This window comes from Lycium ferocissimum, chromosome 2, assembly GCF_029784015.1.
Source record: "Lycium ferocissimum isolate CSIRO_LF1 chromosome 2, AGI_CSIRO_Lferr_CH_V1, whole genome shotgun sequence".
In the NCBI taxonomy this organism is placed as follows: Eukaryota; Viridiplantae; Streptophyta; class Magnoliopsida; order Solanales; family Solanaceae; genus Lycium; species Lycium ferocissimum.
Window position 1 is genome coordinate 51688557 of NC_081343.1, and position 71686 is coordinate 51760242.

At 34.4% G+C, this 71686-nt stretch overlaps 5 protein-coding genes and 1 long non-coding RNA gene across 10 annotated transcripts; 3 read left to right on the top strand and 3 right to left on the bottom strand.

The window, feature by feature from the left end:
- Positions 1-328: 328 nt before the first annotated feature.
- Positions 329-9473, bottom strand: LOC132043698 (protein STICHEL-like 4). 2 transcript variants are annotated; one of them, XM_059434169.1, is made up of 9 exons: positions 9384-9473; positions 8838-9282; positions 8439-8729; positions 6197-8400; positions 5056-5275; positions 4239-4757; positions 3108-3699; positions 1954-2017; positions 329-689 (listed from the first exon to the last, which is right to left on the bottom strand). In XM_059434169.1, the coding sequence occupies exons 4-9, from the start codon at positions 8228-8230 to the stop codon at positions 597-599; spliced, it is 3522 nt and encodes a 1173-aa protein (XP_059290152.1). In that variant the 5' UTR covers positions 8231-8400; positions 8439-8729; positions 8838-9282; positions 9384-9473; the 3' UTR covers positions 329-596. The 2 variants fall into 2 exon arrangements, with proteins under 2 accessions (XP_059290152.1, XP_059290145.1); XM_059434162.1 differs by having other exon boundaries at positions 6197-8729.
- A 9284-nt stretch (positions 9474-18757) lies between these two features.
- On the top strand, positions 18758-40033 carry LOC132043723 (dihydroorotase, mitochondrial). 3 transcript variants are annotated; one of them, XM_059434188.1, is made up of 9 exons: positions 18758-18769; positions 33353-33428; positions 34373-34518; positions 34650-34831; positions 35815-35951; positions 37097-37262; positions 37374-37490; positions 39158-39318; positions 39641-40033. In XM_059434188.1, exons 2-9 carry the CDS (start codon positions 33360-33362, stop codon positions 39833-39835), a joined length of 1173 nt encoding a protein of 390 aa, XP_059290171.1. In that variant the 5' UTR covers positions 18758-18769; positions 33353-33359; the 3' UTR covers positions 39836-40033. The 3 variants fall into 3 exon arrangements, with proteins under 3 accessions (XP_059290171.1, XP_059290180.1, XP_059290166.1); XM_059434183.1 differs by lacking the exon at positions 18758-18769 and adding an exon at positions 33082-33146 and having other exon boundaries at positions 33354-33428; XM_059434197.1 differs by lacking the exons at positions 18758-18769; positions 33353-33428 and adding an exon at positions 32839-33146.
- On the bottom strand, positions 20596-29200 carry LOC132043712 (uncharacterized). 2 transcript variants are annotated; one of them, XM_059434178.1, is made up of 4 exons: positions 28600-29200; positions 24527-24649; positions 21205-21324; positions 20596-21126 (listed from the first exon to the last, which is right to left on the bottom strand). In XM_059434178.1, exons 1-4 carry the CDS (start codon positions 28634-28636, stop codon positions 21062-21064), a joined length of 345 nt encoding a protein of 114 aa, XP_059290161.1. In that variant the 5' UTR covers positions 28637-29200; the 3' UTR covers positions 20596-21061. The 2 variants fall into 2 exon arrangements, with proteins under 2 accessions (XP_059290161.1, XP_059290157.1); XM_059434174.1 differs by lacking the exon at positions 28600-29200 and adding an exon at positions 26036-27507.
- A 1816-nt stretch (positions 40034-41849) lies between the features above and the next one.
- On the bottom strand, positions 41850-49926 carry LOC132043737 (ER lumen protein-retaining receptor A-like). Its single transcript, XM_059434207.1, has 6 exons — positions 49678-49926; positions 47535-47800; positions 45811-45926; positions 42408-42481; positions 42256-42319; positions 41850-42178 (listed from the first exon to the last, which is right to left on the bottom strand). The coding sequence occupies exons 1-6, from the start codon at positions 49766-49768 to the stop codon at positions 42142-42144; spliced, it is 648 nt and encodes a 215-aa protein (XP_059290190.1). The 5' UTR covers positions 49769-49926; the 3' UTR covers positions 41850-42141.
- Positions 49927-54004: 4078 nt separating this feature from the next.
- On the top strand, positions 54005-58650 carry LOC132043746 (uncharacterized). Its single transcript, XM_059434213.1, has 7 exons — positions 54005-54159; positions 55373-55740; positions 56261-56488; positions 56578-56932; positions 57042-57166; positions 57306-57441; positions 58224-58650. The coding sequence occupies exons 2-7, from the start codon at positions 55397-55399 to the stop codon at positions 58458-58460; spliced, it is 1425 nt and encodes a 474-aa protein (XP_059290196.1). The 5' UTR covers positions 54005-54159; positions 55373-55396; the 3' UTR covers positions 58461-58650.
- Positions 58651-68099: 9449 nt separating this feature from the next.
- LOC132048159 (uncharacterized) lies at positions 68100-69859 on the top strand. The gene is made up of 3 exons (XR_009412920.1): positions 68100-68284; positions 68650-68747; positions 69572-69859. It is a non-coding gene; the product is annotated as an uncharacterized LOC132048159 (long non-coding RNA).
- Positions 69860-71686: the final 1827 nt, after the last annotated feature.

The window sequence follows — 71686 nt, forward strand, 5'->3', positions numbered from 1 at the left end:
ACCCGAAAGAAAATAAAGACCATTAGAGAAAACAAGAAAAGGAAAACAGCAAAATACAAACATCACCACCCGTCCCTTACTTAGGAATTTTTTTTTTTTTATTATTAGTATTATTATTATTTTTTAACTTTACAATGGACAAAGAAAATCAGTTGACAATATCTATTGATTTTAAATTCCCTTCTTATTCAGTTAGAGGAGATTAATAGCTTTGAATGCATAATCTTTTGGTCTTAAGTTCCCCAATATGTTTCCAGAATATTTCTTCCAAATTACATCTTCTAAAATTGACCATTGAAACAAATGTTTTAACTCAGGATCCAACACATTTCTCATCTGGTAAAAGAGAACTTGTTCCCAATAATTTTTTTTTAAAAAAAATGTAGAATAGTCTAGCACGTGAGAACTACTTTAGACATCTAAAAAGAAAATTGCTAGAAACTCAAAAAAAGCTATATTAATAATGTTGCACCTTCCATTTCTCATCTTCGACTTTATTATTGGAAAAATGAAATTGACCCTCTAAACAAAGATTGACTTCAACAAATAGATGAACTAAAACTGAAAATCTGCCCCTACTTCTGATACATTTACTGCTACCTTGGAGACCTACTGGAGAGGCACTTCCCGCAAGAAACGAACCTCATTAAGCTCTTGGACCTCCTACTTCTTGTTTTCAATCGTGAAAGCTGCATGGTAAATGACACTGTTAACTAATAGCTTCAAATAAATCAGTAGTCTTACTAAGTTTGCTAATAAATCAGTTTTTCTTGAATGTGCAATAAGCAGCAAAAGTTGGTGCCTCTACCCTGTAAAGCCTCTAGCTCTTCCAAATCATAGAACAAAAGAAATAAGCAGGTACAATTGGAAAATGGATTTACACCCCATTTGCACCTCACACTCTATAAAGAGCATCTTCTCATTGATAAATAAGTCAACAAAGAAAATGTCTCTCCATCAGCATCATGCCTCAGTAGCAGCAATCTTGGCATAAAGGAATATGTCACCAGTAACCAGAAAATTGCTATTTATAGTTATAGCCTGATGTTGTTTAAAGACCTTTTCTATTAAAAAATTGTGGACACCTTTTACAGAAAATTGGCTGTATCGACTCCATTTTATAGTTTAAACATCTCTTGCACTGCCCAAGCAATAGTTGAAACTACGAGTTGTGCAATTGCCTTACCCATTCTCTTAGCTTCTCTTTAGGGGAGGAGCGCAGAGGTTTATCCTAAAAGTTGCACAACTTGCAACAGGACGGAATACTCTTGAAGCCATAGATAAGGCCAGATAATTAGCTATTTCTAGCTTTGGAACTGGATTTGCAGCTTTGCATCCAAGGATGTGACCTAATGGTCTATTAAGTAGGAGGAGAACCATGAAGTCCTCAGGTTCAAATCCCAGCAGAGACAAAAAACCACTCGGTAATTTCTTTTCATCTACCTAAGCCTGAGTGGGTAGAGTTACTCGATTCCTGTGTATAGAAAGCACCTGGTGGAATAATTGGGGTGCACGCAAGCTATCCCGGACATCGCAGTTATAAAGAAAAAAGTGATGGATAGCGGGCCCACCTCTAATGTGTGCCCACAATACATCCCACTATACTCCCTTTGCCAGTCTTTCTTCCTTCTTTTTTTTGGGTGTCAATTGCAAAAGGCCTGTCATCAGACTAATTTACCCCTTTGTTCATGGGACATAACGAAATGTGTCCATCGAAATTATAAGCTTAAGAGATTTTTGCTCATGGTCCATCATAACAACTAAATGTAAGATAAGGCAGCTGCTAAGGAAGCGTCTTTATTTGACATGTTAGGAAGTGAAAACATCTTCATACTTGCTTACACTTGCAACGCAAGCAAACTATGTTGATATACAACTGTCTAAGATGAGTAGAAAACATTTGAAGGACTCTTAAATGCATTAAAAAAGAAAATAGACATTTGATCTGTTTACCTTTCGGCGGGTGACTCTTTTAGCCTTCCAACAAAGCAAGCTCCTTGACCTTGCTTCTAATCTCCTGCAAAGAAGAAATATCACATTACTACATGAGAATAGTCAAATTAGAAGTGGAACAGTTACGCCTTTTCCAACAAAAACTGAATATCAAGTAAAACCAGTTATACCTACCATAAGTCCATAAGAACTATGCATTAAAAGAGTACCATTCCAAGAAAAAAGATTCTTTTATTAAGAGGTAAAATTCCAATGGTACAAGTAATCGACATCGGATGTATTTTATAAGGTTTCCAGTGGCAAAATTGCTACAACACAGGTTCAGACCAATGTTGTTCCAGGGATCAGCACAAAAAGATGAAGTTCGTTGAGTAGAAGGGTCGACTTTCAGCTTCATGTGCCGTTATAAAGGAACTACTAACATATATTTTGTAATACTTGACAGAGAAGGAAATTACAAAAAGGTATTTATCAAAAAAAAAAAAAAAGAGAATTACGAAAAGGTATGGAAAGATACATAAAATAAACATACACACATGTTGAGAGATGTGTTCGTACAGAAACATGTTATTGCAATATCCTCAGCCTAAGTAACTTGTACGAGAAAAGGGGTGGGGGTCAAAATTGAGGCCAAGTTCATAACTCGCTTGGACAATAGGCATAGATGAATGGCTTTCTGCTTTAATTCAAAGGTCATAACTTGTTTGATGTTATACTCAAAGGTCTATCTACACTTTACAAGGAGTATAGATAGCTTGTAACATTTGCTATGGGGTCTTTTAGTTGATAAATGATGACAAGACAACACTAAGTTGGATGGAGTATGTTTCTCTATCATGCGTATCTGTCAATCCACCTACCAGGGAAGGATGAAAGGGCTGCTTCTGTTCCACATTTCAAATGATACAAATATCAAATATGCACCTTATATCTCCTCAACCAAGTAATTGATAGGGCATTCTCTAATCTTTTCAGCATTTGTACTACTATATAAAATCAAAACACAACTTAAAGACATCGGCCTGTTTTATGCATTTTAATGGGATATTATTTGTCTCTTCAAGCAAATGAATGTTAAAATGATTACACATCACATATATAATCAGATATATAATGTGGTAATATACAAGAAAGATGGGAAAAGAGATACATACAAATTCTCTTGTTCAAGCTTTTCAGCGATAGAAACAGCCTTGCGTTTTGACCAGCTACTTGGCTGCGTACCTCCTTCTGCCTGCTGAATTACATGAGCAAGAGATACCTTGCTCTTAACTAGGCTCAAACTCTGGCTTCTATCCCCTAATTTTCTTCGTTCAGGAATGGAGGTAGATGAATTTTTGGCAATTGACATTGTCTCTCCCGGAAAATCACTTTCTAAATTCCGCCTATCAAATCGTGTATTGCTGTCGATCTGATCCTTGTGTTTCAATTCTCTTGGAGAAGCTTCCTCTTCAACTATCTCGTTATCACGTCTTCCTCTTGAGTCAAGCTTTGGAAAAGCTAAACCTTCTCTATCATTTACTTGTGCTCTGCTGATTTCATCAGGACCTGCCGTTCTTCCCCCATTTCCATGAGGTGCTGACAACATAATTGGTCCAGCTCTGACATCTTTCCCGGATTCACATCTGATTTCTATTGTCACTGGGGACCCAAGAACAGACTCAAAAGCTTGTAGAATATGACCCCTGAATTTCTCAACCTTGGATTTTGTTAGGTGTGAGCTGAACAGTAACTGAACAGTTGGAGCTGCAACGAAATTAACAAATTTGATGAGCACGAATAACATCGACAATGAGCATAAGCAAGTTTAACATCCTAGACATTTACAAATATATTCGCATGATCACTATTGACCACAAAACGAATGATTACATCCAAGAAACTCCAATAGAGAGGTCCTTCCAAGAAAACCCAACCCCAAATTGGTACCTGAATGAGAGAAAGGAAGCTTTTCTCCAGGATCCATCACATAACCCATCCTTGAAAGAGTGCAATCCCGTAATAGTTTACATTTTAAAATAATCAAGATCTGTTTTAAGCTAATGTTAATTGGTATACTTAAATTTAATGTACAGCATTCTGTGTTAAGCTGATCTAGTGGAGAAAACTCTTTCGGTTTTCACCGGCTGATTAAACATGGTTGAATTGCCTAAATTGAATCTATTTATGCAAAATTCACTAGTCATGACCATACGACATAGCTAACGAAATAATTAAGAACAATGCACTAGTCATGATCATAAGACAGAGCTAAGGAATTTTGTCCGAGAATAAACAAATTATACCTGCTCCAAAGCTGACTGAGGTAAGCTTCCCTTCTCGATACATAAACTCTTTTAAGCCATTTATTTCGATATTTTCAAGCACTTCTAACCATATTTCTTCAATATCCCGGTGCAATTTACCTGTAACCTGACCACTGCTTGTTCTATTTTTATCACTGGAGACACTATAAGCTTTTTGAGTAAATACTCCAGCTCCATTATGCCCTTTTCCACCAATGCAGACACCTTTCATCCTGGAGTCAGAGTAAATATCACCAGAACATCCAGCTTTAAAGTTTTCTACCCTAACATTGCTTTTCCTGGGTCTTTCCGTCCCTCCTTCATTGTTCAAGCCTAGTGGACTTTGAATAAAACTAGTGTCTGCTGAGGAATTGGGCAACATATACTGCTGATCTGGAGCGAGTTGCAGCAATGCAGCTGTAAGCCAGGTAAGTCTGTCATTTGACATTCTCAGCTGCTTTTCAGCTTCAGATAGTGTTTTTAGAGCTTGACGCAGTTTTTCCATATCCTGTTTTGATACTGCAACCAAAGAATAGAGGAAAGTGAGATCAAGTTGAACTCGGGAATAATATGATTAAAATGGCATATAAAGTTCGGAAGTTCTTGTGAGAATATCTAAAGAGAATGAGAAGCCAATTAGTTAAATTGGAGGTTGTGATATAAGATTTTCTTGCAAATTGTTTCACAAGCAAAGTTGATTTACTTTTAATTGGAAGACTAACAAAGGGAAATGCAATATGTACTGTCTGCGATTGTGGGCTATTACCCAGTAGTTTATCCAGTATCATATCGATCTATCAAATTATGGAGCACTTACTTGCTTGGCGTCGAAAGAACTTCCTCCGAGGCCTTTCTTTTGTGAAGTCATAGCTCCCAGCGAGTATATCAGTTATGACTGTAGCAAGTTGTGACATTAAAGCTAAGGGTTCGACACCAGATTCCATGATCTCCCTCAAATTTTTCACTGTATTGACAGTGTCTGCAGATAATGCCAAGTCAAGTAGGTCCACTAATTTCTCATCGGATATAAGTCCAACCTGTATTACCATCAAGTCACAAAAAGTTATTAAAAGGTTTGAATTACATATATAATTTTAAAATTTAGCAATTAGGGAATGTATTGAAGAAGATGAAACAAAGCTAGCCTCTCTGTTGATTAGTGCGATTTTCCACAGAAGTATCCATAAGAGCAAGAAGAACAAATTATAATAAAGGAGATTCCACTTCTTCATCAAAGAACATTAATTAAGTAGCTCAATATTATTATCCAAAAAGCAATAACCAGTCCATCACAGGCAAGTTTGGTTTTATAGGATGCTTAAAGTACATTCAAATATGCACCTAGGCTTCTATCATATAGTTGGACAACCTATTAAAATTCACGTCCAAGATGCCTAGTACTTCTTCGGCAGCATTATAAACTGATATGGTAGCCATATACCAAAACCTCTTAACAATTAAAGACAAGATATTCTCTAACCAAAGACTAGGCTTCTTCCTGAAGTGTAAGATAATAGTTTAATTAGTCTTAGACACCTAGCCTCCTACACGGAAAGAATCAAATAAGTTTGTGTGCAAGAAAACATCTACATCATTTGGCTAAAGCTTTTTGCATTATGAGATCAAACAGAAATTAACCGTATGCTGTATGCCGTCCTCTTACAGAAAGCATAGTTTAAGGTAAAAAAAAGTGAAAAGCTAAAATCTCCTTCTAACGCTGTGAAGGTCAACGTCAAGTTGATAAAAAATGCAGTATGATAAATCAAAGCATGTTTAGTAAAGATGCATTGAGGAAAGGGAGAACAAAAGAAAACATAATTCAAGCACAAATTTTTAACCTTGATTTGGACATTTCATATAATTATTTACAAATCAAATAATGTTCAAGTGATATCTTGGTCAGCAAAGAAACAAGAAGTTCCTCGAGTTTTGATAAGAGAAAATGCCAGAAAACTCACCAGCTCCTGGACAAGAGGGACAGAGATTCTCTGGCCAAGCAAACTCAATTGCTCAAGAGTCATCTCAGCATCTCTCAGTGATCCATCTGATCTTGATGCAATAAGCTTGAGTGCATCCTTATCGATTTCAAGATCTTCCTTGGTTGCAATCCATTGCAAAGAATAGATGATATCTGCATCCTTTAACTTGGGGAAAAAGAATTTTTGGCACCTAGATATGATTATATGAGGCAAGACATCAAGACTTGAGGATACAAGGATGAAAACGACTCGCCTAGGGGCTCTATCGATGACCTTTAGAATAGCACTCCAACAATCAGGAGACAGTGTGTCACACTCATCAAAAATAAAAACCCTATACTGGGATGGCAGTTTGGAAACAATCATATTATCAAGAAGATCCATCATATTCTCAAAATCAAAATTACTGACAGGACCTATTTCCCTTATATTTCGACTCCTGCCTGTATCATGTGCACTACAAGAATCACAAAAACCACAAGGCTTGGGATGCTCAATGGATTGGCAATTTAATGCCCTTGAAAATATGCGGGCACATGAGGTCTTTCCTGTTCCATGAGGCCCATAGAAAACATAAAGCAAGCCAACCTTTCTGTTAACAGCAGCATTTGAAAGAGCTTGTGCAACTAAATTCTGTCCTACCAGATCCCGGAAAGTTCTTGGCATATACTTTTGTGTTAGACTCTGGTGCCTACTATTACCACGCCTACGAAATTTACGTTGTTCAGCTGATCTAGCTTCTGAAGCAAGATCCGAGTCAAGTTCTTGTTTTAGTAAATTGTCAGCATAGATACCCAACTCTCCCGAATAATCATGAACCCAAGCAGGATGGTCTGAACTGCCCTGAGAATCAAGTAGTAAGGGCAACGCCTCTGCCTCAGATTTACTAGATGAACTCGAGTATTCGGACATTATTGGCATATCAGCAGCATCCCTCCCTCTTGGACCACCACCACTTCTTTTTGACCTTGGGTCAGACAACCCACAAGATAAGCTCTTACCTGCCATGTCAAGAAATGATTTCCCTCTATGATGAATCCTTGACCAGTTCCAAGGAATTCCACATCCATTCCTTTGATCTCTTGTTGCATTCTGGTTGACATACCCTTCGTAGCCGTCTTCTGCATGATATTTTTGGTGTGCTGAAGCTTGACCTAATGAATTTGAGGCCACAGACATTTCATTGTGGGCAAGAGCATCTCTTGATGGAACAGAAGTCCGAGTTCTTCTTGCCCCACGAAACTTACGCCGTTTTCCTCTGACATTCCCACTAGTGGTTGCCTCTGTTTGCTCTGCAATTTTCTCATTATGAGCATTCCTTCCACGAGCATGAATGTGAGAAGAAGCTACCTCATCACTGTCCATTGGAACATCATTTAATTGCTCAGAGAGGGTCCTTATTCGATCATCAAGCCTCTGCCTCTCTGTTTCATTGCTAATTCTATCTCTTAGTGCAGATACCAAATCATTTCCATCATCGGGACGCTCATCCTTTTCAGCAATGAAGTCGGTTCCAAGATTCCTGCGGCTTGATTCGTCTCTCCTAACTCTCCTCCTTTCTCGAACTCCACTCTTGCTACTTCGTTCACTTGGAGCCCCTGCCAGTCGCTCTGTATTATGCCTGTTAATCTCTGCAGAAGCCACTCTAGACGACGATCGGCCAGCTAAAGGAGGTGAGTTTCCAGATAAACCTCTACCATCTCTAGGCCGATCTATGCCTACAGACCGCCTACCATTGCTCACAAAAGCATCCCCTTCGCTTCTTTTGAGAAGGACATCCGCAACTGAAGGCGAATGCCACGAGGGAGGACTTGCAGAAGGATCCCTTAAGGACCTTGACCTTTGAAGGACAACAAGGTCCCTCATAAGAGACCTATCATTCAAGATTGGGCTTTGCTTATGCATGTGGTTCTTCAAATGAATACAATTTGTTAAATGTATGTGATTTCGTAAATGATCACTAATGTTTCCATTTGCATCCTTAAGTATCCGGTCACGGACAGCCCTGGTCATGATCAGTACATAAATTGTTCCAAAAACGGAAATATTCTTGAATTATGGTTAGACATCCACAAATGCATCATTCTCTCCAAATTTGTCCCAAATCTTCTCAAATATGGAAATGTCCAACTTAAAAAGGCTTCCAATTTACCAGTAATAATGACCAAATCACAAAGATTTACCTTCCAAAACCACCAAATAAGCCTGTTAATTATTATACACGTTCCTAGTTAACCAATCTCACGTCCAGTGACAGCTAAAACTCCAAAGCAGAAAAATCTTAAACCAAATCATTAGCCATTAAAAATCCAAAACCTCCACAAACCCATAGCCAGTTGCCACTCTTTCTTACTACCCAACAAAGAAAACAAAGGAATAACAAAAACCCATCTCAATTAGAGCATAAAGGTTCCACCTTTACACCTAAAATCAAGAAACTCTCCACATTTAACTCAAACTCACAGACACCAACAGTCGCAAAGCAGCCCACTTTTCTTCTTGAAAAAAATACCTGAATTAACCAACCAAAACTTTCAGAGCTTAATAGAAGTAAAGGGTCACCATATATTCTAGCAAAAATGGTGAAAAAAGAAAGCAAAGTTGGAAACACTACACTCACCTGAATCAAGAGGGAACTTAGTTGCAATGACTAAGCAAGCAAGTGACCCGTTACTATCATAAAAAGTTTTTATTTTTTGCCTTTACTTTTTCTCAGATCTCTTTTTAATCTAACCATACTTTCACATGAACTTCACGAGGGGTTCTTTCAAGAAAACGATAGAAGTTGCCTCTCACCTCACAAACACAAATACACTCACACAGAGAAGAGCATGTGCATTTGTGTATTAGTGCTGTTTTACTCTGTGTTTTATTTTTGCAGAAATTGAGACAACCAGTTATACGAGCTGAACAGAGCAGAAAATGGGTAGTGTTTATTTTTTAGCAGTACAGAGAGAGAAAGAGAAAGATTCGTGGGTGTTTGTGAAATTTTGTAAGAATAATGGGGGGCTAGAGAGAGAAAAAAAATTACTACTACAGAACAACATAGAGAGAGAAAAAAATTACTACTACAAAAAATAAGTTGGGGTAGTCACAACTTATTTTTTTTCACATAAAATGTCTTTGTCTATACACTGATGCACTCTATAGACACAAATGTCTATACACTGATGCACTCTATAGACACAAAGATAGAGAAAGGGAAGAATCTAGGAAATTTTGCTGAGGAATTAGGGACACTTTTGCGAGAGAAAAAAGCCAAAAAAGTACATTTTTTTTGTTTTGGCATTAGATAATGATGGGGAAATTTGAATTAAATGTTCCTCTCTTCTTTCTTCGCTTGGGGCTTTTGTCATGATTTTGGTTAATAATTAAATAATCATAGATTTGAATCTCCAATATATGATTATTATTATTATATAATGAGAATAAGTTGGAGTAGTTAAGTTGTAATAACACTTAGGAACTAAAACAAGAGAGTATATTTAAGGAAGAGCATATATATTTCTTATAGGAAGATTGCTTTATGATTTTTAGTTCTTTCAACTGAAAAAATAATTCACCTTTTGTGTTAATTGTACTTAATTACTTATATATGTAAACTTTTATTTTGTAAAAGATGATTGTTACCAATAAAATATAAATAAGGAAACGAGGTAACGGAGAGGGTGATTTGTATGTTTGGCCAACCCCTCAAGGAAAAGTTATACTGTTTCAACATAGGACTCACATCAGATTCAATATTTGGAGATCTTGCCAGGTACTAACATCTTTCTAAGATAACGGTGAAGTGATTCAATATCTTTAAATAACCTTCTAAATGCATTAACTTATTTTATTTGGGTTAACTATTTAACTCAACAACTTTGTGCATGTGCAACGCGACATGATTTTAGTGCTCGTATGAAATTTGATGTTAACTATTGAGTAAGAATATGAGTTTACCAAAATGTCATATATATCATGTGTAACGGTATCATAAGACAATAACCAGTGTGATCAAAGCCTATGATTTTCTTTTTTATTTTTTTTATTGATAATAAGGATATTAGTATTAATAGAAATTACTAATTGTCATTACCCGCCAAGATTCGTCTAGGAAACATGGTTCCAATATTCGCCTTTTTCCAAAATAGAAATAATAAAGGAGGTGGAGCAAGATATAGTATTAGGTTCCCAAAAACGCTTTGACTATTTTTATTCTCGTCAGTAAAACTGTAATGCGATTCGCTTTTCTAAAACTTCTTAAAATGCCTTATATGACATATGAAAAACTATTTAACTCAATATCGATTTCTTTTTTCAAAAACTAATCAGAGTACATTACTTTTATATTGCAATTATTTTGGAAACACTAGTAAAGTAAAACTAAAACTAACATCAAAAGCCACCAAAATAAGGGAAAAGGGTCAAAAATACCCCTCTACTTTGAAAAAATGGCTAAAAATATCCTCTGAACTTATTTTGGGTCAAAAATACCCCTCCCATCCTTAAAGTTTTCAAATATACCCCTTGCCTTAACTAAATTATCCCCCTCGAAATTATTTTTTAAACTTCTCTACTCGTTTAAATTGACGCTAAATTAAATAATAACCCATAATCACCTTATTCCCCGAATATGTAGGTTTGAAGTTTAAAAGAATTGAGGGAATAAGGGGATCTTATGGGTTATTATTTAGTTGGGTCGGGTTTAAATGATGGAGCGGATTTAAAAAATGATTTTGGGTTATTTTGGGGGATAATTTTCATCAAGACAGGGGTATATTTGAAAACTTTAAGGATAAGAGGGGTATTTTTGACCCAAAATAAGTTCGGAGGATATTTTTAACCCTTTTTCCAAAGTAGAAGGGTATTTTTTACCCTTTTCCCCCAAAATAATTGAGCAAAATGAAGTAAGGAAGATGAAAGGATGGGTGAACTTTTTGAATTTGGTGGGGTCCAAAAAGTTCCGTTCGATTTCGAAATACCGTTGTAGTGTACGGTATCTAACAACGAGTAGGATTTGGACTTGGACTATTCATTGTCGATGTTTGATTGGACATTTTTGGGGGCACATGGGTTAATACGCTTGCCTACAATTTTTCCCTTAATTTGAAAAAAAAAAAAAAAAAAAAAAGCTTTCTTTTGGGAAGAAAAGGATCACTTCATAAAGAGGGAAAAAAAGTGAAGTATAATGGGTACTTAGGCAAGAAAAAAAAATGAAACCATAAAGATTCAAAGAGATGGCATTGTTCCCCTTTTGTTTTTGAATGGGGTAATAAATATAGAAAAAAGAAGAAGATGATAATGACATGCAATCTAGTTGTATCGGTGATAAGTTCGCTCATAATAGATCTGCGTTCAATTCTCTTTGAGCCCGTTTGGATTGGCTTATAAGTTGGAACATTTAATTTGTTTTATTTTGAGTGTTTGGGTAGGCCTTAAAAAATCGTTTTGTCTTAAAATAAGTTCAAAAAAATAATTAGACTACATTTAACTTGGTTTATCTAAAAGCGAACATAATAAATAAAAACGATTATAAGCCAAAAAAATAAGTTGGATATTTCTGCAACTTATTTTTTTAAATTTGGCTATTAAACATTTTAGTATAAAATCAAGAAACGGGCTCTTTATTGTAATTACATGTCACCTTTTCTAATCCTCTTACTTATAATGAAAGAAAAAGAAAAAGGCAACAAATAAGAATGTTGAGGTGCTTATTTCGTCTTTATAGATTTTAATGATCTTTATTTCTCACACAAAAAAGGGTAAGAAGAATATTAAAGGAAACTAGATAAAATTTACTATTTTTACCTTTTAGCTCTAGCTTTGGAAATTTCTTCAAAAATAAATAAATAATAATAATAATAATAAACCATTCAAGGTAGTCAACATAGTAGAATGGCCAAAATTAACTATCTAGCAAAACGGAGCAACTTTACCAAAATATGTTGAATGATGAATAGCACTAGTTTTCGGAATTAATCCCATAGTCGCTTCTCTTTTAATTGTTCCATATTAAGTAATATGAAACAAAACAATTCCAATCCAAAATTAGTTGGAAGCGTCACTCGCAATTTCTTGAAAGCGTTTTTTCCGTTTGCTACTTTCGACCAGTTAAGTCAAACATATTAATAGTGTTGATTAACTATGTGTGTTTTTACTCCCATTATATCAAAATTCAACAAAACTCTTGTAGTATAATTTTACCGGAAAAGAAGACACATAATTTCACGTTGAACAATTTTAATTAAGAAGATAATGGAAATGGAATAATAAAAATCAGAGTAAAATTGTACCTCAATGAACTGTGTCGACAAATTTAAATTGGAAAATCGTCTGTTGTCTCTCTACTGCCTGCACAGAGAACATCTCAAAAGTAAGGGTCTCCCAATGAATGCCACGTGTTTCTCTCGTTCGACTGAATTATGATGACTCATACTTGTCATCTTAACACTTTTGTTATCCTCTTTACATTATTAACATAAAAACACCCACCTTACATTCGAAACAGTTTTATTATATAAATTTGACAAAAATGAAAAGTTCAATGTGGAGTGTGAATGTTACATGGTTCCAATCTTGAGTTAATTCTGGACTTGATTTTATTATCTTTTTTCTTAATAAAAATATGTAAATCCAAATTACATCATATACGCAATATAAGCGGAGCCTTTGAACATATTAAAAGTCATCATTTCTTAGATTTTACAAATGGTGTTCACCTCCTTTTCAATTTATGTAACTCTCTTTCGATCTTAGGACGTCTAAAATACATTTGAGCCTTCCCTGCCTTGTCTCATTAAATTTTCTTGCTAAATTTCATAATATTGAGCTAAAGCTTCTATAAAAAAAAACATAAAACTTCTTTTGTCCGAGGAACATTTTTTTTTTCTAAAAAAAATGTTTGCTCATGCAATGACTTTCATCAATCGAACACCCTACCATTTGAGGAATATTTAAATAAAAACTAACAACAAACATGTGGCAAGTAGAAATCCCGTAGAGGAAATGAGGAATTGCCAAATACCTAAGTTAAGTACCAAACTTCCAATATAGATTATATTAGACCAGTTTCATGATAAAATTTCTAATGATGAATTCAAGAAGGTTAATTTGCACTAGTAGACAAAGTCAACAATATAATTATTAAATTAAGAGAAAGTAGTAATTTGAAATTGAAATTCAGTAAATTACTGAAGGCTAGATCGAGGAGACAGGACACGTTGATATGCTGGAATTGCATCACTCACAGGAAACAAAATAGGAAAATTTTCAAATCTTGGATGGAAAAAGATATTGCAAATAAATCAACTATGTATAAATAACATACATTCCGTTGTAGTACGTTATTGGTGTCAATGCTCAAAGGGGAAGTATCTCCACAATCTTTGCAATTATTGTTTTTGGACCAATGCGCATTTATATCACTTGATTTTTATTTTATTTTGTGGAAGGGGATAATCTGACTAGGAACATGAGATGCTTTAATCAAAGCCATTACTGCAATTTCATGCGTAGGAATAACATCTCACAAATTGAACAAAACATTAATATTTATTTAACGGAAAAGGTTCTAAATATCTATCCAACTATCGAAAATAGGCATTTATCGCCACGTCGATAGTTTGGCTCATTTATCTTGTGCGAACTATAGGAAATATTCATTTATACCATCGAATTATAGGAAATGACTACATTTATCTTGCCACCTTATAGGAAATGACTCATTTATCTTGCCACTCATCAATAGTTTGACTCATTTATCCATTGCTTGTTATCAAAATGACTCATCCATGACATTTTTTATTAACTTGTAGGTTTATAATACCAGATATAACACGTGACCTCCAATTAGAGGTCTACGTTGTTTAATTAAATCAGCCTAATTTAAATGCTAAATTAATAAAAAATCCGATCCATACACCTTATCCACCCACAATCATAATCTAGTTGGAGGCCACGTGTCATATATGGTATTGTAAACCAAATTTTTAATGAAATATGGCGTGGATTAAGTCATTTAAATAACATGCGATTGATCAACGGCATAAATGAGTCATTTCCTATAGTTCGATGATAAATGAGCCATTTCTATAGTTCGATAATAAAATAAATAAGCCCAAACTATGACGGTGGCATAAATGAGCCATTTATAGTTAGATGACATATTTGGTATTTTAGTTTATTTAATTATAATGAAGTTACAAGATATCATTAGACACTGGTGTTTGGATATAAATTTTTTGAATTTTTTCTTTTGAAGTTTTGTAAGTAAATATTATTATTTCATTTGAAATATTTTTCAAACAAATTTAATATTTGCAAATATTGATGATCAAGCTTTTGCAAACAACGACTTCACTATTTGCAATAAGTGAACTAGTGAAGTTATGGCCAAGCACACTTGGTTTAATGATTAGTGCATTTGGAGAAAGAAATTCAATAAAAAATAAATGGAGTATTAATAAGACAAACTTTATGAATGACTTTGTTAAACCTATTCTTTCAAAAGTCAATATTAATGTGATACTACGAAATCTTTTAAACCTAACTACATTCACCAGCTTATCTAGTGACGCAACTACTTATTCACCAGTTTATTTAATTTTCGTAGGGTTTGTTGAGGCAAACTTTTGGTTTTTTGGTTATCCACCTAAGCTACTACTTAAGAAATTAAAGAACCTAAAAAATGCAATGGTCGGTCCCGTTAGCATTAGTTTCGTCTTTTGGGATGAAAACAAAAATTGTAAGAATTGAAGGACTTCATATCAATTAGTCCTGAATATTACTCACTCCGTTTTATATTACTTGATAATTATACTAAATATATATTTTCGTTTTTACTCGTTCATTTTAACAAATCAAGAAAGATTTATTATTTTCTTCTAATACTACTCTTATTATAAAATAACTATATAAAGTACTATAAAATTTAGATTAATATAGTAAAATAAACTCCTAAAAATACTTTATTAAAAAGAGTCAAGTTAACATGGATCAAGTAATATAAAACGGAGACAGTACTTATAAAGAGTGTATAAGTCAGGTTCTTCTTCAGTTTCAGTTAGGTCGCAATCTTGGTTATAAAACTCAAGAATGGAGGGGACCAAACATGAGATTGGATTTTGGTACTCTTTAATTAGGAGTCTCCAAAAGCTTCCATTATAATGGTCCAAGAAAATGACAGTTAGGTTGGATCATTCAAGTTCATCATTTATGCTTCACCTTAATTAGTTATACGCAAAGGCGGTGCAAGTATTATTTTTCACAATCAAATTATTAATTATAGAGTAATATTACATTAATAATTCTCTATAATAACATTAATTGTAATTTGGTGAAATGGTAACTAAACTGTTGTTACAACTTAAATTATGTAAATATAGTATAAGAATTCCTTAAATTATCAATATATTTGATTTAAATCCGCTTGTAACAAGCACCTTAATATCTCAAAATTGTAAAAGCTATCCGTAAAATAAGTAACGAAATGAGAAGGAAAAGAAAAAAAAAGGCGTGCTATACATTGTTCGTCGTGTTGAATCAAAAAAAGCGAACGGGAAATTGGAAAAACCGGTCGAAAAAAAAAAGCGAAAACAGAAAGTATGTAAAGTTGGAAAAATTGCGAAATGAAGAAATCCGAGACCACGAAATTCATTTGTGTGTCCTTAAGGAATTTAACCCCCTCATAACACTTGCAGGTTATGGATTATTTCGTCCCCGATATAACGGATATACTGTCGTAGGAGTGGCGGTACCTCAAACGCGTACGACTTCGACGAACTCAAATCGGAACGAAATCACACTAAGACTCGATAGGTTTTATTTGCGGGGACGAGAATGCGGACTTTGTAATGCGAGGAAAAATTTCGATATATCAAAAAAATGAGGCAATGCCTCGATTAATATAGCCCGAACATGCACATTCGAGAAAGGCTTAGTATTTACATTCGGAAAGGCCATGCCTTTTCCGAAAAAATAAGAACGTTGGGAAGTTGGAAAATATTAATATTAATTAATTACTAATTAACTAATTAATATTTTCCGCGAAATATCAAAAAATAATTTCGGAAAATGAAGATAGAATTTTAAATAAATTTGGTCCAAAAAGATTATCAATCAAGCGAGGCCAAGCGAAGCGACGACGACGACGCGAGAAGAAATCCTGTTCTCAACCCTTTAAGAGCTAGAAGAAGTCTTTCTAATATAAAGACATAACTTTTCCCTTCTACCACCGATGTGGTACAAAGCTCCTTTTGAAAGGAACTTTGCTTTAAACTTCATTTTTCTTCCATTGTCTTTTTCCCTCCATTTCTCATTCACACCAACTTAGCTAAAACGAATCATTAACTAGCTTTAACACTATCATGCTACCACGTAGGTGGACCATTCAAATTAGGGGAGTATTTTTTTTTTTTTTTTGCATAAATAGAACCCCCTAGCACGAATTAAAGTTTATCCTAGCCACGTGAGAAATAGATTGAAACCTAGGCCAAACTAATACTTAAATTACAAATGGCAACCACAGATCTATATATATTGAAATTTATTCATGTAGCCATGTGAGGAGCAGTTGCTTCAGGGGCTAGCTAGTTCTTGAGCGGTTGAGCACACTCATGTATGTTGTGATATGAATTATGAAGATAAACACTTAATTTTAAGTGTTAAATTAGATCTACCAACTAATTAGATATTCATATTTAGTCAGATTTGAGTCACAGAAGGTTACCTAGCTGGCCAGGCATTAAAAAAATTCAAGATTTTAGAACTTGTTTGGGACGGAGAAAACCGTTGTGCATGACTCATATCTCGAGTGGTTAATCGATAAAAATAGAAGAATCTCACATTTCAGGAGAATTGTTGATTTATATATATGTAAAGTATTCCCTTGTTCGATTTTGAACAAATCGTAAAAATATGAATTATTCTTATGAAAAAAGAAAATTACTCGTGCTCATATATATACTTTATTCAAACTAATAAATGCATGACATATATCTTTTTTTTTTTCATTAATTCTAGTATTACTTCGCTATTATTAATTAATTCAAGTATTACTTCGGTATTATTCTAGTTTAATGTTTGCTATCCAAACATGGACTAAGCCTTATCATCATTGTTTATATCTTTGAACCTAGGCAAGAAGAAAAAAAAGAAGAAAATCAAAGCCATGCACACACACGCATGTAGATGACATTATGTCCCCACCGCTTTATAGTTGTTTTAAATTTTAATTATTCAAAAAAAGGCAGTCAAGATTTAGTAATTTGATTGTGACCCATAAAAAATAATATTTGATCTTCCAGTTCCTAGGATACCAAACCATCTTGAGCATCTCCACTTAAGTACTCTGAAAGCTGCTATGACTAACATATAAACTAACCAAAATAATCATGTTAGCTCCAAAAGCAGTGTATGATAACTTTTGTGATTAACCCATCTCAACCTACAACTTTACTCATGTAACTTGGGCTATAAAAAAACATATTCACACTCGATATTCACACAATAAATATAAGAAATGAAATTTTCATACACACATTTTTATTAGATTATTTAATTTATATAAATATCGAGTGTGAATGAATTACGACTTAAACCCTCGCCTCCCAGTATGAAGGGTTTTAGGAGTGTCTGCAAATTAAAATGTTTTTCAGAATTTTCATATGTTCAAGAATTAAGGGGTTGTGTGGTACGCGGGATAAGGTGATATATTTCAGGATGAAGTTTTTGATTAAATTTATACTGTATTTGGTTGACGATATAAATTTATCCAGGATAAATTATATTGTCAATCAAACACAGTATAAATTTAATTCTGGATATCTCACCTAGCCCATCAAACTTGGGATTATTTTATCTCACCTCCTATGTGAGATAAATTAGTACAATAATCATAATTTCAAAATTATAATTCCAGAATAATTTAGTCCGCGAACCGTGTTTGAAACCAAGAACAAATGAAAGTAGAGAACTCCATAGGATCCATCGGAAAAACAGGGTGGGGCATGTGCAAATCTGTCATCACATTACATGACAATATTTGGTAGAGAAAGGTGCCCTACAAAAGATTATCAATTACTTGGGGGGAGAATGTCATCGGGAATAGCTTGTTCCCAATTATCAATTTGCTAAGAAATTTATTAAATTTTCTAGAATTTTGTTATTCATGAAACTATATCTTTTCTTGGTCAAATATATTGATAATATCTTTTCTTATAAAGAGACGGTGTTCGAGTCATTTTTACATGCATTTCAATTATTCTATCAGACGTCTATTATTTTTCACTAGTTCAGAATATATTAATAATATCATTAAAATAGATTACTCGTGATCTATGGTAAAGATATTTACATAATTTATTCATTCCACAAGAAAGATTTGAAGGATTAGTTTTTCAATTTATTATCATTTTTTTTTTTTGTGGCAATATAATTTGAGATGAAACTTCTCAGTTGACTTTCTCCCTGAAAAGATTCAGAAATGAATATAGCGAAATACTGGAAACTTTTTACATTGATACATCGAGGTGGATCTATTATATATGTAAATTACAAATCCACTTGAACCTAGTAACTTCTGCATATACCCTATATATTAACAAATCAATTACATATTTATAAAAGAAAAAAAAAGCAGTTTTTGGGTTAAGTATTTACTTAAAGATGTTGACCTTTGTTAATGATTTCTCTAGTCACAGCTGCCCTTTATGTAAGTGGTGGAGAACATCATTTTAAAATGTTGGGAACTCGATAGATGTCTAGTTCCAAAGGGACAATATCTTTTAATTTAAGTACCAAATTGCCCTAATCTTTGCTTTTATGGGTAAATGTAAAACTCTTAAGTATTTAGCGTGAAATTTCTCAAAGTTAATCATGTTTTTGCTTTGAAACAAAGTACTCCTACTCAACATGGACCTTTGCGGCCGCCGTCTCCTATTATCCCATCTTAGGGTGTCATTAGGGGACTGTCCTATGTAGCTTTATGGAAGAATGTAGGTTAACTTCAAAATAAATATATTTACTATGTGGATAGGCACATTAATGAAACTTTGAAATATGAGAAAATAGCAGTTGGATCTATCCAATTGGCTCTTGTTCTAGTTTGGCGGAAAGGTCAAAAGTATTAAGTCTTGATTCTTGGCTGGTGTAATAGGTGAGGCGAACTTCGGACTGCTCAATTCGTTTTGATATAGAATCACATAGCTCAGACAGAAATCAGAACTAAACTATTATTACATTCATTACAACAACAACGACAACATTTCAGTTTAATCCCACATGTGAAAGAGTGCCGCACTTCTTCTTCGTCTTTTGTGAACGTAAGGAAATTTCGCTTTAGTTTTAGTTCTAAAGTACATTCAATATAAATGTTTACAATTGTGAATACAAGCGAAGTCTAAGCCTTGTAGCAATTACAAACAGCAAACGAGATTAGGATTCATGAATGGTAAGAGAATAATGTAAACGACTAACACAAGGGATATACCTGATTTTTTTGGTTTGAGATTAGAGGAAGTTAAGTAAGTTCCTTGTTACAAATGGAAGTGGTTTAACAGATTTATAGGCTACACTTTAGACTAACGTCTTATAAAATCATTACTATATACAAACTTAAGTATGAAATTGCCGTATCTTCCAAGTAATCTTTTATTTTTCCTTGCAAAAGATTCAGGTGACGAGACAAAAATGCAACACTTAATTTTAGATGGGGTGTCTCGACAAGTATGTTAGAGTATGATAAATCAAAATCTCTTAGACCATGATTCGTGTAGTCCAACGTGCCCATGATCATGCACTGTGTTTTGCTTTGATAAACACCAATTAATTATCTTACAATATAAGAAAATCAACTATAATCATAATATTGTAATTAGTGGGCAATTTGCTGGATTGGCCTTCGCTGGGGGTGGTCTTTAATTTTTGGCCCTCAAATTGATGATCTTTAACTTTTGCCCTTAAGGCAGAATTGACATGGACAGAAATTCTGCCGCTACCTCTACCCATGCAAATTCTGCCTTGCGCATTTTTTTTTTTTTTACTAAGCTGAAGTTCGAACTCATAACCTTGGGGGATTAGGCGAAAGGCAAAACTTAAAGGCTACCATTTTGAAGGACAAAAATTAAAGACCAGCCCAAATGAAGGACGATCTGCGCAAAAAAAAGGTAATTAGTTCCAAGTAGGTCACCAAAATTGATGGGCTCTGTTACAAAGGCCCGAGATTGAAATGAAGCTCAGGATATTCAGTTGGAACAAATAAACTCTTATGCACGAACACCGACATAAACCACAACCTCTAGTATGACCCCTATTCCTTTTAACGAAATAAGCACACTTAATAAGATAATTAGAATCATAATTTTCAGAATTGGATAGACTTATGAGTTGAATAATGATAAGGAAATCGACAACACAAGTGCACAGGTAGATCGCTAGACTCAAAATTGACAAATTCTGCAGCACTAATACATGTAAACCCCTTAATCAGGAATATAGAATATTAATCTGAACCCCTTATCGCCGTATCGTGAATATAACAGTGTAGCGTAATGACTAAAAGAGTATACAATAAAGGCTGGCTCATTTGCTTTGCCAACAAGAGCACCTCCTGGAAGAGAATTTTTTTAGACAAATGTACTTGATGAAATTGAAACTTATACTAAGGCCTCTTCAGCTAGAGATATTATGTCCAAAAACTATACCATTAGTGCATGGTTGCTGTTGTGGCAAGATGGATTCTTGATACTTCGAAATGGGGACCATAATGCATAGAACGAAATGAATCTTTGAGAGAATAGACTTGTGAGAGCAATTTACACCATTTACAGTCAATGAAGCATGGAACTTGATTATATTGCCTTATCAGTTTTCACCAGTCAAATTTGTTGGTTCGCTCAAAACATATTTGGGCAACTCATACTTGGCACCTGCATTAGAAGAATTATTGTAAGTGAGAGATCATCATGAATGGAAGTTGGAGGTGTTGATCGACGCGTATTACAAACCTCTCTCATCATAGCAGACAGTTAAATCAGGGGCCTGAACAATTATTCCAGCACTGTCCACGATTGCTTGTGCAAGGCTCACATCTGCCTCTGCAGCAGCACGTAGCGCATCCCAGATCTCTGAAAATGGAATATAATATGTTGTAAAAAAAAAAAAAAAAACTCATATATTATACTGCTCGGTAATGGACCTTCCTACTACATATGTTGGTCTATTTGCTAATTACAGCAATATATTACCACAACATCAGCTAATACATTCAATAGCTTGACTTCTATTCTAAATATTAGCAACAACCACCGGAAAACAGAAATTAAGTATCTGGTGTCCCGTTCATTTGTGACATGAAAAGCTGAGGTTCAATGAATTGAACGACGTCTCAATTATGACGTGCATGACCGAAAATAAAATAACAGAGGTTTACTAAAGAGCTTTCCCAACTTCTTCCAACTAACAAGCTCCTAGTCATTGGTGCAATTAAAAGGTATCTCCTGAAAATTGACATTAGCTTCCCCTTTTTTAAGAAAGTTGCTCCCTTTTTTCTCTTTTGAAAAGTCAAGATATCATTTTGTTAGAAGTTAAAATTACCAGTATTTGATAAGATAATGTCCCGTTTTTTAGTTGAACTACTTTCAAGAAACTGATGCAGCTTTCTTTCTAGCAAGATAGACATATTTCTGCCTGCAGCAACCTTGCCAAACTGACAGCACCAACTGCAGATAAAAATACAGTATTCACTCATAAAGCTTCGAGTAACTATAGATGGTTAGTGGAAACATTCTCAAGGATCATTAAGGTTGTTATCGCTCGGGAGCATATTGGGAATTTACTTTTTGAAATGATCATGTTATCTGAGAACAGCCGAAATATGATGCATTACTTAAAATTAGATGAAGCATGCATATCAAGAAGGCCAAAGTCATAGATGAACCCCTGAACTTGTCCTCATTTTCCATCTAGACCCCCCAACTGAAACGTTGACCATCTGAACCTCCGAACATAAGATAAACTGTGCCATTTGAACCCCCTCGTGCCAGCTGGCACACGCGTGAAGCTCGCTGCTTTAAACAGAGCGTGAGAGACCAATTTTTTTTTCTTTTTTTGAATTTTTAATCATTAAAAATTAATTTTAACAAAAACTCTATTTTAAAATCTATTTAAATAATTAAAAAAAAATTGAAAAACCCAACCCATCCTCTCCGATAGCCCACTTCACCGCCGCCACTGCCGCCGCCACCTCCTCCTCCGCCGCCTCCTTCGCCGCCGTCGCCGCTTTCTTTTTTTAAATTTTTAATCATTAAAAATTAATTTTAACAAAAACGCTATTTAAATAGATTTTGAAGCGGCGGCGGAGGGGGCGGGCGCGGTGAAGTGGGCTATCGGAGAGGATGGGTTGGGTTTTTCAATTTTTTTAATTATTTAAATAGATTTTAAAATAGAGTTTTTATAAAATTAATTTTTAATGATTAAAAATTTTAAAAAAGAAAGCGGCAGCGGCGGAGGAGGCAGCGGCGGCAGTGGCGGCGGCGAGGTGGGCTATCGGAGAGGATGGGTTGGGTTTTTTAATTATTTAAATAGATTTTAAAATAGAGTTTTTGTTAAAATTAATTGTTTTTGTTGACATGGCTTATTTAAAAAAAAAAAAAAAAAAAAAAAAAAAACAGGTAACATGACATGGCTCCATGTCACTGGTCTATTTTTCCATGTCACAGCAAGTGAGCTTCACGCGTGTGCCCAGCTGGCACGAGGGGTTCAAATGGCACATTTTATCTTATGTTCGGGGGTTCAGATGGTCAACATTTCAGTTGGGGGTCTAGATGGAAAATCAGGACAAGTTCAGGGGTCCATCTATGACTTTGGCCTATCAAGAAATATCATGCTCAGCTTGATTTTCATACACTCGTGAAGTCTTTTTTTTTTTCCTGAAAGAGATATCTCCAAGTTACTAACTACTGGAGCTAGATCGTTATGAGAAAAGGTTAATGCATGATATAAGCACTCCTAAAGTAAAACTTACAGCAACTTATCATCAAGATGGATTCTTTTGATCCGTACTAGAAGTTCCTACACATCATATACTGTCAATCCATTCTACTCAAGCTCTCCATTGATTTTCAGACATCATCACATGTGTATTCTATATACTTTACAATTGGCCTATCTCTAACTGGTTCCTCAAATATAAACACATTGGCCCATAGCATGGTTTAACCTGATCATGCATCCAGCTCTACTGAACCAGTGGTTCCAGCAGGGGCAGCTCAATACAATCAGTGGCCTAAAGCCAAATTTAATAAGATATCATAAAATATTTTTAATAAAGTTCATGTATTCTTTTGAAAATTCACCCTTTTAACCTTTTTTATGCAAATCTCTAAAGTTATCCTTTTAAGGATTAATTCATTCGACTATTTCTTTTTATGGACAAATTAAAACAACTGATTAAGAAAAATTGAGTTTAAAACTATATATAAAATCTTCATAAACAAAAAAAAAAAAAAAATAACAAGAACGAATGTACGGGAAGAAATAAAAATCAGATCCAACAGATAGATATATGTACTAATTAATGAGAGATAGAAACTTAATCTAATTTGCTCACTCATTTGAACAACCCAAACTAAAAATTTTAAAAATAAAATCTTTTATTTATGATAATTAGAAAAATCATATATTATATAGAATTAAATATCATTTGCAAGTGTTTTATAAATAAAAAATTATAATTTTCTCGTACAGTGACACAGGAATGAATTAAATCTCCTTTTATAGTATCAAGTTTTTATTTTAATATCTCAAGTCACTATTATTTTAATTCTTCAGCAAAAATCTTCTTATAACCACTAGAAAATTACTATACGTATTACAAAGTTAAATTTAATATTTAGAAAAGTTCATTATTTTCTTATATAGTCATGATATTAGGAATGTAGTAAATTTTCTTTTCAATTTTTAATGACAACAGAACTTTGCCTCTATTTCAGAACTTTGTGTTAAACTACTTAAATCTTAATATCTGTCAAAAAGTTTTTTGACAACAAAATGAAGGTATTGTATTGCAACACACGGCTGACATTTTATTAACTTGAAAGATCGTTTCCGAAGTTATATAATAAGACATGAGATAATAACTTTTTATCTACAGAGCTATAAACTATAAATACGTATGAATAACTAGTTAGGAGTATATAATAATAACAATGTTTTGGGGCCTGTGACTCAAGGGGGCCTAAAGCAGATGCTTTAGTGTCTTTACCCTTGAGCCACCCATGGGTTCCAGAAACTTGCAGAAGCTAGTAAAAGTTATCAAAACTAATGTACCTTTTCGTCCCCCATAGTGTGGCGCAGTGTCCCAGAATTCATCACGCATCTGCACAAGCTGAGCTCTTGTTATTGGTTCTGAGTGTTTCCATAGCTTTGGTTTTCGTATCTTCTTAACAGTTTCTGCAGATAAAGGAGCAAGACAATATTTGATATGACCAGCGCTCAAGTATTAACATAATGATTTTATGTTGAACCTCTACCAAGAGAAAGAAAGGACAACTCTTAAAAGTTACAAGAATTTTCACATGGTTACAGAAAATTTAACATCAATACTTGCTCTGAACTCTATTAGAACAAACTACAAGTTAAGATTTCATTAATTAAAGTTCCTAGTTCCAGAATCTTTTTTGAATATTCCTTACCTCCAGAATCTACCCACTATTACAAATTTTCCATTCATTTTGTTTTTTATTTCTCTAAATATGTACAATCCTCTTAATAAGAACCTCTGCTTCACATTAGCCTAGTTAGACACGCGGGTTTTATTTTATTTCTTGCTACAATAGTTAAGTACACATGCGTACATCTATGACCAAATTATGAAACAAAACGAGTTCCTATTTAATTATGAAAAAGAAAATAATTTCATGTTTTCAAGAATGGATGTGATGAAGAATGAAGCCACCACTGACTTCTCTAGGTGAAAATGTTGAGTAAAGGAGTAGGATGATAATAAAGGAGCTTACAGCCTCGTAAAATAGTGTGGATGACGAAAGGTAAATTAACTAACAAAAGCAAGGAAACAAACAATAGCCACTTACCCACAACTAATTTTCGAAGAAAGGACAAAGAACGGAAAAAACATATAAAACTAATTGGACAAAAAGGTAAAAACAATGGTTTGTGTTTTGTGGTATCCTTGATGATGAAACCAAAATAAACAAAATTTTATATATAATGTAACAAGGGCAAAGGATATGCCAAAGGGTAAAGGGTCAAAAGTTGTCCATCGCCTACATAAACCAAGTATCTAGACTTCTTAATTCATTGAAGTCCTTATTGGGTGTAAGGTGGACCCAGATCATTATGCTCACTAATAGCCACCAAAAAAGAGTTATATTGGCAATAAACTTCTAATGAATATTGGAAAGCACAAAATGGCACTAGAACTCCTGTCCCACATTTTTGGATTGTTTAATTAGACTATAATTTGTTAATCATGCACTATCCTCTTTAAAAATCAGAATTTCACTTTAGAAATAAAGTGTTAGCGCATCTTTTTTCCCCTTTCGGAAGGCGATTCCTTACTACACTTCAGGACATAGATCAGAATCTTCTAATGCTTTAAATTAATTTAGCTAGCATGCAAAGGACATAGACAAATTTCTGGGAACAGATGCATCTAAAAAGTAGATGGAAACATTACTAGTAATGACATACATGATCTAACACTGATCTAGACTTTATCTTTATAGGAATATAACTCTACTGAAATGCCACAGCCAAGAGCCAAATGATACACATTCAGTTAGATAAAGAACAAGCTGAATAGATGTATTTGAATACTAGCACTAAACAATCCTGTGCACTTCAATATAACATTCTGTAAACACATATTCTGCAGGAGATGAAGGGCATCAGCTACAGAAGAAACCATGTTTATTATGAGGGGAAAAGAAACAAAGATTAGAAGGGTCATTTATAAAGGGGAAATTAGTCCAAAACCAATAGAGAACTTTAGATCATTGAATAGGAAAGAACAGCAGAGCACATGCTCAACGCAAAAGCCTAAAAGATATATGAGAAAGAATAGGAAATCAATTAGAGCAAAATAGAAAACCATGAGACAACTCGAAATACCTAGACCTTCTAATAAAAATCTTAAGCTAGCATACCGATAACTACAACTTATCAAGGAAAATATACGGGCCTAAATTGCAAGTCGACAACAAAACCAAAAGTCCTGACTAATAGATTTTAATAAAGAAGCAACACCGGCATACACACTTAACAGGTTATGAATTGAAAAATATGTCGAATTGCAAAGCAACCACAATTCAAATCATACAAACAAAGGCTAAATCTTTACCATATGTTCATTTACTCAACCTTTAATAAAATGAGCAACAGCCACCAGTGCACCTTTCCGTACCAAAGAAAAGGATCTATTCCGACAAAGAGATACACCACACAAAGTTTTGCAGAGGATAAAGCTTTTCCTGGTGCATTTCTATATTCAGTGTATTCAGACAAATTTTTATCTACTTCGCTTATTTGAGTAAATCACTTTCACAGGAAAGAATCAAACAGTTGACTAACATGCATAAACTTTGATAATTAGGAATTGAAGATCAAACCTTACAAAATCTAATGATGAAAGTGCTTCAGATTTTGACAAAAACTCAAATAAGCTCCACCATCACCCTGTTACTGGCTAAAATATTTAATTTATCAACACTGATTTGATCTAAGGTACATTCTTCATTAACCATGGTTTTTTTTTTCCATCAACATACCAGCCCATGTTGTTTCAGTCCTTTCCTTCTGCTCCCTTTTTTCTAGTTTTGTCCTTATTACATAACTATCTTATTCGAGTAAATTTTTTTCTGTATAAAGCATTGCTTCTCATTTGCCTAACATTTTACACTTATTTGTTACATAATTTTCATTAGATAATATAATGCTCCTTTCAATTTCATTGAGTACATCTATTTAAGTAGCAGGCGAATGTACTCTGCCCGTTGGCCGACCTATTTCCAGTGCATATATTTTGATTTATTTCTGCATCTTTGTCAATAGGTCCGCCAAGTATCTAATTTATTGCTTTCAGGGTATATTATATTGACTCTGAAATAACACACTCCATTTATTTAAATTCTTTTGCACTTAGCTCTTCTTCCAGTTAAATCTTTTTCAGATGTAACTTCAAAAATGAAATATGTATATGACAAGACATATTGTTGGACTAATGCCAGTGATAAGGAATAGTGGTTTCTCTTTATAAGAAAAGGAATAGTGATTTCCCTTCAATCAAATTCAAAGGAAAAAGAAATATCAGTATCATACCGGAAGCCGTTTTTACCACAATATTTTCTCCAACTATTCTTCATTGTCACACCCATATCCTAAGTCAAATAGACAACACATCATTATCCTCACAGGCCACAACTACAACCTAACCCATTAGTATCAAACAGTTACATTATCCAATAAAATGGAACTTACAATTACATAAATAGTACTAATACCTACTCAAACCTAACTCATCTGTAATTATTATTAATATTATTATCAAATATCACTTACTTGAGCACCAATTAAACAGTCAAATAACCAGAAAAACAGTTTAAAAGTTTTCACAATGAAAGGCAAAATCATACATAGCCATGTGTCAGTATAACCAATGGAAGATCTCTAAAAATTGCTAAAACAAATAACTTCAGCAAGAATAACAAGAAAACAATAAACTTCAAATACAAATGCAATCTTTAAACTCAGAGAAAATGGAATTACACAAAGACTCACAATTTATGTTTGGAAAACCAAATGGGTATCTCTAAAAGTTGTAGAGAACAATAATTTCACCAACAATAACAAGAAAGCAATCAACTTTAGAAACAAATACAATCTTTGAACTCACAGAAAGTGGAGTTACACAAAGAAGTCACATTTTATGTTTGGAAAACCTAAATAGGTATCTCAAACAGTTGAAGGAAACAATAATTTCACCAAGAATAACAAGAAAACAATCAACTTCAAACACCAAAAACTCACACCATACATCAAGAAACCAAATGGGTACAACAACAACATACCCAGTATAATCCCACCAGGTGGGGTCTGAGGAGGGTAGAGTGTACGCAGACGTTACCCCTACCTTTTGACGGGTAGGGAGGCTGTTTCCGATAGACCCCGACTTAAGAAAAGATAATAAGCATCAGTAATAGCAACAATATAATAAAACGACGAAGTAAAAGAAACAATCAGATAGTACTAGAGATAAGAACAAGCAATCCAAAGCTAAAATAAAAATAAGAGATATGAGAATGCTAAAACAAAAATACAAGAAACCAAATGGGGTATGAAAACAACAATTTGAGTAAGAAAAAGAAGAAAGCAAAGAAGAGTACCATCTCCTTTGGAAGGTGAGGATCCAGCGCAACCCATAGTACCCAAGAACAACTCAGAGGAGTCAAATTGCCAGTCAATTATATTGACAAATATGCTATTTTTATATGCAAAAAGAAGAGGGATTTTAAGTTGGGTTAGTGTTTCTTTTGAGGAGTATTATTGCGTGTTTACGACTCTCTCACTGACAGCTATGTACCAATTGCTATATATATAGTCTAGCTTTTTCTTATCTCTGCTTTTTTACTAGACCTTTTGATTTTGGGTGAAATTATAAACTTCGTTTTGAAGAAGGCAGAAGGTTTGGAAGAAACCGAAAATTGAGTCCACTATGATTCAATGTAGTGTGACTTTTACAAAATCCCACAACTGATGTTCAATTATTACACGAAATATTACTTTTATTGAGCAAGCTGCTAAAAATTAGTTTTGGGGAACTGATTATTAATTCTAAAAAGAAAAAATCGAGAAATTAAATCAAAATCAGCTTAGGTTGTATTGAATGTTGAGATTCTAGTAAGTATTCTGAATGAAATAACTAGCGACTCAAAAGTTACAAAAGTACCAAGTCACGACTCAAAAGGGTCGAAGTGGATTAGGATTTGCCTGATTTCTTACCTTAATTGAATTCTACCATAATTGTCTTTATTTCGAAAAAGAATTTCTAGGTGGATTAGATTTTCTCTCTAGAGAAGGATTCTACCATATTTATCCCTTGGAGGAGAAGTTTTGCACTATTATAAATTGAGGCATTAGTCATTAAAGAGTCCTTCTATACAAAGAAAATCTTTTTTTGAAGTAAGATTCAATTAAGAAGGGAAATTCAGGACAAATCCTAACCCACTTCCCTTTGGAGTCTTTTATAAATGAAGGATATTCCTCAAACACAAAACACACATAAAAGCATTAGTCATTAAAGAGCCTTATTTAGGAGGAGATTATTCTCGATTTTGTGCTTTTATATTAGTTTTCTCATATGTAGGTCAATTGGCCAAACCATATTAGAATAATATGCTTCTTTTAATATAGTTTTCTTTGTCGTTTGATTTATCTTCGTTTAAGGTTTGTAATTATAAGCATCCGCATGACGCCCTGATTATTTCAATCCCAACAAAGTGCACAAATAACCATTTTAGGACAATTATTTAAACAATAACCGAAATTTACAAAGTTTTAAAAGTTTAGTCATCTTTAGACCTCCGGGTATGAAGTTAAGACTCTGAAGGTTTGAAAAGAAGAAGAGCAGCAATAGGAGCGGCTTGAAGTTTTAACAAAATTGGCTAAACTTAAAACTTGAAATAATTTTTAGAAATTGAATATGTCTTAAATAAGGGTGCTAAAAGCGGCAACCTGGTGTCATTTCTCACTCAAAAGGCCAGTCCTTTATGACATTGCACTTCAGCCAAGCCATAACTCAAAAACCAGTCTCTTATGATATTGCAATTTTTAAAGGCTCTAGTTCGACTAATTTTGAATTAATGGATTCAGATAAATAATTATCAATCAAGCTAGAACTGTTCCAATGATCTAGAGTTGAAGAATAAACAGTGTACCTGTAGCAATTAGTATATACTATTAGACAATCGTATTAGGTAAAAGAGGGGGATTATACTCAACCGCTTCTTGGCAAAGAAATGGCGCTCGCCGTTTCTTTGACGACATGAGCTGACAGCTTTGGTAAATACATTTTGGAACCAAATAACTAGCAAGCAATACATAAACTTACAAGCATAAGAGGTTGTAACATGATTTCGGAAATCAAAATGCCTTGATCTGTTGATCATACATAAGCAAACACTAAGTACATAAATTTGGAGAGACTAAACTTTCTGTAAAAACGATTCCTTCAAGGGTATGACATTGAGGCCATAATCGAAATGGTCCTTTGGATGTCCTAAATACAGTGTGGAAACTTTCAAAATATGTGCAGTGGAGTAGCCCTTCACCATCCGCAAAATTATATTTTGGTCTGGTTGAAAAAACCCCGATATCTCGTATGGTAAACAATTCAGTCCAAGATTGCTTGACAGCATAGTCTTTCATCACCCATAATTTAAAAGTGCCCTCCTTCTGATGAATAGAAGTAGAACAAACACAAAGCATTCCTTCCAATACTGAAGCGTCAAAATTGGTTTCTGATGAATAGAAGTAGAACAAACACAAAGCATTCCTTCCAATACTGAAGCGTCAAAATTGGTATATGTCGATGTGCAGCGCATTCGCTCAGGCAACGATATCTCTCTGTACACCTCTTTTGAAATACTAAATGAAACCATACAATAATTTTATGAATAACCGATCCAATGAAATGCTCCACGTACAAATGCCAAAGAGCTCCGACCACCCAACATATTGCGAATGCCACTAGGATTTTTATCAATTTTTTTCCAGGATCCACTTCTCAGCGCAAGAATTTCACTAGGTACCATGCAATGATCAGTTGGACCCACGTTGATCTGAAGGATCTTATAGTCATCATTAGTTGAGTGATATCCCAACCCGCAAGCAGAAATTTCATCCAGTGGAATTCTGGATGAGGAAGTACTATTGATTCTCTTGTGGAGGGGTTCCATAGCAAAAGGATGCGACGTTTATAGTAATAACTATGAAGCCCGATAAGAGACAAACCATCAAAACAAGAAAAGATTCTGCCATGCCGTGGTTTAAAGTTTGAAGGGCAATCAAGTTTTTGTACATCCTCAACCGACGATAAAGAACAATAGAAGGAATTCATATCATAATCATGGCGTTGTTGGTAAATAAGAAGTTTTTTGAAATTTTGATTATTCTTGGCATGATTGAGATGCTTCATCACATAGTAAGGGTCAGACATTAATGTCTTCCAAAATTTTGAAACGCATTTGACTCGAAGAAGAGACCGCACCAGGTAACCTACTAAGGATGTCCATAATTATTTCCTCTTGATTGGAAGTGAATTTCCATGGCCTAGATAGGACAAGGCAATTGCTTTAGTAATTCACAGGTTTTGAGGATGCTAAATATTTCGGGCGCACACACTTGCATACACAAAATTTAAGAACAAAAATTAAAGAAGAAAGCTCCAGCAATTAACAAACAAAATAGGCTTTTCAAGTACACAACTTATTCAGTTTACCGTGATTTGGTTGAGAATACTGGCCAAGGCCAACAATTGCTATGGTGGTTGTTTCAAAAGAAAGGATACTTTTTTGTGTTGTAATGAAGCTTCTTCTTCTCTATTGCTTTGATTTGAGTCTTTATACTTTTCGGAAGAAGCTATGGAAAGTTGCACATCTGTTATTGAACGCATGCAGAGAGCATATTTAAATACAGTTACAGTGATGAAATAAGAAGACTCCTAACTAAACACTAGTAGTAATAAAGTAGTCTAACAAAACAATGACTGCTGAAGATAAACACAAACTAAACTACTGCTACTAACATGTACTGTCCCAATAACCAGTTTGTGAATTGTCCTCTGTTCTCACAATTTGCTAAGGTACGTTCCATTTCTTTCTTATTTTTAGGCATAATATGCTCACTCAACTTATTGAAATTATCTGGTAAAGTTACTTATGATTGTTAATTTATTCCAATAGAGTCACTCAAGTTCACATATTTATTTTATAACTATCGCTAGAAAGCTCTTGACAGTGATAAATATTCAAAATAGTCCCCTTATATTTGGTACAGTTAAACCTCTCTATAACAACATCATTGGTTCTGAAATTTTTTTACTACTACAACAAATGAATAATGATTATTATACACTTATAATAGTATTTGCTGTTTAAAAAAATATTTAGTTGTTATAAGCAAAAAAGATGTCAAATTCTAAATTTAACCACACTTGTTATAAAGAAGGGAAATCTTTTGTATATGGGACTCATGTCTAAACTTTATAAACTCAATGCAATGTAAACATCAATTAATATACTTCCTCAAGAAACCGGTGCCACAACTCAAATGACAATGAACAATCGGTCACGGTGATTTAGTGAATGCATCTCAATTTGCACTATTCATTAGCCTAATAGGGTATATTGACTAATTTAATGGGGTACTGGACTTAGTATTAAGTATAGGGGCTCATGTCTAATCGATTTAGATAATTATAAAGTATAAAAATTCCGAATATCAAAAAATCCTAAGTCCCAAAACTTAAATCCAATCCAAACTTTTAAAAAGCTAAATCAAAAACCCAATCCGTAAACAGAAAACCCAAACTAAAAAATAAATAAAAATCGAATTCGGATTTTGCTCAAACTATGACCAACCCTAGTTGTTTAGCGTAATTTATTCTAAAATAAATAATAAATTTGTTAGTAAAATAAAATCCAGCAACAATTATCAAAGCTCCCTTTATGCTGTAGTTATTCACAGGAAAAGGAAAAAGAAGTGAAAAAAAGACAGATAAACCCCACGTGCTGTAGTTTATTCTCAAAACACAAGTACACTCACTGCCGCCGGTAATCTCGTGCGTGTGTGTATTCAAAAGGTTCTTAAAATTTAGCAAGTGAAGAAAGACACTTTGGTCTTTGGGAAGAAACCTGGTGCATCCACTTAAACGGTATTTCTCTTTTGCTTCTTGATTTAATAGTATAAGGAATCTGACTGATTGTGTTTGCTGATCTGTTAATTTTCTTGTTTTTTCAGTTTCCACTGTCACATCAAATTACCCTTTGTATACAAATAATTTCTTGTATCAAAATATTACTATAATCTTCCCTAAATTTTCTTCTTCTTTTTTTTTTTTTTTTCCCCCGCAATCAAACAGTTAAAAATGCTGGCTTCTAAAGGAGCAGCTGTCTCAGATTGTAGAGTGATGAGGACCTTATTCTTCCCCTCCAAAGTATGTAATATTAACACTCTTACAAATGAGTTTGTAGTTTCATATTTGTTTTTATTATGTTAATCCGAAGACTATGCCTTTATACTTCTTATTGTAAACTCTCTTCATGTCCAGTTTTGCCTTTTCACTTGACTCTAGAATGCTGTTCTTATGTTGTTTCCTTTTAAAGAGGTCAGATTATTAAGTGTGAACTATTAGGATATGTGAGAAGGTACCATTTTCCTAGTACATGTTAAGCTGTTGAATATTGGCAAACCATGTAATTTGCCTTTTTTGCTTAAACAATGTAGCTAATTTCGTCCTCTATTCTATTATATGTGGTTCTGATGCACTTTTTCCACTTCTAAGTAGATATTTCATTTAACGATTACAACAACAACAACAATATACCCGGTGTAATCCCACAAGTGGGGTCTGGGATGGGAAGGGTAGAATGTACGCAAACCTTACCCCTACCTCGAGGAGGTAGAGATGCATTTAACGATTACTTTATAAAACTTTACAAGGTATTTGACACACAAGTGCTAGATTATTTTATGGAAAACATGTTTAGGCCCTACTTCAAATGCTTCCCTTGCACTGATGAACCAAATGTGCTACATAAGGGAATCGATACCTTTGATTTTCTGGTTCATTGGCCCAGAGTAGTGCATAAGACTTTATGAACCAATCAGCTCCATAAGGGAATCAATACCTTTGATTTTCTGGTCTTTTGGGTACTCTATCAAGATATTCTAAATTTGGCTTAAAAATCGCACCTTTTTTTTTTTTTTTGATTAAGCACCGGGTGTCTAGCCCCGACTAATCCCGGGGTGCACGAGCCCTCGGCAAGGAGTTTCCCGCAAGTGCACCACGGTAATTCGGCAGCTTCGCATTCGAACTTGAGACCTTGAAAGGGAGCACCCCAAGCACCTTTTTAATCAAATCATATTATTGTTATCCAGATTTCACATATACCAGTTGTTAGATTTGGACGGAAAAGCTCATTTAAAGCCTACAGTGCCAAGATGGAGCTCTCTATCACACGACCTGATGATTGGCATCTTCATCTTCGTGATGGTGACGTTCTTAACGCAGTTGTCCCTCACAGGTTTCTAGTTAAATACTTAAGCTGATGGTGTGGGACTCCAATAATATTTTTTTTACTTCTTTTTCCGACTTTGTTAAATTCGGTTTCTCTCTCTTGATTTTGACTTGTTCTTGTTGCATTATTTGATAAAGTGCACAGCACTTTGGGAGGGCAATAGTCATGCCAAATTTGAAGCCTCCTATCACTACCACCGCTGCTGCTGTAGCATACCGGGAAGAAATATTGAAATCTTTGCCTGCCCATAGTGATTTCAATCCTCTTATGACACTTTATTTGACAGATACAACCAGTCCTCTGGAAATCAAACTAGCAAGTAAGTCCAATATACTTCTGATATGGAAATATCTCTCATTTAAAATAATACTAGATGTTATTCTTCTATACTATGACTGCTTAAACCAGCTGGTGCATATATGACATTCTTCTATCATAGTGCAGGCATGTATTTTAGGGAACAAAAAGTAAATTTCAGTGAGTGAAAACGGTTATATAAGCATCAATAAGATCATGATAGAAAAGGCATCTGTAGAAAGCCAATTAGGTGAAACTTTTAAGTAGAGCTGGTTTTTACGGGACATTGTAATTCTTTATTAAATGTCATTTTAAAGCTGACATTTTATTTTTGCTATTGTGACAATTTATATCTATGGTTAGTCAAAAAACTATTATTCACTGCAGCCATGCTTCTAGCATCCTACTTAGGTGGTTTTGTATATTTTTTCAGATGGTTGTATAATTGGATCTAGAGGGTCAAGGAAATGTAGTTCAAAGTTCGATCATAAGACCTGATAGTTCTCTTCAAATTTAATCAGAAACCAATTTTTGCCTGTTTCTTTGCTTCTAGGATCCTACTTGGGTGGTTTGGCTTTCTAGATGTTTGTAAAATTGGACCTAGGTTTCAGGAAAGTGTGATTCCTAATTTCTTCTAGAGACATTAAAATTGAAGGCTAGATTCTTGGCTATCAGCCAACCTTTGTGTTTTTTGGTCTTCTTATTATGTCTATATTCGTGTCAGATCATAATCCTTGACATTTTGAAGTCAGTATTCCGGTCTCTTCTCCTTTACAAAGTCCGGCTCCAATCACTTGTGAGAAAATCTAAACATGTCAATATTTGTAGCATTTAGGAGTAAGTTGAAGTGATTGTTTATTGTCATCTGGGTGCAGTTTTTTTCCAATGTGAATAGCCCATGTTCATATTTTTCTTTCCATGAAAGCATTTTAGTATCATCCTTTTTTCTTTTTTTATTTTATCTATTTTTTGTCCATTGTTTCTACTAAAATGAGACTAGCACAGGAGAGAGCCAGGTCGTATTTGGGGTGAAGTTGTACCCTGCTGGTGCCACAACAAATTCTCAAGATGGAGTGACTGATCTCTTTGGGAAGTGTTTACCAGTTCTACAGGAAATGGTTGAGCATAATATGCCTCTGCTGGTAAGTTGATGCTAAACTTGGCACTAAGTGATTCTTCTTGTTTCACTAGAATGTTGCATAAACTCTAATATATTTTCGAACCTTACCAAAAAAAAAAAAGTTGCCATTTATCATTGTAGAAAGCCACAAATTCAAACTTGTCTCTTTATGTCAGTGCTAAGTCTAGGTTTTAGCGGTGGCTTATGCATATTTTGAAGGTTAGTCTTCTTCTTGAGAGGTTATCTTGTCGAGAGTTTATGTTGGGAAAACACTTAGGAAAGAAGTTTCAGTAACCTCTCAATAAAGCATTTTGCCTCTTAACAGAACAAAAGCTTTGATACTCTCAAGAGCAGGACACTCAGTAATGATACGTTCAAAATTTTAAACACAAGTGGGACAAAAAGATAATATATATTTTAAGAGAAGAAAATTGCACTCAGTGAAAGAGTCTCTCCGAGTAGTAAATGAAGCTGCAAAAGAATGACGTCACCTGCTATAAGGGTGCACAAAGCATGTTCTCGCCCTTTACTGCCAATTCTGCAGCAAGCTCACTAACATGTACAAACTTTGCCATGTGAATTGAACTTTTCACAGTGCATGGTTTTGTCTTTGCATTCGTCAGTTAAAACTTAAAAAGAAGTAAGACATCATTGATTGCTGCTATCTTAAGGTGTTGATTACTTTTCACCCTATTTAAGGCGTTATTACAGATTCATTATCCTTTTAATTCTTATGGTAATACTGGTTCATCATTGAGTTTTACAATGACGGATGTTATTTCATCCATTTTAGTTGGGACTAGCATTTCATAACAGAGCAGTAAGCTTATGGCTACTGGAGACAGCTAGACTTGATCTCATCAAGTCTCTTATCAACATATTCTAGTGCTCTGGGTTTTCAGGATTATTGTTGGTTTTGATTTCAAATAGAAATGTTGTCCCCTGTTCCTTGAACCTTCTCTTATTATTTCATGCCTATGCTAGCTGCTTTTCTTGTTCAATTTATCTCTTGGGTTATTGTAAAATAGATTCACCATTTAACTGTCACGACTCAACCTTAATCGTCTCTTTTTCTCCCCCTAAATATTCTGCCAAAGTTTGTGTTTTTGTCATTTTCCTTGAAATGACTTCATTTCATAGGATTTTATGTATTATAGTTGACTGCAGGTTCATGGAGAGGTTACAAATCCCGAGGTTGACATGTTTGATCGAGAAAAGGTTTTTATTGAAACAGTTCTAAGACCTTTGGTTCAGAAATTTCCACAATTGAAGGTCGTGATGGAACATGTTACCACCAAGGATGCTGTAAAGTTTGTTGAATCTTGCACTGAAGGTAATATTTTCAACTTGATCCCCGTCTTGGAACTTTACTCTTTTTGTCAGTTGAGAGAACCCTATTGACCTTCCTTTTTCAAATGCTAATCTTGCTATCGTTTTTCTAAAGGATCTGTTGCAGCGACTGTCACCCCACAGCATCTTGTTTTGAACAGGAATTCTCTCTTCCAAGGGGGCTTGCAACCGCATAATTTCTGCCTTCCAGTGCTCAAAAGAGAGATCCACAGTAATATCTTTTATCCTTTCATATTGGTGCTCAGATTCTTCTTCTCTTGTTTGGTGTTTGTATTTCGGTTTCAAGAACAATCATGAAGTAACATTACTTTTACATTTTGGAAAACCAACTAGGATTCTCTTTTGGTAAGCACCTGTAGTGACTACGACGTCATGTAACCTTGTTTGGTTCAATGGAGGGTAGGGGAACTTGTTCATTTTCTTCTCCTGCATAAAGTTCTTACCATTAACCTTCACTTGTTTGGTTGGTCTCCAACTGAAGTGAAAGAGGTTGATTTCCTAATTTCCCAATTTTAGACAGTCCTGAAAAATTGAGTTGTGTATCCTACACTTTTGCTTTTTCCCAAACAAGGTTAATTCTTTCCTCCTCGTTTGCTTTCCTTCGAGTGAGTCCTTTTTCACTCCAACCAACCATAATGTATGAGAATATAGCTTCTTCTTTCTTGAGAAGGTAGGTAAATGTATGAGAATATAAGAGTGAATCCTTTTTCATTCCGACCAACCCATAGTGTTGAGAATATAGTGTCTTTTTAGAAGGTAGGTAAATGTATGAGAATATTTTTTTTAGAAGGTTATAATTTATTGTAGAATTTCCTCCAAGGTTATTTTTGAGCTTGTGGCTCTGCCATTTTTGGCTTAAGCACCTTGATGGATTGTTCATATGTTTTTTCCAGCTTTTCTCAGGTAAGGATGTAGTTCAACAGATGCACACCTTCTTAGTTAAAAGCTTAAAAGGATCTAGCGTGCAACTTATATCAATTGATTATGCCTTATGTCCAAATAGTTTGGATCGGCTATGCACGAATCCTCTGCCTCTACTCCTGGTTAATATTGTTCCATTTTAAAATTAGAGGTTCTGTAAATCTCTTTTACTTTGCCTCCACGGACATTCAAGTGTCTAAAAAGAATAAAAGGTAGGACTTACAAACACTCTACTGATGCGGTAGGACTTCTTTAACTACACCTGGCAATGGTGTGGAACCCTTGCTTATACTTTTTCAAATCAAATATTATCTAAGATATACTGTGACCATAACTAAGAAAAATTGGATTAAACGGCTATTGAGCCATCTACCTTGAAATTTTGAAAGTTAGGTAAAAGCTATATTTGCCTGTAATTGACCCTCCTTTGAGCATAATAATTTTTGGAATTTTCTTCTTTTACCTGAAATTTTGTTTTTCCTCTTTGTAAAAGTTATGAAGGTGTTAGTCTTATTGGTGATAATATGTGTCAATCACTACTTGATCAGGCTCTCTTTGGTTTGCTAACCCTATCCATTGCTTTTCGTTTTCCTAGACCTATGAACTTGTTGAATATTTGATGCATTTGCCGCTGTGAATGTGCTAAAAAAAGAAATGAACGTTTGGGCTGAATGTCCTTGTTGAAGCAAAAGGTGCTTCCATATTTTTAAGAATTTGCCTTGTAGGGTAATGGTCAATGTGACTTGGAAAAGGTACTTCAATCACTTGCATAAATATTTTTGAAATGAAAAAAGTAATTAATGGGAAAAAAACTCATCTTTATTACTAATAGATTCGTTACTCACATAGTTACAATCTATTGGTTTGGTCTTGTCCCATTTTCCTGCTACTTTCCTCTTTTCTCTTGTTCACTTGGTATATATTATAATCTGAGCAAGTTCACTTTGGATATTACAGGGCAGGCTCTTGTGTCAGCTGTAACAAGTGGAAGTAAAAGATTTTTTCTTGGGACTGACAGTGCTCCTCATGATAGACAAAGGAAAGAATGTTCTTGTGGATGTGCTGGTATTTACAATGCTCCTGTAGCCTTGTCAGTATATGCAAAGGTGTTTGAGAAGGTAATTGCGATAGATGTCTACAGTGTTTCTTACGTGTGTTATATTTCTTGTTTGAAGTTTGATGTTGTCTTCTTTATCCTGTTACCTTAGTTTCAATTGATATAGGAGATGGATGAATACATGTTCCTAACCATGTCTTAAAGTTTTCTTCTTTACTCAAGACCATATTTATCTTGCAGCCACGATAACAAATTTTCTCATATTGTCGTGTGTTGAATTATTTCATGTTGTAATGTCTCTAACTACTTCTCATGGGTTCTTAATAGTAACTAATAACTACTGTGATATGTCAATGACAAAAATTTGGTTGTCTGCATTTTAGGAAAATGCACTTGACAAGCTCGAAGCATTTACTAGCTTCAATGGACCAGACTTCTATGGGCTTCCTAGGAACAATTCAAAGATTAAGTTGAGCAAGACGCCATGGAAGGTACCCGGATCATTCTCTTATGCATCAGGAGATATTGTTCCCATGTTTGCTGGTGAAATGCTCGACTGGTTGCCCTCTCCTCTCTGAGAGAAAAAAAAAATGAGGTTTGCATTCTCATTTTTCACTCTTTCTTGTACCGTAATGTTGTGATTCAACAAAAATGTAGACTTTAGGGGTATTCATCTTTCCTTTCCTGTTGATTAGATATTATCAGAACGATAAAGTCAATTCGATAATATCGTTTCAGCCAATCTTTTTTATGAAATGATAAGAAGGCTTTCTGGATGTGACTGATATTTAAAGCTTTAACTCCTTTGTTGTTCGATATATCGGCCTATGGTTCGAATTTAAATTAAGATCAGGTGAAGTATACCCAAAGAGCTGTATTCTAAATTTGGTCATCTGATCTTCAGGGTTTACTGATTATGCCTTTTTCTGTCCTCTGCTTATTATGACCTTTTCATTTCTTCCAATAGCGGCTTCTCCTTAGGCCACACAACCCTCTCTACGTAGAGGATAAGATGACAGAATGTCATTTAAGATGCTTATCTTGTGTCCACCTTTGATGTGCTGGTTTGTAGGTGCGAAATCATAATGAGTAAAGGTGTTAAAAAGGGTGAGTAAATCAAAAATCACGGAAGTTGTCTTTAAAGACGTATAATCTCTTGGATTCAAGGCAAAGAGACAAAATATATATAAACAATACCAATAAGCTGAATTAAATTTTAATCTAGCACGTTTACTTTAGGTCTAATATTTGAAGGAGACTTTAATCATGTAAGAGATTTATTTGTTAGTAGAAGCGAAATCTATGTCTTTTCTTTCTAGTTTTAGTTTCTATGATTTTAAATTGATTTGAGTTCAAATAAGAAAAAATAGAACATTGCGATTGAAGCATAGTTATTATTGTAAGTGATCATTTTGACCTTTAGTTCTTTCCATTTTCATACTAAACTACTCATAAAAAAGAGACAAAATATATATAAACAATACCAATAAGTGAATTAAATTTTAATCTATTTACTTTAGGTTTAATATTTGAAGGAGACTTTAATCATGTAAGAGGATTTATTTGTTAGTAGAAGCTTTTTTTTCTTTCTAGTTTTAGTTTCTATGATTTTAAATTGATTTGAGTTCAAATAAGAAAAAATAGAACATTGCGATTGAAACGTAGTTATTATTGTAAGTGATCATTTTGACCTTTACGAGGTTCTTTTCCATTTTCATACTAAACTACTCAGAGGAAAAGAGACAAAATATATATAAACAATACCAATAAGCTGAATTAAATTTTAATCTAGCACGTTTACTTTAGGTTTAATATTTGAAGGAGACTTTAATCATGTAAGAGATTTATTTGTTAGTAGAAGCGAAATCTATGTCTTTTCTTTCTAGTTTTAGTTTCTATGATTTTAAATTGATTTGAGTTCAAATAAGAAAAAATAGAACATTGCGATTGAAACGTAGTTATTATTGTAAGTGATCATTTTGACCTTTACAAGGTTCTTTTCCATTTTCATACTAAACTACTCAGAGGAAAAGAGAGAGAAAAAAAAAGAAAAAAGAAAAAAAAAGGAAGAAGAAGAAGAAGAAGAGTGATTTCCCTTTTAAACAAGACGGCATGAATCTCCAATTTTCGGTGATACATCAAAGTCATAGGCTCTAGCAACAATCTTTCCAAACTGTACTTATATTTGGGGGGCAAAACCCAGTGGACAATGTGGTTGGAAGGTCTAACGTCCAAAATTTTGAATCTGGCGGGTGATTGCAAAAAGTTTTTTATTATTGAGAACTAAGATGGTTTAGTTCTTTTATCTAATATCAATTGGTGGTATTGCTTATTCATACATCTCAATGCTTAGAGATATACGCAGCCTGTGGTCTATCCCAAAGTATTGGTGGCATTACTTATTGAATTCGGCAAAATCTATTTATGAGCTCAAAGGTATAGGCAGCTTATTGACTAACAATGCTATCCCAAAGTATTGTTCTGTGTGCTTTTATCAAGGTCAATGAAAAATGTTGTCAGCATTTGCTACGAACGGACGATAAAGGCTCTAAAAAAAAAAAAAGAATTTGCAAACACCTGAGACCTTATATATGTACGAAGCAAAATAATTGATTAGTCATACCTCTGTATCTTTGTAAGTTCGAATCACACTTGGCAAGAATGCAGACAACATTTTCTAATCACATATTCTTGTCATATTAACAAGGGTACTGTATCTGAATCTAACAATGAAGGAGCTCGGTAAAATACTTAACCCACGGCCAACTCAATGTATGATCTCACATCTAAAGGAAAGTAGTATGCAAAAATTATGTCCGCAAGCCACAGTGTGAAACCAGATCCGGTTAGGTGTTAAAACTGTTCATCATATCACGTCTTTCCCTCATGCTGGCAGTTGAAGCTTGGCATTATTTTTCCAACTGCAAAACAAATTTATTAGTAGTTTGTTTACATCATCAAGAAGGAGTGACTTCAGGAAGCTTTAAGGAATAGTTACCTGATGAAGTAATAATAAAAGAAATCTGCATAAAGGGCTGTCTGGACAAGACCAGAGACGCAAGCTACAAAAAGAACAGAAAAGCTCAACTTCAAAGAACCATTGCGAACAATTGCAAACAAACAGTACTGGTTGTACTTCCAAAATCTTACATATCCATCTAGTGAAATGTGGCTCTGTCAGATAGCGGTAAATCCAGTTTAAGATGTAAAATGCACGGTACGCCCTGTAATAGCATAAAACCAGCATGTCAGTTAGTCAGTAACAATACCCAATCAATCTCAACTATTTCAAATCAAATTGTAAATATCATCGCGCGCCATTATTCAAATAGAAAGGAAACACATGCCACATGTACATAATTTGACAACTTTTTAATTGTTCATTTCCTTCAGCTCCAAGCATTATACTATGTAAGACGAGAGAAAGTCAACCATTTTCCCTTGTTTTGCAGTGACAATGCTAGTCAAGTGCTATCACAAATAATAGTTCCCTGGCTCAAGAAAACATTTAAATGAAAGACCCCATCATTTCTGTAGCTTTATGCTGTACTCACTTCCGTTCTGAAATAGTAGCATTCTATTTTATAAGTGTAACACAGACATAATTCACAAAATTTAGTACAACAACATACCCAGTGTAATCCCACAAGTGGGGTCTGGGCATTCCTCATTGACGCCGGCGTCGCATGAGCCCGACAGGCCCGAAAGGGCACGGCCGAGTCCAAGACGAGCACGACCGTCATAAATCACATAATTTAGTGAATCTGAATATATTTTCATTGCAATTAAGATATAGATAAGATTTTGTTTAAGGTCATAGCACGGGACTCAACCAAGAAAAGGAACCATTTAACAAGTTCGCCTTATTATGGAGATGCTCATGGCAAGCAATCACAAGAGAGGGAACGTTAGCGCAAAACAACCATATAAAGCTTAGACCACATTTAAAACAAAACAAAATGTCAATGCTTGATCAGATTCATGTCATCGGGAGCACACAACAATAATGGCATCAAAGATAAAACATGCTGCCCCAAAAATAAAGGAATGTCCTCTAGCAATAACACTTGTGTTCGTTCTCTAGGTACATCCTCAAATGACATTGTTTTGACTACCAAAGGAGGCTCAAGATTTTAAGAGCCAACAAACTAAGTACATTTAGAGTGCTTCAATCTAATGCCTGATAATACTTTGGAAATTTCCACAATCTTTGTAAGGAATCAAGTTATGACTAATTGACTGCCCAAGATCCTTGAAAACTGAATAATGTTATTCAAAACTCAATACATATGGCATACTTATCCATCTAGAAAATTGACAGCAGTCACTCCAAAAATTAGTCACATAATGGAAGGACAGATATAGCTAAGAAGCAATAAAATTCACTGAATCAATAGAGATAAATGTCAGAGAGGAACCATAATCGCCTTCTGTTCTGAGTTCCCCTCATAAACCAAAGCACAAATAACCAAAACTGGAGTATGGTACTAGAGACTAGGAACTCCTGGTGGACTAATGCTCATACTATGTAATACTGTCGCTTCTGAAGAGTGAAGACAAATGGGTCAACTGGACAAGAGATTTCACTCTTCAGAGGGTTGTGACAGGTACAGCCTCTGCCACCTTTTCTCTTCAAGGTTGGATAAGAGGTTCAAACAGGGCGCAAAAGGAATGATACAATCACTATCTCGAAGTTCCTCTACATTGACTCAAATTTTCGTCTGAACAGAGGATAGAAGGCTAAGATATCTGTGAACACGAGTTATACTATTGATTTTGTGGCATTTCTGGACTTCATAAACCTGGCAAAGAGTCATCTATTCCTGATCCTTGGAAGGATATTGGAATACAGAGATGGAGCTTTGCTAGCAGCATGCATGAGACTTCCCTTTTAGGAGCAAGCTACAAAAATGCCTCAAAGTAGCAGGATGTTAGTCAGAAGTTTGGGGAACAATTAGTCACTTGAAAGAAACATTACCAATCTATGAGTTGTGGGCTGGCCCTCATAAACCATGTACTTGAGGGTATCCTAGTCTATGCAATGTTCCCATACCTCATAGCCCATTCCATCAAGAGTGGAGAGGAAGTTGGATAGAAATAGGAGAGACTTCGAAGGTAACTCTGGAAAGAAAAAATTCTACTTGTGAAATAGACAGCAGTGACTATTGTAAGGCAAAGAAGGGAAGTGCTTTAGCTGTAGAAAACCTTAGGCTGCATAGTGCAAGCCCCTATTATTAACACGGTTGTGCTGAAAGTCTTGACGAATGCCATTAAAGGAAAATTATGCTTGTTATGCAATGGAAACTTTTACGAATCTTCTGGGAGGAATTCAAAGTCAGAATGTTAAGGTCGATGATGGTGAAAATATAAGATGGTGGCAAGATGCTTGGAGGTGTGGATATTTGTGAGATGATTCACTATCAACACATGGATTTGCAATATGAAAATGTATAAGAAATTTATGGGATGATTCTCTGCCAGGGTGAATCTTAAGATAGGTGATGGTGAAAAGATAAGAAGGCAGCAAGATGCTTGGCTTGACTCATTCACTGTAGTAGGTAATCCCGTTTCTATAGACCTTTTGCACATTTTGTTGAAGCCACGAAAGCTCAATGCAAAAAAAACACAGAAAAGCTTAGATTCAAGAAGAATTGCCAGCACAATAGGTTCTGGAAGAATTGCATTGGCGTGCGAGGTCCCTAGATGAGCTTGGCTCTATTGAGAAGTTAGAGAAGAAGGAGCTAACTTCAGAATCTAATTCGCTGCTTTGAAGCACAGAACACTTTTCAGTCGAGTAAATTGTCAAAGCAGAACAACAGTGACTCACTAGGGGGAGAAAAATGCTTAATAAAAGCAAAAGCACCCCCCAAAAATGGCATGTTTTGTCATATAGCTATGTATAAAGCCAACCTAACTAGGATAACCTGCAGAGTATCATCACCTGCAATAATGTTAGACGTGAAAAGGATTCTCAAGACCCAAGACATCTTCTTTTGCATTGTGCTGTAATATGGAAGACCTGAAGTATGTTCCTAAATCTATTTAAAGCTCAATGGTTAAAGCACGCTACTGAAGAACGCTTTCATAAGCTGGAGAAGACAGAAACTACAAAGACAGATTAATACTGATGGAATGCAGGACCATGTGTCGTTTGGGTTTATGGAAAGAGAGGAACCAATGCTCTGAATAAAGAATAAATGTAACACAGTTTCAAGTTCAAATGTTTACAATCATTTGTAAATGATTTTTTTTGTATATGATATAGATTCGTGGATGAACTTTGTCAACTTCTTGCACGGTTAAAACTGAGGCAAGTCTTTTCTAGCTTTACGTAAAATACCCGCACTCTATTGGCGCTATTTCGCGAGCAAATTTGCATTATTTATGAAAAAGACAAATGGTGAATTGTCAAATTTCAGCTCAGAGTGAGAGTAGAACTCAGATAAAAAAGATAGATATGGACAGATCACCACAAATTGCTCCAATTTTCAACGTATGATGAAAATGAATGTCCTTTTAGGAAGTGGCCACATTTACGGTAGAGGAAGCATACCCAAGGAAGAACACGTATTGTCCAGTCAGATTATCAACGTTTCCACTTCTTTGCAAGAGCACCAACTGGGGAAGAATGGCAACTGCCTCCAGGTATATTGAGAAAGCCCAAAACACCTGGAACAACATTATATGTAGCATCAACAGTGTAAACAGGAGTGAACAAATATAAATTCGAGAATACTAGCCCAGAAATGGAAACAGAATACAAGTAACACAATTTCTGCCACAGGGTCTTTGCAGAAATTCTAATCAATCACTCAGAGAATTGAATGGCAGCTTATTAGTAGAGCACCTCGCAACCAAATGTAAGGTTCAATCGTCACCAGCACTCCTGTCCGCTTCCCTACCCTTTCCCACAAAATTAAAAGAAAATCTCAATCATTAACTATATAAGCGTGACGGGTCTGAGTATAAGGATACCGTGAGTAGTGAAAAATCTCATTTATCTGTTGTCTCTTAATGTACTGGGGTAATTGATGAACCTCGTATTGTTAACACAGTCAAGACAGACAATCTGGAGATGACCAACAGGGAAGGGGAACCAAGAATGAAAATATAGGATGATATTGCAAATGATATATCCAAGATGTCTTTACTCATGCAAATTGTCATGAAGCATACTATGACCAACACCAAGTTGTAAAAGACCTGCACAAAAAACCAAGCCCATACACATGGAGAGTTTCCATGAGGTTATAGAGGATGGGAACAATTGGCCAGTTGTAAAAATTCGAGGGGTTCAGCTGACTTTTAATAGGGAAAAGTAGCCTGAGTCAAATATAAAATAGACAAGATCAAACTTCAGTCACAACTTTGTTGGTCCTCGGTCCGGTTAAATCAAGATAACAACATTTCAATACAAATGGCGCCAATGCAAATGCCTTACAGATGTTCTTCTCGAAGGTAGGGCCTACTGATTCAGATGTTAACAGCTGATTAGTTAGGGAAGGACTCAATTCACATGACTATAAACATATCCTCTTAATATATGTTTGGGCCGCTGATTCTATATTGACAATGCAAAAGGGTTTATACCTTCTATGGAAACTCCGCCAGTGTAAAATAGTTCATAGCTTTAACAGAGGTCATCAAAATATGGGTCACCTCAAGAAGGTTTGTACAAAGAATCTTTCAACAGTTGCTATAACCATGTACATGCAGCTTAACATGTGAGCAATAAGCAAACAAACATTTTACGGTGTTCATTCACTAGTGATGGACTGACTTTGTGAACATGCTCATATTGTTGGTTCCAAGTTCGAATAATAGAGGAAAGTTGCATAGGCAGAGAGCCAGCATAAAGCTAGTCAGTTTACAGTGGATTTTCATAATGCAGAATATATTGTTGAATGCCCACGTAGGCACGCATTAGATCACAGCCGGGCGTTTGAGATGAGATCAAATGGAGCGACATGGCGAATGATGATTCATTTAGCCGACCGAAACTAGCTTAGGATAAGGCATAGTTGCTCTATTCAAGTTGACTATTGATGGACTCAAAGCAACACAACATTTCTAGAATGAAATTCACTAATTTATAGTCGCCAGCCCATTGAAATTCTGAAAATATGGTTGTTGCAAGCACCAACAGGATGCCGTGCTTGCCAAGATCAACTTCACATAAGTTACCATCTAACATTACAAAATTAAGTGACAATAAGCATGATTATTAATGCTAGGATAATCCACATAAAATATTTAGAACATTTAGAAATAACTAACCTCTTGAAGGGTAAACTTCTCATGAATAACAAGTGCCAAAACAGAGCATCCTCCCACAAGAATCCAATAACGGAAAGTGTCTAGCTCACGATCATATGAGCGCCTGACAACCCGATGGTACCTCATACACCAGACAATTGCCAAAGAGCTTCCAATAAAAACCAGTTTCATCACAGTGTTGTAAAGAGAGATGAAGTCAGTGAACAAATCCAGATACCGAGCCAAAAAAACAATAGCGTATAACTCCTGCGTCTTCAATGATATTCCTGAATACAGCAAAGACTCTCAGTGCCAACAATTTTCCAGCTACACGTCAGCCAGGTTGCAGCATTAATATACTTTAAGCTACTGGATAATGCAACCAGTCCCTTCAATGGTTAAACTGGAAATATAATGTACAGGAAGATCCATACACACCAATGAAGGTACAAGAACAGGTCATCTTCCATTCTTTTTCCGGTTCTTTCTGTTAATTTTTAGGGGGAGGGGAATACATAGACAACGATATTCTATACCATCTAGTATTCTGTTAAATTACCTATCACATCCGTAATAATACCAAGGTGTTAATGACTATCCTTATTTGTAGTCTAAGTCCTAACATACCATACTTCATCTGGTTTGTCAATTTACTTTTATTGATAACATCCTGTAGAAACGAACAACAACAACAACATACCCACCGAAATCCCACAATGTGGGGTCTAGGGAGGGTAAAGTGTACGTAGACCTTACCCCTATCTCGGAAGATAGGGAGGCTGTTTCCGGAAGACCCTCGGCTCAAGAGAAAACACGACAAGAAAAGGTCAGATAAGCACAAGCAGTTCAAAGCAAAATGAAAATGAAACTAAAGAAAGCGAAAAAGTCATGATAGAGCAATCTGAGAAAAGGAAGCAATAGCTACCACAGATAAATAAGATAATCAAAGTACAAGAAACAACATATAGTAGCAAGAATCAAAGGACAATAGACTATATATCAAAACTGCGACTACCTACTAGCCTTCTACCATAATCTGAGTCCTCCATAACCTTCTATCTAAGGTCATTTCCTCGGTAAGCTGAAACTGCGCCATGTCCTGTCAAAGCACCTCTCCCCACTACTTCTTCGGCCTACCTCTACCTCTTCTGAAACCATCCATAGCTAACCTCTCACACCTCCGCACTGGAGCATCTGTGTCTCTCCTCCTCACATGCCCAAACCATCTCAGTCTCGCTTCCCGCATCTTGTCCTCCACTGATGCCACTCCCACCTTATCTCGGATATCTTCATTCCTAAACCTATCTCGCCTGGTGTGCCCACACATCCATCGCAATATTCTCATTTCCGCAACTCTCATCTTTTGGACGTGAGAACGAACATGTTAACATATATATGTCCCTTCCTGTTTACAAATTACTCATAATGCCACTGATTTCACTAATTGTCCTACACGAATCCAGATATCTACTTTATATGTGGCACAAACGTAACCTACTTAAAAGCTCTCCAAGGCTAGATATGAAGCAGACATAGTCACCAAGCATCAAAGAAGTTTCAAAACGTTATGTTCACAGATTCTGCGAGGTGAAATAAAAAAGAATGCTCACTCCTTGCAATCCCTCAGTAGGTCTAATAACGTTCAAGTCTAATAAAAAAGAATGCTCACTCGTTAATGTAATGTCACTACTTCCTTACAAATAACGTATCCTGTGCATTGCCCAATTCACTAGCTAGCACATAAATGGAATAACATAGTGTCCTATTTAACTATATCAGTATCCACATAACAATATCTTTATTCATCTTAATTTATCAAATGAACATTATTTTTTCACTAATGAACAGTATCCATTTCTGAATGCGTATAAAATCAGAAATATAGCTCGCAATTTGAACCCAATATATATTCAATTTAAGAGTCAATTAGATAGGGTCGGTCATTCATGTATAAAGTAAAACTAGTCATTGAGGTTTCAACACAAATTAGGTCAATTGAAAACAGAAGCGTAAGGTTTATCTGTTTCACCTTCTTATGCAAAACTATTACTACATGCTACAAAATACACTCAGATCCTATGTTTGCACGCCAATCACGCACACAGAGAGTGAGAGATGTATAATAACTGATTGAGGAACTGAGAATGAAAATGCAAATTGAGACCTGAGCATGATTTGGTAGCATAGATTTTGAGGAGGAGAACTAAGACACTCATCAAATGTGTCATATCCCCTGCCAGTCTGAAGATATTCATGATTGATTCGTGCCCTAGATTCTTCTACAAGTCACTCAATTTCTCAAGAGATTTGATGAAGATTTGGGGCTTGTTTGGGGTTTGGATTGGAAGTTCAGAAAAATGCAGAAATGAAATGGAACTAGTATAATTTTGGAATTTGATTTTTGGGATCAGAAACACGGGAAATAATTTTTGTAATTGTAAGAAGCGGCTTGAGATACACGTTTCGCTTCCAAACGTCCACCAGGCATGTCTGTAGAAAATGACATGATAGGGCTGGGCATAAATACCGAAAATTGAAAAACTGGATCGAACAAAATTAATTTAGTTTTTCGGTGTTCGATTTTTTGGGTTTTCGGTTAGGTTTCAGTTTCGGTTTTCAGAAATTTCAGGGTTCGGTTCGGTGTTCGAGGTTTAGTGATCGGTTTTTCGGGTTTTCGATTTAAACCGAAATTTTATGTATTAGCCATAAAGTATTAAATAACTAACTTTCTAACTATTTATCAAACACAATACTACTTATACAGGATTTTAATACATAAATAACTTACTCCTAACCGGCTATCATATGAGCCCTTTAAGTATAACTTTTATTATTTGAACTTTGAGAATAAAATGCTTTTTACGACGGCGTTTTATGTATTTTCTATAACTGGATTATTGAGCTATGAATGCTGAAGTCCTAAATGCAAAAAATACTTACAATTAGTTCCAAAATGCAAATAAATGAATTGCATGACTAATTTCTTTTCCTTTTCAATAATTTCAAATATTAAGTTGAATTAGCATATTTCCAAATTTAAGGAAAAAAGGTCAAGAATTATTTTGGCATGATTAAACTAACTATATGTAAGTTAATGTACTTATTAAAGAACTTTAAAGCATCAATAGTGTTAAGTTAAAATAAATGTCGTGGTTAATAATTTAAGTTATGGCATAAGGTGTTTTACATTATCAGGCTTATAACTCATGAGTAACGTACCATAATAACACGTGTCAAACAGTAACCAGAGTCTAACTACACCAAAGGTCCAAAGAGAGAAAATCATGAGAAGAATTAGCAACCTCAAAGACCGCAATGTTGCGATGACTATAAGATAATATAATTTAAATCTAAAGGTTAAAATGAAAAAATAATACGGAACATTATGAGATAAATGGGTACTTATCAGAGTGAAATACAACCTCTTTAGAATGATGTTTAGAGCGACATTGTTACATGTGAGTCAACAATAGGACTCCAAGATGCAATATACTCATAAGGTGAGTGTGGTATGAATGTAAATCATAATTGAACTAATAGACATAAAAATTAAGTAGGCGGTTGGCCATGAAAATCAAATATTTTCACTTTTTTTTTTGGAATTTTGAAGTTGAAGTTGTGTTTGGTTATAGTTTTTGCAAAGAATATTTAATTGTTTGAATATAGAGAAAGCGGAAAAAGTAAAAACAAGGTTTTTGGAATTTTCATGGACAAACGCTGATTCCAAATAAAGTGAAAACATTTATAAAGAAAATTTCTCATGGCCAAACGGGTCCTAAATAATATTAAAAATTATGACATTCCATATAAAATGCAACTAGCACAACATAGAGAGAAAAATAAGAGAATAACGCTTAAGATGATTTGATTATGTCCTATGTAGGTCTCCAAATGACCAATTCATAAGTGTGGCTCTTTGTGAAACTTTTTGTCCATTTCAAATTAATCCATATGGACTTAGCAACAAACACAACACAATGAAAGCAAAATATATGTATCGTGATACAAACTAGTTAAGGTTAACTCTTACGAACTTGTAGTTGTATAGAACGGCTAATTTGTGTAAAAAATTTATTGGGTTTCCTTGATCGCGCTGTTTAAGTAATATTCACTGCTCTTCTCGCTTCTTCTTGCTGAGGCGCACATGCATGAAATTTCAGCCCATTTTTATATGTAGTTCATGCATGTATGCATGACTGAAGTGTAGGGATACTTGGAAAAAAAAAAAAAGTGTGTTATGGGTTTGTTAAATTTGTTGTGTTTTTGACAAATGGATTATTGGGTTTGTTCTTTATGATATTTGGAACTTATGTTTCAAATTAGAGCTTATTTAGAGTAGATTTGGGTGTTGGATTGTTGGAATTCGATTTTTTTTTTTTTCAATTTAGATGTACGTGGCTGAAGTTTCAGTTTGTTTTTTTTACATATATTCAGTCATGTATGACTGAGGTGCAGACATACATGAAAAATATTTTTGATAAAAAATGATTCAGACACACATGACTACAACTTTAGCCTATTCTTACATGTAGTTAAGTCATGTACGACTAAAGATGAGACATACATGAAAAAATTCAGATATACATAATTGAAATTTTAATCAATTTTTACACGCACCTTAGTATAAAAAACATCAGGCGAAAACGTCTATGTCTGAGGTTTGACCTTCACAAGGCCACACTTTTCAGACGCAAATGTCCGAAGTTGTCAAACTTCAGGCGTGAAGTGGGTACTCGTGAAAAAAAACACAAGACGAATATTACTTAAATGGTTCAACCAAAATAGGATATCTTTGCACTTCTGTCCTAATTTGTCTTAGAATGCATGTTATTGTGTATTTAGATTAAATGGCTCCAATGTCCTACTTTGTCTTAGAAGGTATGTTATTGTGTATTTAGATTAAATGGCTCCACTGATTTTGCACATATCAAAATGATTTCAATCAATACAAAGGTCATGATTTGAATGGCCCTAGGACCCTAAAGTATGCTCTGATCAAATATGAATTACGTTAATGTAGACTATATAATAGAGCATGACTTAGCCCATCTAACTCAAATCATTAATTTGTTAGTCTCATGGTATAGTCATTTAATTACCAAATCAAACAATACAGACTTTATTTTCTTCGTATACCAAGCTATCTTTTGTTTTTAGAAGTCAATTTTATATTAATTTATTTTTATACAAATACAATTTCATTTCAAGATAATTCCAATATACAACAACAACATACCAAATGTAATCCCATAGGTGGAGTTTGGGAAGGGTAACATGTACGTAAACCTTACCTCTACCTTTATAGATGACATGAACTTAGGGTGGAATTGATCTATGATTTTTAAAACTTTAACAAGAAAGCATTAATACTTATTTTTCTCGGATGCATATAACAATTATAATGCAATGTGAATATGAGACACCAACTCGACCTAATATGAGACACCAACTCGACCTTAACACAATTTTTCCCCTTATTATATGAAGAGGAAGAAAAAAGATTACTAGTAAAAATCGAACTCACATCTTGAAGTGTTTAATCGAAAAATTGAATCAAATTGACATATTTTTGGTTTGTTTCTGTAATGACCAAAAAAATCAATCTAAACTAACATATTGAATAAGTTTAACTTCATATAAATTTTATAATTTATTTATTTTTCTTTAAGAATTATTCTAAACATATTTGTAATCCTTATTTGAGATATACTATATAATTACTTTACCTTTATGCAATGATTTATAACCACACAAAATATATGTGGCTCATTTAACACCACAAGTTTAAAAGTCTTCTATATTTTCCTATACTCCATGTCCAATCAAATGGGTTCACATAAATTGAATCGAGAGAGAATTATAACTATTGTAGATGATCTTTTTCTTTATAGATGCCCGTCTCAACGCTTTATGAGCCCGTTTGGCTTAGCTTATAAGTTGCTGAAAATAACTTATAAGTTGTTTTTAGTTTTTTTGAGTGTTTGGGTAAGTAAGAACATAAATCATTTTGTGCTTAAAATAAACCCAAAAAAATAAGTTAGGCTGTTTGGATGGGCTTTTTTTAAGCAGCTTATAAGCTGAAAACAACTTATAAGCTGCTTAAAAAATGCTCATCCAAACAGGCTCTATGTCACTTTCATTCACAAATCAAAATTTAGTTCATATATATATATATATATATATATATATATATATTTTTTTTTTTTTTTTAATTTTCAGATATTATTTTATCAATAATTCCTAAAAACAAAATAGTCATCTGTCTGGCCAAAAATTGGGTTTGACTAGTTCTATTTCCATCTCATTTTTGCCAATATATTGGCCACTATTACAATTTTATTTACAATCCAAAGAGTGACCACTGAAGCCGTGTCACTATCCACATGGCAGAATACCATTTGCTAAGCTTCGTGGCTCCCTTAGAACACCAATGCCACGTTTTCGTCACCAACTGCATTTTCCATTTGTAAGAAAGTAAGTAAAGATATTTATTTCTTCTTTTAAATAAATATCCCACTTGGCGTCACGCTTTCTCCATCTCTGTTAACTGGTGACGCGTCCGATCCGCCCATTCTCTCTCATGGTCAAAACCCTACAAATAGAACCATAACGGAGAAATCGAGTCCACGCACATCTCCATATCCTTGTAAGTCTCTCCCATCTCTTTATCGAATAATAATTGAGGTTTAGATTATTGATTTTGTTTTGTGTATGGAGAAAATGAGATCACAGATCTATCTATAGATCGAAAAATGGTGTAAAATTGGAAATATTTTATGGAGTTGAGATCTGAATCGTGTACATCTTATGAGTTCTATTTAGCTGTAGATCTGTTATTTGTCTGTCTTGATGATATGTATACGTATATTTATATCTATCTGTATGTGTGTATATATGTCTGAATTCTGGAGAGGAATGTTTTTTGGCTATTTAATTTTGATCTGTAATGTAATTGGTAAAAGGATCTAGATCTAGAAAGTGGCTTTGTATATCGTCGTTACGGTTACATGATTTCTAGATAAAGATATGGCTTGATGGCCAGGATGTGTAAATGGATTTATTATTTATGTGATGTCATGATCTCTAATCGACCATGCAAAAATATTTGAAATGGTACACGACTATTGATTTTTTTTTTGTTGCATCTGTAGCGATATTTGGTGTCTTGTTGCAAGCATTGAAGAAAAATTGCATGAATGGTTCTTTGATTTGCATTTCCAAATTTGGTTTTCCTAATGAGCAATGACATAAGAAAATAAAACTTAATATAAGTATGGATTTTTTATTTAAAAAAATATTTTCTCAATGAGTATATGTAAACCCCTAAGAGAAATTGTCGGACCGATATATTTTATTCATATATTTAGTGGTTTAATTTATCCTATTATTAGCGGGAATCTGTTGACTGACTGATTGATATCTGTGATTTCCATGTTTTAGTCCTCTGGAAATTGAGGGAGGGTGGGGGTGGAGAAGAAGAAACAATCTCGTTTTGTTTCCAGTTATATGCTTAGGGATATTCCTGTTTAGGGTGCCAAGTATTATCCTATGTGCTCTCAGTTAGGAAATTAATGGTTTGATCTATATGCTTCTCTGAATCTGAATGAATGATAACATATTTCATTGATTGGGATTTTGATCTAAATCTATCTTCAGATGTTAATACTGGTATTTATCATCTGAAATTAATTTTTCTTGCTAGCTATGCGCATTAAAATTACACACGATCATGAGTGAATACCACAATTAGAAGTGTTTAAATAGTTAAAAGATCTTTGCACTTTTGCTGGTATATTTGAGGCTCTATATCTTCCATTTGTCTAATAGTTCTTGTCTTTGGTTTTTCGTGGTTTGAGCAGAGATAGTTCTATTTATAGTGAACAATGGGAGGAGGATTCAGAGTGCTGCACCTTGTGAAACCATTTCTTTCATTCCTACCAGAAGTTCAGAGTGCTGACAGGAAGGTTCAATTTAGAGAGAAGGTCACCTATACTGTAATAGCACTTGCTATTTTTCTGGTTTGCAGCCAGCTCCCTCTTTATGGCATACATTCAACAACTGGCGCGGATCCATTTTACTGGATGCGTGTCATTCTTGCCTCAAACCGTGGTACAGTCATGGAACTTGGAATTACTCCAATCGTGACTTCTGGAATGGTCATGCAATTGTTAGCTGGATCAAAAATCATTCAAGTGGACAACAATGTCCGTGAGGACAGAGCACTCCTGTAAGTTAATAATTTTATTAGCTTTTTTTATTTCTTTTATTTTGTTTCCTTACTCTTTTAACAACTATATGTATTCTGCATCAGTTTCATTTTGCTAGTTGGCTCTTGTTTTATTTCCATGTATGCATTGGCCAGTAGTAATAGTATAGTTTGGAACCTTCAGAAAAGGATATTATTTGTAATTTCTGAGGATGACATGATATGTAGCTTTTATGCTGAAATCAGTTGGCAGAACCTAGATTTGTTGTGTTATTTGGATTTGCAAGACACATTTCATGTTTCAAATTCTCCCACCCTTGAACTTATAATGAAACATTTCTGTCCTCATCTGTTGCTTGTATCTAGGCCTACCTCACTCTCTGCATCCACTCCCATCATCGATACCCCCATCTTTTGTTACTTGTCAACTACCTAACAAAATTTGTTCCTGCTATTAAGTACATTTTTATGATGTTTCTATTAGCTGTTCTTCTCAATGAAGCTGTCTGATGTGCTCTCTTGAAAAATTTATCTCATGCAGTAATGGTGCTCAAAAGTTGTTGGGTATCCTGATTGCTGTCGGTGAGGCAGTTGCTTATGTCCTGTCAGGGATGTATGGCAGTGTGACCCAACTGGGTGTTGGAAACGCTATCCTCATTATCCTTCAACTCTGCTTTGCCGCTATCATTGTCATGTGCTTAGATGAACTTCTTCAGAAAGGATATGGTCTTGGCTCTGGAATTTCCTTGTTCATAGCTACCAATATCTGGTAAGTTTCATACTGGCCATGAAAAAGCTTGTTTGGGTTCCGCAGTACAATATTGCAACTTAGGATTCCAACCTTATTATATTTTTCAGTGAAAGCATTATCTGGAAGGCGTTTAGTCCCACAACTATCAATACAGGGCGTGGTGCCGAATTTGAAGGTGCTCTTATTGCTCTGTTCCATCTTAGTATTACTAGAGCAAATAAGATCAGTGCCCTTCGCGAGGCTTTCTACCGGCAAAGCCTCCCCAATGTGACAAATCTTCTTGCAACTGTGTTGATCTTCTTCATTGTTATCTACTTCCAAGGATTTCGTGTAGTTTTGCCAGTTAGATCTAAGAATGCTCGCGGACAGCAAGGTTCTTACCCAATCAAACTCTTTTACACCTCAAACATGCCTATTATTCTTCAGTCCGCACTTGTCTCCAACCTTTATTTCATCTCTCAGGTACCTAATTGTAAAGTTTTTTGGTTGAATTTACAACTCGCTGTTACCTGTTCCAAGAGTGTAACAATTTATTTTTCTTTTTTCCCTCTTCTCTGTTCTCTATGATCAGTTGCTCTACAGGAAGTACGGTGGAAATTTCATCGTGGATATGATAGGAACTTGGAAGGAATCTGAATATTCTGGACAATCTGTTCCTGTTGCTGGTCTTGCTTACCTTGTTACTGCGCCATCAAGGTACTGTTCCCCTTTTCTTCATCTAATCTATCTCTATTTGGTGTTAAAGTTCTTCATGAGTCTGGGTTTAGCCCCATATCTTATACTTGTTCCTTCTTCAGCAAGTGTCACTGATTGCCAACATTTTTATGTATTTCAGTTTGGCAGAAATGGTGTCACATCCATTCCATGCTCTTTTCTACATAGTGTTCATGTTGTCAGCCTGTGCCCTGTTCTCAAAGACTTGGATTGAAGTTTCTGGATCATCTGCCAGAGATGTTGCCAAGCAGCTTAAGGTAAATGATCTTGTAGCCTTTGCTTTTGTTGTGTAAACTTTCAGTCTCCCGTTCTATTTATTTGTTCCAAAGTGATTTGGCAGTAAAATTAATCAAGCAACATAGCAAATCGCTTCATAGGGGTTCTAACTTTTCCCCATGCTGTAGATTATGGGAAGAAATAACTGCTACAGATTATTACTGAATTATCAAGAACAGAGACCTGAGTTTTTCTTTCCATTGTGCTAACTGCCCATAAAATACTAATGAAATTTTGTAATGTGTAACTATGTGATGTCCCGCATTTCTGTATGCTGTATCATAGTAAAGCTTTGGTTACTTTTGCCTATGACTGAAATATGCAGGTTCTTGGATCTTGGTTGTATCACATAGGTTATGAGATAGCATCACGGTGGTCATTGTACCAATGATTAGGGTTTGTGTATTTCCAGAAGCACTTGTTTCCCAGAAAATTGGAGTAACAGTTTTTTTAAGAACTACTGTTATTTATAACTTTTGATTTTTTTTTCTCAAAATTAAACTGTCCAAAATGGCTGATTTGCTCAGATAATTTTCCAACACAAACCAGTTCTTCCAAAACTCAACTCAAAACACACAGATTGCTTTCCAATAAAGCTACACCAAAACAAAACACAACCCTATTTTTAGGTCTCTCAAGTGTCATTGGAAATGCAGTCATTTTCTTTGGCATTAAAAAGTATGTTGTCTTCTCGATCTTTTATAGATGCATATGGCTCCCAAGAATTATCGGTATGACACTTTTAACGATGATCGTTTTGCAGGAGCAACAAATGGTGATGCCTGGGCATCGTGATTCCAACCTGCAGAAGGAATTAAATCGTTACATACCTACTGCAGCTGCCTTCGGAGGAGTTTGCATTGGTGCGTTGACAGTTTTGGCAGACTTGATGGGAGCGATTGGATCAGGAACTGGAATTCTTCTTGCAGTTACAATCATTTACCAGTATTTTGAGACATTTGAGAAGGAGAAGACTGAACTAGGCATGTTTGGTTTGTAGGCTGTTTAGCGTTTATGCCCTCCTTCAATCCAAGAGAGCAATGTAGCAAACTTGTTGGCTTCTTACGGATAGATATTAAGGCCACAAGTTTTTCTGTTAAATTTTGTAAGTTCTTTTGTTTTTAACTGTGCCAATGAGCCTGAATGTTTACAAGACAAGACTAGGTTAATTTACTGAAATTCTCACAGAATGTTGCTTTACCTTCTCCCTACTTCCTTGCATAATGTGATGGATGATACAAGCATCGAAGCACAAACAAGCTTTGGGCGCCTTGTGTTTTGCTTTTCAGTTTGTGGACAAGTAATTCTGCCGTTTGATTATTCCTCCTGCACTCCTGAATGTGTTGGGCTAAGCAGAGGTTTTTAGATGTGCTGCTCTAGTGAGAGTTCAACATGAAGAACCTAAAAAGAAAAATAATTGGATATTAACTGTTTGCAGGCTGGCGTAGATAGCCTCGTTCTTGGACCTTTAGTTGCCGTGAAAGATTAGGGAAATTTATGATAAAACTGAAAATAAGAGAAAGAATAACGAAAAATGCGAATTTAGACGAACAGCTTATACATACACAGAGCGTATGATACACTTCAAGCTGGAACGTGGAGTTCGGTATGAAACAGTGATACAAGATATAGCCATTTATCAATGAATGGAACACCTAGCCTACTGTGAGTATAGTGTGGAGATGTGCTGAACCAGTTTTTACAAAATTCACCTTAGTTCAAAAGAACAATAATTTATCTTTCCTGTGAAAGTAGATTACTAGCGAGGGATCTTTTTTGTGACAATAACACCATTATGGCCGTTGCTGCCTTGGGATAACAAATTTCCTTTGGGGTCTGATAGCTCTGCTTTTCAAGCCAGAAAAGTGTGGAAGACATGGTAAAAATTTATCTGCACCAATATTTGTACCAAATTATTTCAACTTACCATGGAGTATTACATATTCCATGTAATATTTGGATATTTCCTTTTCAACCAAAAGCTACGGTCACGGGGTAATTAGCTAGTTTTTGAGATTGATATTCATTTCTGGTTCTGGGTTCCTCCAATGAGCCTACCTCCAATAAGTACCCTCAGCCTTGTAAAGCATTCTTTAAAACCCTTTATAATTGAAGGTCCAAAGTATTACAATCTTGTGGTAGGCTATAAATTAATTTCATGTTCACTGGTGTACCAAGTGGTGCCACTTGTATAGTAAATATTAATGTTTTAAGTACTTCATTGTATCCTAATGTGTGCCTGTCCTCAGTGGCGGAGCCAGAATTTCAGCCGAGGGGGTTCAAAATATAAAAAAGTAAACATACGAAGAAGCCTAAGGGGGTTCAACATCTACTATATATACATAAAAAATAATTTTAACCTTATAAAAATAGTGTTTTTTTCCCCTGAGGGGGTTCGGATGAACACCCTCGGCTCTATGTGGCTCCGCCACTGCTTGTCCTTATAATCAATGGTTGGATCACGATTCATGAACTAAGAAAGCAGGTAACGAGGACTTGTCATCCATTTGGTCATATTCTTACGAGATGCACGAACATAGCAACTTGAGACGTTACAGACACTACAAGAAAGCATAGAAATGACAATAAAAAATTTAATATTTAGCAACAACTTAGTTTATTATTGGCAAATAAACTTTTTTATTGCCAAACAATTTAATTTTGTTTTTTGTAACAATAATCAATCTATGGCAATAAAAATAAAATTGTTGCCAATTTTTTTTTTTTTCTTGTAGTGAGATATTAATACACCATTCTTGCCAAAAATAATGAGTTCATTTTATCAGGACTTACTCGGTATTCGCGTTAATAGTGAAGAAGTAACGGATCCCATGAAATAATCAAGGTGTGCATAAGTTGACCAAGATGCCATTGTTATTTTTAAAAAAGGAAAGCACCATTCTTAGATAAAGACTTATCTTTTCTAGATGTATACTCCAAGTACCTCAAAATCTACGTGAAACAAAGTCTACGGTTATCTTCTATTAGTGATTAGTAGCTTTAACTTTGCGGCTTTTGAATAGATTGTCTTTTCTGAGGAATATTTGCTTTGAGCTATAGGCTGCTTAGCAACATTGGAACAAAGCTTTGTCTTTTATCTACTTTTGTTCTATTACTGTGATACTGTATACATATTAAATGAAAAATAGTTTCCTTTTCATCCATTTCTATCTCTGCTTTTTTTCCCCTTTTGTTTTTGAGGGGCAAACGGGCATTGTGAAGATGTGATGCGGTTTAATTAAAATACTCAGTTGAATTATCAGTTCCACTATAATTTTGACCCGAGAATGGAGATATATGTAATTGGAAAATTGTTTCGATGGCTTTTCTTTTTGAAATACAATACAAAGCAAACCTGTATTTTAATGTGATCCTTCACCCATTGAGAAAAATGGTGTTTCATGCTATCAAAGATAACATGAATAAGGAAATTTAGAAAATTTCATCACATGTTCTTCACATGTGAACAAGAAGGGTGCAGGGAAGCCTAATTAAAAAGTTATCTCCAGTTGGTCCCAACTACAATCAACATGTAACATCAGTGCAAGTAGCTGGTACAATAAATTAAATCTTTTTCAGAGCATTTAAGCCTTATCAGAAATCTTTAATAATACCCCTTAGATATTCCGTATCTTTGATTAGACATTATGCTTTGCCAAAGGCTGAAACCAATGTACATGTAAAGCTGATCAGATACCACGAGTTCGTTCGTATATATTGCATGTAGTCTTTTTAGCTCTCAATGGGATTATTTGAACCCTTTTTCCTTTGGTGCATGGTTTGTCCCTTTTGTATATCCAATGGTCACTCTGGAATAGCGATTGATAAAGGTATCCTCACTTTGGATGTGAATAAAGTTATGAGATACTATTATATTATTATCGAGGGAATTCAAATATAAAGAAATAAATACAGGAAGACGAAGCCACTTAAGGAATTCAACATTCACTATATATATACGTAAAAAAATAATTTTAACCTATACATCGTGTAATTTTCCAATGAAGGGGATTCGGATTAACCCCCTCGCTCCACCCCTGTATGTGTTGTTGGGAAGTAGCACGTATCCGGTGGAATTAGTCGTGGTGTGCGGACTGGCCCGAACACCACGATTATAAAAACAAAATTTTAATTATTTATATATATATACACTCACTTTGGCCTTTTGGATTCTTATCCTCTCTCAACCCTAGTTCTTGCCCTAAAAGAAAATAAAGATAAAAATAAAGATAAACAGCCTTATTGGAGATTGACATGTACTTGCATTGCTGTAGTTCGATGAACTTTTTTGGTAGCATGCACTTTTAAGATGGAATATGGGACACATGAAAGCTTCAAGTACACGAATATGTCCTCCATCACCAAGCGAAAGAAGCGCACTATGAATCACAATGAGACGGAAGCACTAAAAATAGTATAGATTGGGTAAATAAGAGGTTTTAAAAGGGAACGAAAGAAGAAGAATGACCATTCATGCTACTTTCATTAGTATTACATTGATGTATATATGTAAAATCTTCATTCAGTTTTGTTCGTTTTTAATTTTTTTATCTATCACAGAGAGGGAAAGTGAAGGGGCAATAAAAGAGGGAAATGGGACAACATGAGAGATAGTAGCGGAATCAGAATTTCCGCTAAAGAAATTCAAAGAAGCCATGGGAATTTATCACATAATATATATTTACATAAAAAGAAAAATTAAGCCTACCTATATGCAGTATAATTTTTTTGACAAAGGAGTGTCCATTGACCTCCTTTGAACATAAGTGATTCTGCCATAGATGTGAGTTATAAAGTAGAGATGTAATATTGTATGAAATACTTCTATCGATATAACTATAAATTATGATAGCAGACTTTCCTTTATTTGTTATCATGTCCTTATTCAGTCCTTAAGCAAATTCCTTCGCATTTTAGCCAATATAAACGAATTAACTCTACTCTGAAGTTAATACATGGTTCGAATATTGCATTATATAATCCTCACTATAGCTTGAGCCATGGACTTTTTAATATAATCCCTAAGGGGTCGTTTCTATCTAGGACAGCTGATAGATAGATGAAAGCTAGCTATATATGGTGGCTTTTGTATCACACATATTTTGGGAGATTATGGTTAAAGCTTGTTTTCTTTACATATTATTTCATCGGTGGAGAGATACTACAAAAGTAAGTTGAATTAATAATGATGTTTAGTAGGAGCTCAATTTAGCTCTTACTTCAAAGCAACATGCGAGAAAAGGCAAAAGGATTTTATTAAGTCTGGAGTGCTCGAACAAGTATGATAAACTCAAAGCCATGTCTTTCAAGGATATATATAAACACCAACAAAGGCATAATCATTAATTTTCGCTATACGATATTTATGTTGTCCTCCGTTTTTTTATATATGGTTGAGGCAGTATTGTTTAGATAGTATCATCTTATTGTGGTCCCAATTAAACAGGGGAAACAAAAGAAGTAATCGTTAAAGTTGCTTTCAAAATTTTGTTTTAAACATTTATATTTCCACGTTTGTTAAGGTTAGGCCTATGTAGCTCTATAAATGCGTCCAAAGACTTGGAAAAAATTTGAGCATTGTTACTTTGGTCTTTGGGTATGATAGGGATGCCACAATTTCTTGTGAGATTAAGGACATCCGTTGAAATCTTAAATAGTATCTCTGTCATGTATGAAAAATAAATGGATTTGACATTTGATGATATTTTTGTTGAGATAAAGGCATAAAAATCAGAAAGAATATATATAGAATTAGACTAGTCATTTTAGCGTTTAATTAACCCCTTTTATGTTATGGATTTCGTTATTAAAAAATGATTAGCAGAAAAGAAAGAAAGGGTTATGATTATGAAGATATTGTATTTATAAGCGAGCGTTTGGTGTAAGAAGATATCTATCCTTATTTTCACCTACAAAAACATGAAATTTAGACTCACATGACAAGAACAAAACCCCTTTTTTTCTTTGAACATTTAGGAACTCTCACTTTGCACCATATTTTGGGGTGCAAGGTTCGAAAAAATGGAACGCATGAGAAGACAAGAACTGTTTTTTGCTCGTATATAAATTGTGACGTAAACTGAAAGCTTCTTTGTCCAAGACTTTTGATGTAATAATGATCCATTTAGTAAACAAGTATGTCATTAATAAGTATGTTTATGAAATTCATAATGCAATAGGGAAGTGCTACAACTGTTGAAATCATTCCCTTCCTTGTGTATTCTGAAAGCACTACAGTGATTTAGCTATTCCCAAAAGGAAGTCTTAAAAAAAATTGTTTATTCTTAAAGTGATTCAATCAATTAGGCTCATAATTAGTAATTACGTATCAACTTCTGGTTGACGTTATATTAGAATGCATATATACCAACCTGTACGAAATTGTAATGTTGAAGCTGAACGAAATAATCAGTGTCTTTGAAAATACAATTTTTGATTAAAATAATTAAGATATTTTCAATCTATTGTTTTGACAAGTTAAACAACGAATCAAGCTTTTAAAATACTACTCGTAATGTGTCTTTATTAATCACAACTTGACCATCTTTAGTTACGTACGCAACCGGCGAAATGATTGAACATTTCGTTAGGATATATCATATATGTTACACCTCATGTCATTTCTACTTTCTATTTATGTAAGTTGCATAGCTATCTTTGTTATTTCTATTGCACCTAGAACTTTACTTTATTAATAAAAAGGGAAATATCTAAATTTATCCTTATGCTTTGTGAAATGACTCAAATTTATCATTATTAATAGTTGGGGTCAAATATATTATGCCATTAAAAGATTGACCCAATACTCATTCCTAACAATGGAAGCTTTTCAACACATGAACCCCTTCTACAAGAGCAAATGGTCAAACTTTATCCCTAAACGATGCAAAATGATTCAGATTGCGCCTGGACTTTGTGAAATTATTGAAAGTTTAAGAGCAAATTTGTGACCAACAGTGATATATCTAACTACAACAATTAATGGAGGGAATTTGGATCATTTTACAAAGTTTAAGGACAAATTTAAACATTTTTCCTTATTTAAAATTTTCTAACGAGAAATTCTCTCTTTCATTAAATTGTAAGCCCAATTAAAAAGTTCACGGAGATAATTGTTCTACATATACATTTTATATAATCCCTCCATATCAAATTATTTGTCGGTTTTTTGGTTTACACGTCCCTTAAGAAATACTATTAAATAGAAGGGAAATTTAACCAACTTTACGCTTATTTATGTCTAAATTATAATATCTCTCCTTTAAATATTTATTCTATTTATGTGTCATTATGTTAATAATAAAATTTTACTAAGGATAAAATAGACAAAAATAATTAATTATGCCTTAAATATCTAAGTCGACAAATAATTTAAGATAATTATTTTTAATAATTAAGATAAATAATTTGAGACGGAGGGAGTATTTGTTTCATTATTTGTACCATCAACATCCTACTATCTTTTTCTGTTTCCTGGGAATATGCATATGCATTATCTTTAAAATTTCCAACACATAGAATGACCAAAAATAATTCCTTATCTAGTGGATATATGTCACATTCATTCAGCTCCAATTATTAATAAGTCTCTCTATCTCTCTCTTAGCTGCACTGTTTATGATTTTGAATAAATATGGGCTCCAAATACCTTTTTGAAAATTAGGGCGTGGGTTGTCTCCTAATGATTTTCAAGAGGGCCATTACTTATCCCTAAAACATATTGACTACATTAAGAGCTAGAGAAAGTTTGATTTTGTAGGGCAGGGCTATGACCATATATAGCTCTCTTTATGAATATAAAAAATCACAATCAACCTGTAAGCTTTTATTTCCGCCTCATACATGATAGGGACTTGCATTAATTTTATTTAATATATATCTTATTATTCAACTATCTTGAAAAATTGGAGCCTAGCTAGTCTAATGATCAGCGATGAGTAATCACTCTCTCCTTGTTACTTTTGCCATAGCTAGTCCTGTAATAGGACCAATTAGCTGAAGTAAAACCAGTATATTTCAAAATTAGACACTTAATTGCACATATATATATTGAGAATCATGATCACTTATAGTAGTATAATTGATTAAACTAGAATCTTAAGAGCTCATTTGGTAGGAGGTCATAACTAAAATAGTCATGATATTAGATGTGATATTATTTTATATCATGTTTGGTTGATATTTTAGGGCATGTATAACTAATACATGGATTATTTAATACACCAAAGGGTGTATTATCTTATCCCACCACCACCATGGGATAACTTATTCATGGATAGCTTATCCATGGATAAAAAACTAAAATGACAAAATTGGCCTTGTTTTGTTCCAAGAAACCTATAAAGGTCAAGCATCTAAGGGTATAATTGTAACAAATTATTTTTAAATTTTAAAAATAAATAAATATTCAAATGGTATCTTTTGTGTCCAATTTTAGGGCAATGAACCAAACACTCAACAAAAATAATCCCTGTATTACTAATCTCCACATTACTAATCCCTGTATTATTAATCATATTATTAATACCTACATTACTAATCCCTGTATTATTAATCCATATTATTAATACCTACATTACTAATCCCTGTGTTTATGTATAACAACAAAGCAATCTACAACTAAGTAAATCAAAATAAACTCTGAAATAATGGAAATTAATAAAACAAAAAGTATAAAATTCTTATTCATTAGTAATTTATATGAGATTTTAAAATTATTTTTATGACATTCATCAACATAGGTAAGTTGTTAATGTATTTTCAAATGTCCACATTTATTTTAAATTTTTAACTAATTTCAATTATAATTTAACTCTAGAAATCGAATTTTATCTTACAAAAAAAGGGACAAAGAGTATATGCATTAAAACATTTTCCTATCGTGTGAGTGGTAATTTGAACATCATTCGAAAACAACAGCAGAGTGTAATTTGTGTTGTGGACCATGGAAATATATATTCTGCAATACATGAAAGAGTCACTGACCCCAAAAGAACCAGAAAATTGATCATAAAATGGAGTACATGAAATTTCAAATTTTAATATTAAATTCATTAAATTAAAATCAGCCCCTACACCAATCATTCCAAATTAATGAAAGGAGGAAGGTGCAGTGTAGTGCTACACGTACCAGCAAGACCCATTTTCCGTCATCTATCACCATCAATAGTTGAATCCATTTGGCCAATATTATCCATTTTAGCTTAATCATGTTGATTTTACTTCATTAATTTGTCAATAAATTCTTTTTATTTCTTCTATATATATATATCTTTTAATTTCAGGTCCATTAATTAAAAAAGGGCAAGGTCGTTGTTAGACGTTATTAGTAGACGAGAAACTATTTTAGAATCGCTCAATTTATTCATTTCTTTTGTCTTGATTTGATACTGTTATGTTATCGCACAATTTTTCTTTTTCCTTTTATCTTGCTTTGTTCTTTTCAGCCGAGAGTCTACGGGAAACAACCTCCCTACACTACAAGGTAGGGATAAGGTCTCTATAAATTCTATCCTCCCAGATCCCATTTGTGAAAATACACTAGGTATGTTGTTTTATTGGGACATACAGTACTGCTATTATATTTGGGATCGGTCAGGCATTTATTTGTGTATGTGCTTGATGGAATGCACTCATTACGTGCTAATCATGGCCGAGGTTTTGAGCTGTGACAAAGTCTCTTTAGTATCCCCCATCACTTATTATAAACAGGAAATTAACTCCCTCGGTCTGTCCCATTGTACGTTGAAAATGTTTGTACGGTGATAAAAGAAAAACATTTTTTTGGTTTAACTCAATTCTAGAAGCTGACTTATGAGATGAGGATTGCCCGATGTTATATAAGGAGAAAGATTTATATTATATTAAATGCGTGACATTTCAACACAATCATTTGCACTTTGTCCCTATTTTATGGTGGTGTTTAATTTTTCCCTTCAAATGTGTTTTTCTTTAATTTTTTCCCGTTAAAATCGAACTTATGCCTAAAGAGGTATAAGTTACGTATTATAATATTCACAAGTTATGTTTGCATCCTTAAAGAACTTATGTCCCGCTAGACATAAGTTAGATTTTGAATGGCAGAAATTAAAGACCAACCCATTTGAAGGGCATAAATTAAAGACCAGTCCATTTGAAGGGGAAACCGAGCAATTATTTCACTAATCTATTTTGTTACACTCACATTTTTGTACGTTGAGTTTCGCTAAGTGCTAGTGTCCTAGTCTTGGGAAGTAGGACAAATTTTTCGAGGTCATGAGTATACATATGTCCATCTTGGGTATATAAGAGAGTAAAACCATGTTTAGTAAGCCTCAGGAAGGTTTAAGACTTGTCGGATCATCGGAGTTAAGTTTTAGCGAAAGTTTGACAAAGTGTCACGTTATGGCGCAATATGTGGCTCTCAGAGCACAACATGTGAGCCCAAAGCACGCTTTGAGAAGACGCAGTTGTGCAGCAAAGTGTGACAGTGAATTTTTTGTGATGTTGCGATGCCTGCCACATAACATGCGGCTCTCAAAGCGCACTTTGCGACGCCGCAAACCTCGCAAAGATGTTGTGTCGGTCCAGAATGCTTTGGACTACTATAAATAGACCAAATTCGACCCTAAATCATTATTTCACCATTTTTGGACCTAGATACTTCTACAACTCTCTCAACAAGTCTTCTTATGATCTAAGACCAAAATCAAGGGCAAACCAAGTGATTCTAACATGAAGAGTTCCATCATCATCATTAGATTGTTCTTCATCTTGTGGTGTTGAATTTGGAGACTTCTTGGAGGTGAAGGAATTTCGAACTTAGAGTGATCCTTGTGATTGAAGGTAAGATTATCACTCCATCTTCATGTTAACTCCATCTTCATGTTTATAGTATTATTTGGCATTTACATAACTTATGGGAAGGAGAAATTGTGAAAGTAAGGTTTAAGTTGTGCTAGAAATTGTTCTTAGCTATGCTTGAGTATGAATTATTCTAGACTTGGTATGGTTGTGATGTTGTTGGGCTGGTTTGTGCAATTAAAGTTGTAATATGAAGTCGTTGGATTGTTAAGTGAGTTGTAAAGATGAAAAGGGAACTAGTGAAGGATTGATGGTACTTAAATATGTATAGGATTGAGGAAAACAAGCTACATGAATCTTACGCACATAAAATGTTCGACAAAATGTCTAAATAAGTTCTCTTATAGGTTATGAACCCATCATTGATACAGATACTTCGTTTACCGTAGATGATCATTCATAGAGCGTATGAGGACTCGTGGGATCCGTATACTAAGAAGACAAGGTATGTTAAGGCTAATACCTTTCTTTCTAAAGGCATGATTCTCTTCTTATGAACCCATACATGACCTCCATAATATCCTTATCCCCCAAAAGCTAGAAGTTCATGATTCTCAAAGTTCTTATGATGCTAAAGACAGATGTTTTCTATGATGATAATGATGATGATGATAATCCCATTTCTAGAGATTCTAAAGCTTATGGTTTTGATGTTATTATGAGATTATTGAGCTTATTTCATGATTTTATTCATTGTTATTGATCTCACCTTATGATAATCGTCCCTTCAAGGTGAGATATAGCGATGATGATTGTTTCATAATATAAATCGGAGGTTATCGACCTTACGTCACTCCGATAAAGTAGTAGCTTTTAGTTGGGCTTTCGTGCATGTTTATATTATATATATATATATATATATATATATATATATATATATGGGAAAAAAAAGGGCGAGGCGTCGTATACGCATAACCACCGAGCGGTTAGTATACTATGATATCGTCCCGGACGCGGGATATATGGTTATGGGCACATTCCGCAGCATAATATATTTATGGATCGGGCTGCACGTTCCGCAGCATAATACACTTATGGATCGGGCTGCACGTTCCGCATCACTAATATGTTATATACGTATGAAAGATGTTTCTTTTAAAGGCTAAGCATGCAGGGTATCTGCCTTAAGAGGCAATCAGATGTACATGTTATCTCTTTATCTCATGTTATGTTCCATATCTCTTGTTATGTTGTTATTCATGCCTTACATACTCTGTACATTGTTCGTACTGATGTTCTTTCTTATGAACGTTGCGTTCATGCCCGCAGGAAAGCAGGGAGACGGATCAGGTCCTTAGGAGCTTCATCAGCGGAGTTTCAGGAGCGCTCCATTTGTTTCGAAGCTGCAGTTTATTGGTATTACACTTTTGTATAGATATACTTGGGCATGGCGGAGTCCTGCTCCGTCTTTATGGATTCCTATATTCTATATAGAGGCTTGTAGACAGATGTATCTAGATAACCTTATCAGTTCATTTTGTTGTATAATATTTTGGCAGTCTTGTCGGCTTATGGCGATGGGCATAGTTGTTGATGATTACATAGAAATATGCCGTTATCTTGTGTTATATGCCTTACAGATGATGATACCCATGAGATATCTTTGTGGTTCACCTAGAAATGATTATGAGATATATGTTCATAGGTGCTCGGTAGATTAGCTCGGGGCGCCCGTGACTCTCTGGTTAGGTCGTGACATATTTGTCATTCGACGTGGGAATCCTCAACATTATCGCACTTAAAACAAATATATGATGCAACCAACAAATAAAAAAAATATAGGCGCAATATCATGTGCTTTCTGATTTATTTATTTTTGATGCAAGTATATCTTTTACTAGTCTTTTGTTTCCACTATCTTTGAGACCAATATTGCTGACTTAGAGTGTAACAATTGGAGGCTTTCTCGAGATTAGCCAGGGATTCTCTTTCGTCCGAACTTTTCATGATTTGTCTTCTACTACTAGGTACTAAATTTTTTATTTTACGAGATACGAACAACAATAAACAAGAGTATATTGCAGAGCTCAAAGAATCGACAAGTGTGAAAACTGATGGCCGAAATTAGAAAATCAAAACATGTCCTTCGATAAAGAAGCCACCAAGCAAACTGCAAAACCCCTTATCTAAGGAATTCCACTTTCCGAGAATTAAGGCTTACGAGAGATATAAATAATTAACGCGCCAATGTAACATCTAAATCAAATCATATCAATTATTGTCGAATATTTTAATAAAATAAAACATATTAATTATGATAAAATTAAGTTTATATAATAAAATATATGTCATGTATATATTAATTTAATATAAATATTGAGTGTGAATAAATTTTTATCAATAAAGAACCCACTAAAACAATAATAAAAACTTATCTGCATCAGATTTCCCTCCTTTGGTGTCAAGTTCATTTCAAATGAAAGGAACATCTTCGTGTAAAAAATTTCCTTCAATACTAAAATAAGGACCAGATTTGAGATTGGTATAAAAGTTTACTACCCTGTCTGCTAAGACTTTGACGCCTTTATATCTTTTTAAAAGCTTTAAAGTTTTACACACTAATAATATAAATATAAATCTTTTAATTTACTATTGAGTGCGTAATAAGTGTACATATGATCTAGATCACTGTCTTGAATGCTTTGAAGTGAGAAATTCAGTTGACCACGCTAAACCTCTTTATACAACAATAAGATGAATATTTCTTAAGGAATTCTGAGAGGTATTTGAATTTGCAGGGGAAAAAAATTAGAAAATTATACATCATACTTCCTCCGTTCACTTTTACTTGTCCACTTTAAACTTTTTACGCGGTTTAAAAATAATAAATGAAGTGTATAATTTACTAATGCACCCATATTAATTGGTGCATGTTTTTATTGAATTTGAAAAATAATTTGAAGTGAATATTTAATACTATGGGTAAAACAAGAAAATATAAATTATCTTTTATTGATATGCTAAAAGTAATAAGTAAAAATAAAAAATTTATTTTTAATATATTGGATAAGTAAAAGTGAACAGAGAGGGAGTAGATAATAAAAATTGAGACTTGAAAAATGAGTCTGTAAAAACTGTCTCTCTTATTGATGCCCGATAGATAGCCTGTTAGATTGACGTTAAAGGTAGCCAATAGAAAAGAATTTTGATTTGAGCGAGAATAGACATAAGTAAATGCAAGAAAATCTTGATTGACCGTTCAAACATTGTGTGATATTTTTCTTTGGAAAAATCCAATCACATGGATTGAAAATTCATAATGTCTCTTTAAGTTTTTCTCTAGGTAAGTATCCGTTATTTTGATTTTGTATGCATAATTTTGCCAATATAGAACATTCTTGGGTATAATCATCACTGTCTTTTGGGAGTTGTGCTTTTCAAGCA

Excerpts from the sequence above, each read along its gene's own strand:
- LOC132043698 (XM_059434169.1), bottom strand. The coding sequence starts at position 8,230 with ATGACCAGGGCTGTCCGTGACCGGATACTTAAGGATGCAAATGGAAAC. Across the intron at positions 4,758-5,055 it reads GTTCTTTCGACGCCAAGCAA|TATCAAAACAGGATATGGAA; the intron begins GTAAGTGCTCCA and ends CTTTGGTTGCAG. Across the intron at positions 3,700-4,238 it reads CTCAGTCAGCTTTGGAGCAG|CTCCAACTGTTCAGTTACTG; the intron begins GTATAATTTGTT and ends ATTTCGTTGCAG.
- LOC132043712 (XM_059434174.1), bottom strand. The coding sequence starts at position 26,168 with ATGACCCTTCTAATCTTTGTTTCTTTTCCCCTCATAATAAACATGGTT. Across the intron at positions 24,650-26,035 it reads CACAGGATTGTTTAGTGCTA|AAACTGTTAAGAAGATACGA; the intron begins GTATTCAAATAC and ends CTTTATCTGCAG. Across the intron at positions 21,325-24,526 it reads ACACTATGGGGGACGAAAAG|AGATCTGGGATGCGCTACGT; the intron begins GTACATTAGTTT and ends TTCCATTTTCAG.
- LOC132043723 (XM_059434188.1), top strand. The coding sequence starts at position 33,360 with ATGCTGGCTTCTAAAGGAGCAGCTGTCTCAGATTGTAGAGTGATGAGG. Across the intron at positions 34,519-34,649 it reads AACGCAGTTGTCCCTCACAG|TGCACAGCACTTTGGGAGGG; the intron begins GTTTCTAGTTAA and ends TATTTGATAAAG. Across the intron at positions 39,319-39,640 it reads ATGCAAAGGTGTTTGAGAAG|GAAAATGCACTTGACAAGCT; the intron begins GTAATTGCGATA and ends TCTGCATTTTAG.
- LOC132043737 (XM_059434207.1), bottom strand. The coding sequence starts at position 49,768 with ATGAATATCTTCAGACTGGCAGGGGATATGACACATTTGATGAGTGTC. Across the intron at positions 47,801-49,677 it reads TGCTACCAAATCATGCTCAG|GAATATCATTGAAGACGCAG; the intron begins GTCTCAATTTGC and ends TGCTGTATTCAG. Across the intron at positions 42,320-42,407 it reads ACATTTCACTAGATGGATAT|CTTGCGTCTCTGGTCTTGTC; the intron begins GTAAGATTTTGG and ends TTCTTTTTGTAG.
- LOC132043746 (XM_059434213.1), top strand. The coding sequence starts at position 55,397 with ATGGGAGGAGGATTCAGAGTGCTGCACCTTGTGAAACCATTTCTTTCA. Across the intron at positions 56,933-57,041 it reads ACCTTTATTTCATCTCTCAG|TTGCTCTACAGGAAGTACGG; the intron begins GTACCTAATTGT and ends CTCTATGATCAG. Across the intron at positions 57,167-57,305 it reads CTTGTTACTGCGCCATCAAG|TTTGGCAGAAATGGTGTCAC; the intron begins GTACTGTTCCCC and ends TATGTATTTCAG.